The sequence below is a fragment of the Rhamphochromis longiceps genome, linkage group LG18, assembly GCF_057381845.1.
Source record: "Rhamphochromis longiceps isolate RC_006_pf linkage group LG18, R_longiceps_female_GT1.1, whole genome shotgun sequence".
Classification (NCBI taxonomy): Eukaryota; Metazoa; Chordata; class Actinopteri; order Cichliformes; family Cichlidae; genus Rhamphochromis; species Rhamphochromis longiceps.
The window spans coordinates 4,625,447-4,689,839 of record NC_140574.1 but is presented as its reverse complement, the minus strand read 5'-3'; the positions used below and the strand labels follow the sequence as shown (position 1 = coordinate 4,689,839).

The window sequence follows — 64,393 nt, the reverse complement described above, 5'->3', positions numbered from 1 at the left end:
ATTGAGTTTTGTTCATCCTGATACCTGCAATTTTGTGGAATCCCTCTTTGATAAATCTTGTGGGTCTATGACCGGGGAACACCACAGACGAGTACAGACGAGTACAGGAGCCTGGTTTGGAGCCTGCAATGCGTCCTGTCATAGAACCCTCCAACGCATAGTGAGAGCTGCAGAGAGGATCATTGGTGTCTCTCTCCCCTCCCTCCAGGACATTTACAGCACCCGTCTCACTAAAAAAGCCCTTTGCATAGCGGCTGATCCCACGCACCCAATGCAAAGCTTCTTCAAGCTGCTGCCGTCGGGGAGGAGACTGCGGAGTCTCCAGGCCAGGACCAGCAGGCTGAAGGACAGCTTCATCCATCAGGCTGTCAGGAAGCTTAACTCCCTCCCGATTCTGCCCCCTCTCTCCTCCACGGTCTCACTGAACTCTGTCACACACACACAAACACACACACTCTCTGACTCACTCACTGGCCTGCACCAGTTACCAGTCACTTTGTGGAGCATTGGACTGCCATTACCTCATAAGACTTTGTTGTTACACTTTCTCTTACCGTACATTACTAAATCTCCATTTGCACTATTTGCCTATTTGCACTACTCTGCCTGGTTTACACTCAATGTCACTTACCCATTATATTGTATATTGTATAGCTTTCTTGTTATATGTAAAATTGTATTTATTTAAATTTTTACTTTTTAATTATTTTACTTGCATTTTTAATCACTTTTATATTTAAATATATTTAAATGTTCATTTGCTATTTATCTAGGGATTGAGAGTAACGCAATTTCTATTCTCTGTATGTCCTGTACATGTGGCAGAATCGACAAATAAAGTTGACTTTGACTTTGACTTTGAGGAGACGTTTCAGTGCAACTGTAACATTCCTGACTGCCCGACAGACGGTAGCCTTGGAAACGTGCTCAGCATCACCAATATTATACAGAAAGCTCCCGTTTGCAAAAAAACGAAGTGCAATACAAATAATATGTACAGAACTGAGAGGATGTCCGCGATGTGTCACATGAGCAATATTAGGCCTGAGGATGTTATTCAAATGAATTATAGATTGTGCTGAAAAACGGTAACGTTCACACAGAAAATCATCAGGAAATGATCAAATGTCCAAACGCGCTCTAATCACTCTCTCCCGGCGGAGAGCTCTGCGGAGAATTTGGGCTTCAACATCTACTGGCTCTTCGAGGTAGGGGCACGCCATGTCCGACACTTCCTACTGTCAGGTTTCCGACAAAGAGGCGGAGACAGTCAGGGTTAGTTGTAGTAAACCTGCTAGGGGGCAGGTTAGCTTCACGGAGTGTGTCGTCATAGTGACTCACTCAGGATTCATCTGAACTCGCTTTGTGAAACCGAAAACCCAGAGTTTTCGTTAACTCAGGGTATACTTACTCAGAGTTTGCACTAAACCGGCTTTCTGAAATAGGGCCCAGGTCAGACAGCCTAACATACTTCTGCTCCCCACCAAACAAAACACGCAGCAACATATTCTGTTCACAAAACAAAAGAGAAAAAAATAATAAAGGAAAGAGTTTAAAACTGTGGATGTACTTTAGAGCTTTAGTTTTTATACAAAATAGAAGCAGTTAAAAGTCAATATTACTTAACAGCTACAGCATGAAGAAATAAGTAACAGATTAACTGCTAATAAAGATCCTTTATCAACCAGTGTTACTGCAAATGGACCAAGTGTGACTAACATCTAATATTGTTTAATAACTTTAGTCTACTTATCAAGTATTGGTCGCTCTTACTGCAATTCGCTTTATTTCTGTGAACAATTACTGTATATTAACATATCATTAACATTGCTGTCAATTAATTTATATAAAATAATCTGAATTAATTCTAAATTAGTGTAAGCCTTTGGCATTTGCTTAAAAGAATATAAATCAGTAGAGTAAACTTTATTGTAATGTTACCCACTTTTTCTGATAGTTCCTTCGAAGCTAATTAGCGATTATTAGCTTACTAATAAACGGTAATTTAGTTGCTAAAACTATCCCATTAGACATGTGACAATAATATTATCTAAGCTGCACTTAGAAGAAATACATAGTTAACATGTTTTAGGTTAATCTTAACTCAGTGAGAATATAACGAACATTTGAACTTTTAGCAATGGTTAGCATGTAGCTACTCGACAATATCATTAAACCTATGGGTAAATGCTGCTAACTCGACATCAATGTAACTATAAAGAGCTATTTAGTTTAAAAATACTTACTAAACAATGTTACCAGTATGGGAATGTTAACTTAACTTACCTGACTGTGGTAGCTCTCAGACCGCACACGCCTGCGGACTGGTACTAATCAACACTGTGTGGAGTTATGTCTTCACTCCGTGTCTACAGAACTTTACACTGACTTTTAACTCTGACGTTAGAGCTGGTTTACTCCTCACAGAGTTGTATATACTCTCTCTAGGTTAAAATAGGTTTACACTGAAATATTGACACTCCATTTTTTACTGTGCAGCACGTATAGTGGCTGTGTCCTGTTTTAAGATCATACATGTAAAATTGTTGTCTGACCTCTGTCTGCATGCAGGTAAACTGAGGGTCTGTTGAGCTGATCGCTGGTTTCGTGAGAAAAATGTCAGCTCGTTCTTTATGTTACAGAAGCACAGAGACACAAGACCAGGCGGAAAGAGACGATCGTTCGGTGAAAATGAGAATCTGCGAATGCAACATGTGGAACACGGAGAGTGGAATATGTAAACAAACCGGTTAACGTAACCCCCTCGGTGCACTCTGCATGCTAACTGTTAGCAGAGCTAGTGAAATCTCTGAAAACATCTGAGCACTTTTGCAAACATGTTCTATGTTGACAACCTGACCAGACATGTGAAGATTACGGCGCGACATTCGCAGCTAAAACACTGTTAAAAGTGTAGTTGGTGACAGAAAAACGGGATATTTTAAAACTACACCACCACCATTGCTGCCTGTGATTTGAAATGCATTCTGGGATACCTGGCTGCCCCAAGTCTTCACAAGCAATCGATTATCTAGGATCGACCTGTTTTGACTTACTTTGCACGGCAACCAATCAAATGTTAGAGAAGCTGCATGGGCAGCGTTAACCCCGCCCCCTGAGTTTGATGGGTGAGGCTGACAGATAAAATTATTTCAAGATGACAGCCAGACGCCAGGACTGCCAAAATGAAATAAATAAATATAGCATTAAATAATTAATTAAATGTGTCAATAATTAATTAAATGTGTCAATAATTAATTAAAATGTGAAATATATAAATAATTAATTAAATGTGTCAATAACTAATTAATTACATGTGTCATAACTATTTATTTAATTAATTAATTCCAATTTTAATTAATTATTGCCACATTTAATTAATTATTTAATGATGTATTTAATTAATTCATTATGGCAGTCCTGGCGTTCCATAGTGCCCACCACCCAGTTTTAAATGCATGTAGACATTGAGGGTTCTCAGGAGGGGCCGTGCTGTACAGTACATGTACAGTGGCCATTTTTTATTTATTTATTTATTTATTAACCTTTATTTAACCAGGAAGATCCCATTGAGATTAAAAACCTCTTTTTCAAGGGAGACCTGGCCAAGATAGGCAGCAGCAGATGTCTCACAGTTACAGAAATTACTCAAACACAGGCAGCAACAACACACATGCAACAATAAGTGAAAGAATACAAATAAAATAAAAAATAAAATTCAATAAAATTCAAATAAAATAAAAAGTCAGTTAAAATGACAATCAATCTAATTGAAACAGTTGCATGTTATGGACTTGGCCTCAAGGATTCGTAGTTTAGATTTAAAATCACTTAATGAAATGAATTCAGTCATTTTCCATTCCTTCTGCAGTTTGTTCCAGGCCAAGGGTGCTAAATGGACAAAAGCTCTTTTACCAAGTTCAGTTCGGGCAAATGGAACAGAAAGCAACAAGTAACCATGCGGACGAAGAGAATACCGACCAGCATGTTTCATTACAAGCAGGGAACATATATAAGAAGGCAGCAACCCAAGTATCGCCTTATATATAAAACTGTATAAATGAGAGTTCCTCCGACTTACCAAAGCAGGCCATCCTACCTGAGAGTATAACTCACAGTGGTGAGTCTGAAATTTACGGTTAGTGATGAACCTCAGAGAAGCACGATACACAGAATCAACCATTCGAAGACATTGAGCAGAAGCATTCATATATAGAATATCACCATAATCCAGCACAGGCAAGAATGTTGCAGCAACAAGCCGCTTCTTTGTATTAAAAGAGAAACACAACTTATTTTGAAAATAAAATCTCAGTTTTAACTTCAGGTTTTTCACAAGATTCTCTACATGTGGTTTGAAGGTAAGCGAGTCATCAATTAAGATTCCCAGATATTTATAGGTGTGAACCAACTCTATTTTATTACCTTCAAGAGTGGTTACTGATGGGATTGTTTGGGCTCGTCTCCTTGATTTAGAAAACAACATGAGCTTTGTTTTGTCTGCGTTGAGAACAAGTTTAAGCTGATGTAATGAGTGCTGGACAGCAGAAAAGGCTTTCTGCAAGGAGTCGATGGCTTGGACAAGAGTTGAACCACAGCTGTAAATAACTGTATCATCAGCATAGAAGTGCAAGTTTGCATCTGGCACATGTAGACTAAGATTGTTTACGTAAATGATAAATAGAAGGGGACCTAATACAGAACCCTGTGGCACTCCGTTGTGCACTGTAACAAAGTCAGAACATAGACCGTCAGATTTAATGCACTGAGTCCTGTTACTGAGGTAGTTTGAGAACCATGCCACTGCTCTCTCAGAGAGTCCTGACTGGAAGAGTCTAAGTTTTAAAATACAATGATCAACAGTGTCAAATGCTTTTGACAAATCAATAAAAAGGGATGCACAGTGTTGTTTTTTATCAAGTGCAATAGTAATATCATTTACCACTCTAATTGCAGCTGTGATAGTACTGTGATTCTTCCTAAAGCCTGATTGATATTCAGATAAAATGGCATTGATGTGCAAAAACTCCTTTAACTGCTCACACACAAGAGCTTCAAGAACTTTAGCCAGCACAGATAGATTAGATATTGGTCTGTAATTAGTTAACACTGCTGGGTCGCCCCCTTTTAATAGAGGAACAACAAAAGCTGATTTCCATACTGAGGGAATTTTATTCGTATCCAGTGTGAGGTTGAAAAGTGTTGTGAGAGGCTCTGCTACAAAATCAGCTGCCAGTTTCAAGAAGTAAGGATCTAGTAAGTCTGGCCCTGGAGATTTTCTAGGATCTAACAGTTTAAGAGCTTTACAGACCTCCTGCACAGAGAAAGGAACAAAGTTAAATGGCTGACCAGTGTACACCGGAAGGTTTGTGCCAGATTTTACAGAGACTGGGTTCAGAGAGTCAAACAAAGAGCCAGAAGATATAAAGTGCTTGTTAAAACAATTCATAATCTCCTTCCTATCATAAACAGGAACAGAATCCTTAAAAACATAGGTGGGTAGAGCGTGGGAGCTTTTACTCACTGAAAGAGACTTAATGATTTTCCAGAACTTCTGTGGATTATTTAGGTTCTCAGTGGTGACAGACAGATAATATTCTGTTTTAGCTTTCTTAATAGAGGAAGTACATCTGTTTCTTAGTTGTCTGAAAAGAAGCCAATCACTGGGGTAGCCTGTTTTCCTCGCTTTGGCCCAAGCCAGATTACGCTCATGAATGATATCTGCCAGCTCTTGGGAGAACCAGGGGTTTTCACGACCTTTTATCCTATATCTTCTTAATGGAGCATGTTTATTCACAATTTGCATAAACCCATCCTTAAAGAATGCCCACGCTAATTCTACATCAGGGATCAATCCTATTTTCTTCCAGTCATAATTTGACAAATCATGATAAAATGCTTGCTCATTAAAATGTTTAAGAGTTCTTTTAAAAATAATACCATGTTGTGACTTGGCCACTTTAGTATTTCTAATAGCAGCAACAACACAGTGGTCACTTAAGTCGTTACAAAAGACACCCAAAGATGAAAATTTATGAGGAACATTTGTCAAAATCAAGTCAATCAAGGTAGACTTTTCGGGGCTTTTGAGATTCGGCCGAGTGGGTAAATTGACCAGCTGGGTAAGACTGATAGAATCACAGAAAGATTTAAAATCATCTGAAACAGTTTTGAGCCAATCCCAGTTAAAGTCACCAGCTAGAACAAGCTCCCCATAATTTAGTCTGGACAGCAAAAGGTTTAAAGAACGCAGAGCTTCTGTGGAGGCAGAAGGGGGTCGATAGCAACAAGCAACTGTTATGCAAAGACCCTTTGCAACATTCACATTCAGAGCCAAAAATTCCAATTGTTTGCAAATTGATTCTGATAGAACTATTGTAGCATCAAATTTTGACTTAACATAAGCAGCAACACCACCACCTTTCTTAAACCTATCGGTGCGATAGATATTGTAGCCAGCCATGCTAACATGTTCATCAGATATATATTTAGACAACCAAGTTTCAGAAATGAGGACAATATCTGCATCTGTTGATTGAACCCAGATCTTGATCATATCCATCTTGGGTAACAAACTGCGCACATTAAGATGAACTATCTTCAGCCCAGGTGAGGATTTAAATTCAGATGGTGTCTGGCTACATTGCAGCTCAGGGCCTGGGTTAGGTTGCACATTACCAGATAAGAGCAGTAGTAAGACGATCAGAAGTCTCTGCTTTGTACTTATTGATTTTGACGTGTGAAATGTTGACACAACGCAGGATTTTTCGTAACTAATTTTGTAATTGTACAAAGCAAGAAGGTTTTGAAGATGAGGTAAATCTTTCTGTAGTTCAAAATGATTAATGTCCTGTTCCAAATACATTGGAAATTGTACAGGATGTATAGCAGCAGTGACGCATGTAGATCTGGGAACCATGTCTCGCAGAATGGGGTCACTGTTAAATGTTCTCATCTTAGAAAAATTGAGAGTCCAAAAGTCCCCCACGGCCAATAAGCAAAGTAAAGTTATTAAAAAAGCCATTATCCAAAACACAATGATTGTTGATGCTGAATTAAATAGGCTGCACAAACCTAGGATGGCAAGTAAGGCTCCAGCCAAAAGTTCGGGTCCTGGTGGCTTGCTAGCAGAGGGCTTCTGCTAGCACATTCACCAATGTGGTGTAGAAGGCTTCAATCAACAGCACAGCGCCCGATGTATTGCAGATAAGCTTTTCGAGCAGCACAGGCCTTGGTGTGGTGCTGATGTCTTGCACTAGCAACACAGATGCAGTTTGTTCAGCCGGCAGCAAAGGCCCTGGTGTGCTGCAGACGGCCCCAGCCAGCAGCACAGGCCCTGGGGTGTTGCCTATGGGTCCAGACGGCAGAACAGGCCCTGGTGTGCTGCAGATGGCCCCAGCCAGCAGTACAGGCCCTGGGGTGGTGCAGATGGGTCCAGCCGGCAGTACAGGCCCTGGTGAGGCTCAGTTGGTTTATGCTAGCAGCACAGGCCCTGATGTGGTGCCTATGGGTCCAGCCGGCAGTGCAGGCCCTGGTGAGGCTCAGTTGGTTTATGCTAGCAGAACAGGCCCTGGTGCGGTGCAGATGGCCTCAGCCAGCAGCACAGGTCCTGGGATGGTGCCGATGGATCCAGCTGGCAGCACAGGCCCCGGTGCAGTGAGATGGCCTCAGAAAACAGCACAGGCCCTGGTTGAGGCTCAGTTGGTTTATGCTAGCAGCACAGGCCCTGGTGTGGTGCAGACAACCTCTGGTAGTAGCAGAGGTCCCCCCCAAAAAAGACCACTTTCCAAGAATTTACAGAATAGTTTAAAATACTCTTTGTGTCTGTATCCAGGTTGGATGAGCGCCGAGTATTTGTATATGTGTGCATGAGGGTGGGAATGCATGTTTAGGTCTGTGTGCGCCTATTCGTCTGTGTCTATATGTCAGCTCGGGTCTTACACTCCACCCCCTTGGAACATCTCAGGCCCTCCAAGGTATGGAGGCTTATTTCCCCTCACCACACTCCCTGCTGGTGGCTGATGCCCTCAGACATCAGTGCGTTCTTGGTGTCCAGGGCTGGACGCTCAGGTCTGTACCAGCTCACTCCCCGGTACGGCTGCTTGGTGGGGCCTGGTGCCTGTGGCTCGGTCGGGCCCCTTGCGGGGGCTCGATTCACTCTGGCACAGCTGACTGCCGGCAGAGCCCGCGTGTACGTCACTGCCGCCCCCTCTGGCTTCTGCTCTGTGGCTGTTGGGTGACCCCTCATCTGGGGTTCTCCTCAGCTCTTCCCAGGAAGGTGGCACGGTTGCCCCTCCGGTGGTCCTCTTTGGGCGCTCGCACTCTGGGGGCCTCTGGATGTCTGGGGCCTGGATCTCCTCCATGCCTGCTTCATGCCCTGGGGGACGGGGCTGTGGCTCCCCACACCAGCAGATCGTTACATGGAGAAGCCTTTTGAATAGACGAGCACTCATCCACACAGGTGTTCACACACACAAGCTACACCTTTCTTGGCTGCTACCTCAAACCACATTATGCGATGTCAATCTTGCGTGCTGCACAATCACATTCAGTATTTAATATTTACTGTTATTTACACTTAGCTAGATTATTGCAATGGTGTTGTGTTATTATGTTGCTCTCTTTTTTGCTTGTTGTCTCTTATTTTCTTCTCTCAACAGGTGACCTGAGAGATATTTTTTAAGTGCCCTTTCTCACTGTCCCTCTTCCCCTTTTCTTCCTTCCTTCCTTCCTTCCTATCCCCCAGTCATGTCTGTCCTATCTGTAACAACTGAAAATAAATTAAAATAAATAAATAATAACAAAGGTTGATCAAATGGACCAATATGGCAAGGCCGTGATGGTCCATTTGGTAAATTAAGTTAGTTGGTCATCTTTTTTGGCCTTCAGACAATAATTCTGATGGCTAAAAAACGAAACGGGACAACAACAAGAAAAGAAAGAAAGAAAAAAGTAATAAAAATGTATCTAAAACATATTTTAAGATGAATCTTTTTATGACTGAGTAAAAAAAAATGCTAAAATTCGAGTGCAGTGTTGAGTAAAATGGTTTTAAAATTTAATTGACCCTTTGAAATTATTTGTTGGAAGTCTTAAATCCCACTGAACAGGGGAAGAGAAAGAGACAGAGACACAAAGATAGCAACACAGAGGTAAATAAACATGGAGACAAGACACTGAGAATAAGACAGAAGGGGAAATGCCCAAAGTCTCATATCTCTGACAAGTTAAGTCACTTTTATTCATAAAAAAACCCCAGAACTTAAATATAATTATAAACCACACATAAACATAATCATAGAACAATTAAAAGTATAACATACCAAAAACACATCAAATGGAGAGTGAAGCAAATATTATTAATAACAACAAATGCACATATTAATAATATAAACCAAAATCCTTCAATAAAAAGGCTACAAACAGAAACAACAATTTGAAACAGCAATAAGAAAACAGTGAAAGTGACTACAGATATAGACCTTCCTAGGGAGGCCTGAAGTGCAAACATACCCTCTACACTCCCTTCATAAAACAGGGGACCATGATTACCACCATAGTTGGCCGGTCTGAAGGCACTGACCTCAACTTCCATACAATGTTTGAGCAGGACAACCAGGACAGACCCACAACATACAGAGCCTTAAGTGACCGCAGGCAAATCTCATCCACCCCACCACCACAGTGATGGGCAAGTCTCCCTGCCCACTGTACAAAATGTGCTTCACAGACGTTGTTTCATGTTGTAAAGATTGTGCCTTAAAAAAATAGCCACAAGAAGTTTTAAAGAAATCTTTATTTCACTTTTAAGACACATAACCAACACCAACATACGAATCAACAGGATGAGCACATGCTGAAATTCAGTCTTCATGAAAATCAAGATTAAATCACAAAATGTTTGGTCTCATGTGTGTTTCTTTCCAGCTTTGACTCTGTGGAGTAAAACCTCTCCACTAAACAAAAAAATAAAACATCTCAGCAACTTTTTTGTCACCTCCACAGCTCAACACGATACAAATATCACATCAAATGAATGTAAATACGTGTTTCATCTTCATTACAGGTTTTAATGGAATATGCAACAAACAGAATTAGGGCTGTGACATATCATATGATCTGCAATAATACTGGTATAAATGTTTACAAAAAAGTGTGTTTAGAGGAACATCATGTGTTTGCATTCACCCCAATGAGTCAACCCCAGTCATGTCTCACAGCCAGAGCCATATGTCGGGCTCCAGTCACAGTTTGGTAGCTGAATGTTCGCAAAATATGCAAGAAAACTTTTCCCACTGAAAGTGAAAAAAGCAAACCTGTTACAACACTTTAAGCAAAAACACACTTGAGTACAACCGGGCTGTGAAGGCACGTGAGCAGGAGATACTAGCAGCAGTGATGTGCGACCCAAAGGTAAACAAATGATTCAACCATGCATCACTGGAGCACTCGCGAGTTACATTTCATATAACAGCAAGAGCAGTCAGTGGATGGAAATTACTGATGTGCTACACGGTGGAAAAGCAGGAGGTTAAAAAGCTCGACCCAAGATGAAACAAACCAGGTAGAATTTCTTTTCCTTATATGCAGAGGTGGAAAGAGTACTAAAATATTTTACTCAAGTAAAAGTACTATTACTTTGCTGAAATTTTACTCAAGTACAAGTAAAATTACCTGTCTAAAAATGTACTCAAGTAAAAGTAAAAAGTAGCTCATTTAAAATGTACTCAGAGTAAAAGTTACATAGTTACTTTTCTGTCAGCAGGAGGACAGCCGCTTCTGAGTAGTGCAAAAAAGGACAGTGGGATATAAATCTCAAAGTAGTTCTTTTTTAGTGAAAAGAAAAACTTTACAAATTAAAGTGCAGTGGCAGTTAAACTGCAAGTCTATACATGAAAATGGATAATGGTCACCAAACCAATCAACCAAACCAAACCGTCAGGTATCACAGTGTTTTCAATACAAAACCATATCATTCTTTCACATGAGAATGTGTTCTAAACTGTCAAATAAGAGAACAAGTACTGAACTGAACGGCAGCTGCTTTAAAAATGTTTTTGAATTTTTTAAACTTGGCCCTGCCCTACTGTACCTCTAGATTAAAGTTCCTTTGTATCCATCCTAGAGTGTTACTCTCTGAACTTCCTGTTAATTTTGAGGAGCAGTTGATTTTCAGAGTTAGTAGAGTTCATCCTTGCTCACTTTGCAGTGAACAGTAGTCCAGCACAGCTAAAGAGACGCTCGAAGGCAGCTGAGGCAGGCAGGCCAGTGTTAAGTTTGAGAGAAAGTTTTTTGATGTCCCTAATAAGACATCAATGCATTACATAGCTACCGCTGGTAAATTATACCAATATACCTCGTGGGGTTTTTTTTATTGGACAGTAACAGGCTAGTTAACGGGAGGTTGCAAGTGCTAATTAACAAGCAACAGAAGTCAGCTGTCTTTGACTAATCTAAGGTAAGTGAGCGCTCTGTTATTCTTTTGCCTGCAGTGTGAACATATGTGGGTTAAGTAAGAAAGTAGCCGCTTCTGTCTTTAATTTAACTCTTTTTTTAAATAAATTCTTATTATTAACAAACAGGAAAAACGTAGGTAAACACATTTTCTTTTGGCAATTTACCAACCCAGTAAAAAAAATGTAAGTTGCGTGGACAACAACGTGCCCGATTACAGCAAGTTGCTAGTACCAACCAACGTTATCTGTGTTCTTCACAGATGTCTTAACTTAATGTGATTAATTTGAACACAGCCTTTTTGCTACCATAACGGTACGAGTTGTATTTAACTTACCTCCACATGCTTGCGCAGGTTTGATGTGGAATTTTTAAAAGCTGCTAACTCGGTCTCTCTGGGCAAACACAGCTTACACTGCATAATAAAGCTGTTGCCTTTCTTGCACTTGAAGCCGAAATGGTCCCTTAAATACGGCCAGGGGTTCACATCCGTTTCTTCGAGTTCAGGGTCAGCAGAATTCGACGGGGCTTCTTTTTTCACTGGATCCATAACACCGATGTCAGACTCCATCTTTAACGTGACCTTAGCGCCAATTTGTTCTACTACCCATCATTCCCTGCAGTATTTCCGAAGTGCAATGGTTTTTTTAATTTACTCAGTAACGGGTGTGATTGAAAACGTAGCGAACTACAATACTTTTTAAAAAATATACTTAAGTAAAAGTAAAATTACAGACTTGAAAAATGACTTTAAAAAGTACAAATACACAAAAAAACTACTCAATTACAGTAACGCAAGTAAATGTAATTCGTTACTTTCCACCTCTGCTTATATGACAGAATTGTGCAGGCTCCGCATTACAAGGTTATTTTGGATATTAAGCTAGAGTGTAAGCACTTGTAATACACTTTTCTTAAAACTTCCAGGAAAAACACCCCTGAGGATACTTATGTGCTCATATTTCATGTATGCCGTGTCACTAACATTGCACTATAATGTTGTTCATAGAGTATTTAAAGGTAGAATGGGAGGCAGAGCCTTCAGCTTTTAAGATTAGACTTAAAACTTTCCTTGTTGCAGATGGGGGTCCCTCCCTGAGCCTGGTTCTGCTGGAGGTTTCTTCCTGTTAAAAAGGAGTTTTTCCTTCCCACTGTCGCCAAAACGCTTGCTAATAGGGGGTCATATGACTGTTTGGGTTTTCTCCGTTTTCATTGTATTATTGTTGGGTCTTTACCTTACAATATCAAGCACCTTGAGGTGGCCACATTTTCACACTTTGAATTAGCTAAGCTGTCATCAGTGACAGCAGCTCACTGGAAGAGAAAGATGGAAAATCCATCATTTACTTACACATATAAATGCTGCTGCCTGCCGAGCTGATAAAATGTACATTATTTTTTTTAAATGTAAGTTTCTTGAAATATTATTTTGAGGCTATATCTCCCACCCCTACATACAATAAACAATACAGAGTTTTTTAAGGAAGGAGGTCATCTGATCTGCTCTGATCTGGCTTCTCAGTGGACTGCTTCATCTGACAGTTCTCCCACTTTTAACTAGTGTGAATCCTCATGTGTCTTTGTAACTGTATCCTCTGAATGAAGCTTTTCCCACAGGTGCTACATGAATGAGGCTTCTCACCTGTGTGAATTCTCATGTGAGTTTTCAAGTTTATCATCTGACTGAATCCCCTCCCACAGGTGCCGCAGGAGTGCAGCTTCTCGCCTGTGTGGCTTCTCTGGTGTCTCTCCAGTGTTGGTTTCTGACTGAAGCTTTTCCCGCAGGTGCTACAAGAATAAGGCTTCTCACCTGTGTGAACTGTCATGTGCTTTTTGAACGTTGATTGGTCTCTAAATTCTTTTCCGCAGATGCCACAAGAATACGGCTTCTCACCTGTGTGGATTCTCATGTGAGTTTTCAAGTTTATCATCAGGCTGAATCTTTTTCCGCAGGTGCTGCAAGAATGTGGCTTCTCACCTGTGTGAACCCTCATATGTCTCGTTAGTTTGGATCTGTACTCAAAGGTTTTTCCACAAATCTCACATTTCACAAACTTTTTACTTGTGTCAGTTTTACGCTGACTCTCTGACACAGGAAAGTTGTCTTGCTGATCTCTGCTCTCTGGTTCAGGAGAGCTGGAAGAAAGGAGATGTTCACTGTCCAGCTCTGGCTCACTTTCCTCATAAGTAGGAGCCACCATGAAGATAATAATGCCTTCAGTCTCCTGCTTCACTACAAGCTGATCTACGTCCTGACTGGTGCAAGGTTCCTCCTCTTCCTCTTTTATCTGTGGAAGCTCCGGATCCTCCTGGTCGAGGCTGAAGTTTCTCTCCTGGTCCCCAAAAACCAGTTCCTCCTCACATTCATGCTGTTGTGGGAAAGCTGAGGTGACAAATGGACAAAATTACTTGTCTTAGATAAATATAGAAGTATAACAAGAATGACTACTCGGCAGTGGTGTCTACAGCTGTCCATTTCCAACTCTACAACAGAGTTTAATCAAAATATCATCCGAAATATCATCATATCATTTACCCAGACCTGGAAACTGTTAAAATAAGATTTCATGCACTCACTTCTAACACGTTAGTAAATTTCTATGCACCAATCACAGTTTGTCCACCAATTACTGTTGGAAAGATGTTTATGTAAATGATAAGACAAACATCAGACAGAAGGGGAAATTTAAAAGTAGGATTAAAATATGGGGATAAAAAGCAGCGAAGCTCTCAGAAAACCTCGACTAACAATCAGCTGAGTTTATTTAAACACTGGCCTTGAAGAACTCTGATGTGTTTCCAAAATATCTTTATTGAATGAATTAAAGTCATATTAATTTTTAGGTAAGACCATTACGGTTTTACATACCCCTGCTGTGTAAGTTCATTTCAGGTTTCCAGATGTTATCCAGCTGTCTGAGCTGCTCTTCTTCAGTCCAGATGAGGCCTTCATCCTCCTGTTTGAGTACAATCTTTTCTACGTCATCACTGATGCAGAGTTCCTCCTCTTCCTCTTTGATCTGTGGAGGATCTGGGCCCTCCTGGTCCAGACTGGAGTTCCTCTCCTGGTTGGAGACCTGCTGGTCATACAGGCCCTCCTCTTCCTCACACTTCATGTTAGGGGGAGATCTTGAGGAACAAAGGGTCACTGAGGAAAAAGGTTAATAATGTGATGACAGGAAAACACATCTGAGCAAATATAGTCCACTCTGAGCATGTCCTCATATGGGAGTGAAATTTAAACTGTACAAACGTGAACAATGAAAGTGTAAGTTACTCTCGAGCTCTGATACTCTTATTAGGAAAGTTCAGAGTACAAATCATTCAGGTAGCTGCTGCCAGCTTCACGCTGCAAGTAAATGTTTGTCATTGTTGTAGATTAAACTGAAAATCTCACAGTGCCATAGCAGATAAGTACCAGTCAGGTTTCACAGCCAGTCATTGCACAGAATCAACCCAACTAAAGTCATCAGTGATCTGAAGATTATTAGGGACTCAGAGTTTCAGTCTTAGTTCTATTTGATCTCATTGCTGCCTTTGATACTGTTGATCATGACATTTTAAATCAAAGGTTTCATCATTTAGTTGGTTTAACTGGACAGTTCTCAATTGGCTCTCGACCTTTGACCCAGTTAAACCTCTCAGGTCATCAGGTTCAGATCTGTTAACTGTTCCCAAAATCAGATGTAAGTGTGCTAAGAGTGTGTTCAGTTACTGTGCTCCTGTTCTTTGGAGCATGCAGCCATAGTTTGCCTGCTGTGGCTGCATTCAAAACTAACAACTATGTTTCCATGCTTTGTGAATAACACTGACATCTGTGAGATTTGAGCTGATTTAGTTCGAGTTAAGACTGTTTATTAGAACATTACAAAGTTATTTTAAAAACTTCATCATTTTCTTGAACCCAAATATAATTCAGTTGAAAAATATACATTTTAACATGAGGTGAGGATGGTGGGGGAGGCACGATGGTCTTGTAGGGTTAGACCCTGATTAAGGGGTATTTTTGAAAGTAAAGCCCATCTCTCAAAGTCCCTGCCGGCCTGCCTCCACCTCGGGAAGCCTGTGGGTGCAGACGGAGGTGAGGAGCACCACAGGCGGCAGAGGACTGTCTGTAGCCCCGGAGTGAGGGTCAGAGAGCCGAAGCAGACAGCGAACTGTGGCACAGTGCAGAAAACAGAAGCTTTCCCTCCCTGCCTCCTTTATCTTAATCTTCTAAATAAATCTTCTATAAAGGCACTTTCTCTCGGTCTCAAGGTTTGTTTAATGCTAAAAGTTTACCGTAAAAAAGAGACGCACTTGTGTGATTAGCCGCTCCCTGATTTCAGTATGTTAGCCTACAAGCTGAGCTCTGATCAGGTCCTACATGAGTTGTATTCTTGTGTTAGTCCACTGAGACCATCGCAGTTTTACCTGTTATGCGTAACTTTATCTCGGGTTTCCGGCTGATATCCAGCAGTCTCTGCTGAAGGTTGATCTCATACTGGACGATCAGACGTTCTGTTAACCTCAGAGCAGATTTCTTCTGCAGCAGTCAGCCGGTCTCTCCACTATTGCTTCTAAACGAACAATAAAAAAAATGTAATTATAGAAAAACACTTCTGAGAAGATAAAGTTTTAGTTAAAGTCTGTAATGAGGGCATGTTGCTCACATTTGCAGGTGAAATTAAAAGTGTGTAAAAATGAAGTTATTTGTGCACTCTGATGCAAATGAGAACTTGAGTTCTGACATTTTTCAGCAACATTAAGAGTAAAAAAAACCTTTCAAACAAAAAAGAACTCACTTATTACTGACTGACTGATGATCTATTTTGGAGTTGATCTCGAAACTGATCTACATCTTGATATTTTTCAAAATAATCTTCACTATTGGGGGTGGCTGTAGCTCAGGCGGTAGAGCAGATCATCTACTGATCGGTTCGATTCCCGGCTTCACCTAGTCTGCATTTCAAATATCCTTGGGCAAGATACTAACTCCAAGTTGCCTCAAGTTGCTCTTTGATCTGTGGAATGTGTGTCTGAATGTTGGTAGAAAGCACTAAGAAAAATGTGCTTGTGCGAATGGGAGTGAGTGGGTGAATGCACAAGTTTTGTAAAGCGCTTTGAGTGCTCAAGATTGAGTAGAAAAGCGCTATATAAGAACCAGTCCATTTAAAACTCCCTGTCATGTTTTCACGAATACACATTAAATAGATCTGACTGATACAAACTGTAGGTTTAATATTAATGTTAACACTTCAGAAAAGCGATTACAGTTTTACCGCTGGTCTGTAAATCTTTCTCAGGTTTCCAGATGTTATGCAGCTGTCTGAGCCGCTCTTCCCCGCTCCAGACGACGATGCCTTCATCCTCGTGTTTCACTACAAGCTGTTCTCCCTCTTGACTGATGCAGAGTTCCTCCTGTTCCTCTTTGATCTGTGGGGGATCTGTGTCCTCCTGGTCCAGATTGAAGTTCCTCTCCTGCTTCCAGACCTGCTGGCCAGCCAGATCTTCCTCCTCCTTACACTTCATGTTGATGTGGGACTTGAGGAACAAAGTAAAAAGAAAAAGATTAGACAGGTAAAGGTGCAGCCTCAGTCAGCAGGGCTGTACACTGTGAGCATGTTGCTCACATATGTGAGAGAGGTTTGTACAAATGTTTCAGAAGCACCATGTGACTCCCTCTCTTTGTTGGAAAGTCTTATTAATTCACTTTATAACTATTACTTTGAAGATAAATTTCTACCATCACAAAAATATTATGACCTCTTTAAAAACAAACAACGGCAACTACATGACTTAAATTCCATGTTTAGATGAAGGTAATGGTCAATGCCTTTTGACAGGGGAAAAACCTCCACACAGAAGAATCTTACTTGGCTGAATCATAAATTATTCACCATGATTAAAACTGCAGATGAGCAATAATCTGCATTTTATTTTAGCCAAAGAGGAATGTTTCTGTTTGTCTGTGATCTGACTTTTTCTGCTGGGTCCAAATTTCATTTTATCCTGTGTAAGTTTGTTTCTCTTCCTGTTAACTAGCAAAGTCAAAATCACCTTGATTCATTTAACTTTAATTCAATTATAAATGTAATCATTTTATTGAACAATTAATTTCATTTCAATGAAAAACAATTACTTAAAAGAAAGAGATTAAGTTGGAGAGAGACATGTGGCCATCTTTTAGTGAGTTAGACCCTGATTAAGGGGTATTTTTTAAAAGTAAAGCCCATCTCTCAAAGTCCCTGCCGGCCTGCCTCCACCTCGGGAAGTCTGTGGGTGCAGACGGAGGTGAGGAGCACCACAGGCGGCAGAGAACTGTCTGTAGCCCCGGAGTGAGGCGTCGTGAACCGAAGCAGACAGCGAACTGTGGCACAGTGCAGAAAACCGAAGCTTTCCCTCCCTGTTTGGTTTTGATGTGTCTCATGAAAGTCTATTGTTAAAAGTTGACCTTTAAAAAAAACGGACGCACTTGTTTGATTAGCTGCTCTCTGATTTTAGCCTGTTAGCTTACAGACTGAGCTCAGATCGTTCCTGTGTTAGTTCATTGAGAACATCACAGTTTTACATACCTGCTGCGTGACTTCATCTCGGGTCTCCGGCTGATATACAGCAGTCTGAGCCAGTGGCGGATCTCATCATCCTGGACGACTGTTTTTAATGTTTTTAACCACGGAGATTTCTTCTGCATCATCAGTCTCTCATTGTTAAACTCTCCCAGAAACTGAAGACAGTTGTGCCATTTCCGCGCTTCTTGTTCTTCTATTGAGTAGACGGCAGACTACACATGTCCAAGGGTAATACTGTCCTCCTCAGGCCATTGGCATCAAGTCAAAGCCTTAAAGTCTGGTACTTTGCGCATGGTCATTTTTTACGAACAGCAGAATCACAAGACAAAGCGTGCCAATGTTTATACTTTTCACTGTGACTGCCAAATAGATGAAAAAGTAGATGTTAAAAAACAACTTATAGTTTTGTCATTGGGCTGGTAGAAAGCTATGAGTTTCTGTCCCTTTGTCTGACCTTAGAGACTTATTTTAAAAGGAAACATTACAATCCTTTAAAGCAAGTATTTTCACCTCTGTTCCCCCCTCTGTACTTAGCTTTTTTGTTGTCATGTCAGTAATTGTCCAGTTGATGGCTCCCTTGGATCACAAGCCTGTCTCATGAGTCCAAGTGAATATATTCTTAATAAACAGCTTTGAAGAATTTGTGACCAACTTTGTTTAATTCGGAACATCATCATCATGAGTCAAACTCACTCTTGGATCTACAAAATATTGAACAAAAACAAACATCACTGAATCATAAGGTATTTGCTCCAACTCTTAGTCCAGAAACACATGAGTGAACTAGATCAGCTGCTCCTCCAGTTCAGCTGTGGATTTATATCATTATTTATATTTGTAAAGTGGATATGCAGTTTTTCAGTACTAATATAAGCATTTTATATCATTGCTTTATTGACAGATGTTTGGTGTTCAAGGTCAGGCATCAGTTTGAAAAAAACAAACAAACACACTGAGTTGAACTTGAACTTCCTACTGACAAAAACTAAAATTGGTGCAAAAATAACCAGAAACATATAAGAAGCATCCTGGAGGTGCTGCAGACAAGATAGGACCAATAACATGTCAACAGGAAATCCTTTTTACTAATTTGTTTATTTCTTTTTAGATTTTTACTCTCCATTTTAAGCCATGATGTTTGCTGATACTGTGTTCCTACTGTTTGTTCTCATTAATAGTTCTGTTTTTAACATTCTGTGCTGAAGCTGGAGGAAATGTTTCTACAGTGTCAGATGATACAGCTCCAAACTAAATAAGTGACTAACTAACGATGCTTTAATACACTTTACTATAAATTATGATATAGTGCACTTTCTTAAAATTTCTTATTGCTCTGTAATTAATTGTTTTCTTTATAAATGTACAAATGAGAATAAAATCTGTGTGATAAAGGAAGGTCTGTAGACTTCTCTGTTAAGATCAGTGAAGAGAAACAACAACATACAAATACCTAAGAAAAATATTCAGTAAACATTTAGAAGATAGAGAAGTTTATGTTGTCATGTGGAGAAATTTTTCAAATAAAAATATCCATAAGCATTGATAGTCTCCATGGCTGAACAGACACAGGAAAGAGCTCCACCTATAAAACGTAAAAACATCAAGACAACATGTTGAAGATGTCGAGGTACTGCCCATAATGTTTGACTGACATCTGATTTATGTGCAGCACATAAATACCACAATAATGATGGAGAGAAACTAAAAGGGAACTAAAATACAGATTTAAACTTACAACAATATGAAAGACTTCAGTCTATTTCACTTTAATCAACTCAGCAGTGGCTCCAACCCAAAGTCCAGCATAGAGCGGCTGAGTGAATGTGGTCTGGACTCTGTGGAGGAGAGTCATGGTTTCAGAGACGCTGTAGAAGGACAAAATACCTGCTCTGTGATCCAGGTACACTCCTACTCTGGAGGAACGAGGACCTGAGACAGGAGTTTGGATGTTGTTGTACCAAAATGTAAAACTGCTGTTGTTACAATATAATGACCAAGATTTGTCATTACGTCCAAATCCACATTCATCATCTCCTTTTCTGCTGATATTCTTGTATGCGACTGCTACATAAACTCCCCCTCTCCTCTTCACCTCCCAGTAACAACGTCCAGTCAGACTCTCTCTACTCAGGACCTGACGCCATCTAGTGAATCTGTCTGGATGATCAGAATAAGACTGTTGTTGATTCATACATGTTGCTTTTCTGTTCCCCTCTGATAATAACAGCTGTGTGTTTGCTGTGTTTGGATCCAGTGTGATTTCACATGAATATTTTAAGAATCCAGCTCTGGTCTTTGGCTCTGGTTGTGACAGTAAAACATCCACTTCAGTGACTGTCAGTGAGATGTTTGTCCGTTCCTCTCTCAGAATGTCCTGTAGTTTATCTCTGACCTCTGACACAGCTGCTGTCACATCCTCAAAGTAGCTCAGAGGACGGATATTGATGCTGGATGAGTCTGTAGACTCACTGAGTGCTGACAGTGAGGGGTAGTTGTGTAGAAACTGGATGTGATCCTCTGTGTGTGAGAGCTGCTTCAGCTCAGCATCTTTCCTCTTCAGCTCAGTGATCTCCTGCTCCAGCTTCTCCTGAAGCTCTTTGACTCGACTCACTTCAGTTTCCTGCTGGGATCTGATCTGCTGCTTCACATCAGAGCTTCTTTTCTGGATGAGATGGATCAGCTCAGTGAAGATCTTCTCACTGTGCTCCACTGTTTGATCAGCAGACTGATTGATGGCCTCCACCTCCTGTTGAAGCAGCTTCACATCTTTCTCTCTGTCCTGGATTCTCTGCTGGATGTTTTGTCGACTCACCTCCAGCTCTCTCTGCCTCTCAGTCCTTTCTGCTGCAGCTGAGACTGTGTCGTGGCCTTTATGTTCATCCACAGGGCAGAGATAACAGATACTCTGCTGATCAGTACGGCAGAACATCTTCATCACCTCATCATGACGAGAGCAGATGTTCTCCTGGAGCTTCTTGGAGGGCTCCACCAGCTTGTGTTTGTCAAATGCAGGACATTCATAATGAAGCTTAACATGTTTCTCACAGTAAGAGACCAAACACACCAGACAGGACTTGAAGGCTTTCATTTTTCTTCCAGTGCAGACATCACAGGCCACATCTTCAGGTCCAGCATAGCAGTGATCAGCAGGAGCAGCTTGGAGTCCAGTCTTCTTCAGCTGCTCCACTAAAACTGCTAACATGGTGTTTTTCACCAGGACAGGCCTCGCTGTGAAGGTCTGTCTGCACTGAGGGCAGCTGTAGATTTTCTTCTTTTCCTCTTCATCCCAGAAGCTTTCAATACAGTTCATGCAGTAGCTGTGTCCACAGGGAATAGTCACCGGATTCTTCAGTAGATCCAAACAGATCGAACAAGAGAAGGTTTCTCGGTCCAGCTGAACACTTTTCTGCGCCATTTCACCCAACAGTGTCAGTGACTGTGTGAGTTTCACTTCCTCAGAACTGAAACTGCTCTGATCTAAACAACATAGGTTTCTGTAGCGAATGGGATCTGTCAGCTCTTATACGTCACCACATGTTGGTTGCACCCATCTTCAAACTGCAGATCAGAAGGGGAGGGAACAAGGGAACATGTGGACAGAGAGGAGGTGCTGAGTTAGAGAGCAGGAAGAGGGAGGGTTATCAGACACTAATTCAATCCTGGAACATGTGAGCCTGTGAGTTTTTCATTTAAAAATAGCACTGCTCAGCCTTTAAAGTTGTTAAATAACCTTAACATTTAAAAGACAATCTTTTTATGTAAATTAGTTTAAATTATCATTTTAGTCATTACAGGATATCAAATACTGCAGCTGAACTAAGAAATTGTTGTAGAAAAAAGCAATAAAAGGTCGTTCCCCCTCTGTCCCCTCCTGGTCACCTGTGCCTCAATTTTATGAGATGAGATGGATCAGCTCAGTGAAGATCTTCTCACTGTGCTCACTGTTTTATCAGCAGACTGATTTTATTCCACAACCTAGACATCCACATTACTCACACTCTCATAACACATACATATAGGGCCTTGGGATCGGGCATGTTATACGGTGTCCAGAGGACAGTCTTTGTATTCAACCTCACCTCTGGCGCTGGTGCCTATGGAGCGCCAGGACTGCCATAATGAATTAATTAAATACACCATTAAATAATGAATTAAATGTGGCAATAATTAATTAAAATTGGAATTAATTAATTAAATAAATAGTTATGACACATGTAATTAATTAATTATTGACACGCTTAATTAATTATTTATGTATTTCACATTTTAATTAATTATTCCATCCATCCATCCATCCATTCGCTTCCGCTTATCCTTTTCAGGGTCGCGGGGGGCGCTGGAGCCTATCCCAGCTGTCATAGGGCGAGAGGCGGGGTACACCCTGGACAGGTCGCCAGTCTGTCGCAGGGCCAACACACATTTAATTAATTAATTATTGACACATTTAATTAATTATTTAATGATATATATATTTATTTCATTTTGGCAGTCCTGGCGCCTGGCTCTCATCTTGAAATAATTTTATCTGTCAGCCTCACCCATCAAACTCAGGGGGCGGGGTTAACGCTGATCAAGTCAAAACCATTGCTTAGGCCTGGTGGCCATTGTTTCTAGCACACAACAACCGGCATGTGGAAGCTAACAGAACTGAACTTTGAAAAACCCTGTTTGTGTGTCCCCAAATACCGTTTTAATATTTTTTTAGCCGAGAATGTAGTGGTTTAATCTTCATGTGTCTGGTCGGTTTGTCAAGATACAGCCTCTTTGCAAAAGTGCTTCGATGATTTCGGAGACGTCTGCCCAGTCTCACGGCAAAGCGTGGGATAGACCCGCTCGCCTCGCAAGCAATCCCACCGACAAAGCGCAGGCCCCGGTACACAGCTGTAGTAACCCCCGCTGACTTCTTTTACTGAGGTTATATTTATCGGTGTTTTATTTCCTGATGTTCTTATGTGTCCTACGTGTTTCAGTCGCCAATTCTGAATTATAACTAACATTAAAAACATGTTTAAGGAGGAGAGAGAGCAAATAAATCTGTTTAACATCTGATCTTTGGGTTTTTGTTCAGTAATCAGCGTGACCTGTGTATAAACGCATAAAAGAGATAACGTTGGTGTTTCTGTCATGTAGTAACTGCTGGCTTTAACTGTACAAAGGTTGTTCGACACTATGAAACACATACAGACTTCATGATGTTCGGCTAATATTTTTATTGTGAATATTAATCATGAGGGTAAACGGCCCTGTACACCACGGAGCGAGGTCAGCATATCCACGATATGCAGAGTTTCCCAGCTGACTAACTGCCAACTATTCCAGAGACGTGAAAATATACAGCATAAAGAAAAGTGTAAGAGACCCAGCAGCAGATTAGAATAACAGTTATACATTTAATAAATCACCAAATGAATCCAAGAAACGAGCAAACCTGTTCCGACAATTTGAGTTTGTGTTCCCTCAGCTGCAGACTCGCTGCTGTTTAAATGTTTGAAAAGGAAGATTAGATATAAACAAACGTCAAACGTAGACTCATTCTGCCTTCACATTTGATATGAGGCCACACAGTAAAAAACTGTCAATTTTACACTTAGAGAGTTGATTTTAACTCTGTTTCAGATAACATTTGGTCCCACTCAAAATTAGGGTAAAATTTACTCTATGGCCAGTGTTAACTTTTTAGTGTTAATTCTACTCAGTTTAGTGTCAAAATTAACAACAAAATGTGTAAAAATATTTAACACTGAGGGTTATTCACACTGTTTAGAGTAATATGATTTCACTTTATAGAGTTATTTTTAGTCCAAGTTCACTCTAATGTGTAATAATGTTTCATTTTCATTATTTTTTCATATTTATCATATGATGCTATATTTCTAAATGGCTGTGATCTATCCTATATTATGAAAATAACTACAAACATACAGGTTACAGTAACAGCATTTATTAGCATAACAAACTCTTACAAATGACAGTAAGTAATGACAGTTGTCATTCACTCCATACGACAATTGTATGTCAAAAGGCCTGGGATAATGCAGGCTGTCAACATGAAAGACAACTAAATCTTGCTTTGTCCTGGTCAACTCATAAGCATGGAAATGTTCTTGAAAGGCTACTGTACATAATGGCAAAATGAGAAGTACCAGTTTCTCATGTATTATCAGAACTGACTCAATCTGGTAAAACACAGGCATTTCAGACACTACTTTGCCACAAATAACCAAATGCGGGCGGTAAACAATACCATTCTGTTTAGCCCAGTTCACTTTCATAACTTGAACTCTATTGGGCAGTTGCATTGCTATTGCAATTCCAGAACCTCCTTTTACCATATCTAAAGACACCATTTTTCCTGGACCAATGTCTAACCGACTAAAGGTTGTTGAAGATTGCCAAATGTATGCCATATAATTCTGGTGTTTTTTTGGCCAGCGTTTTGGTGATATTTTTGAATGATTTGAGCAGTTTCTTGAAAAAATTGTGCTTACCTTCATAGCGCATGCACCAACTATGAAGTACAGGCCCTATTTTTTGGATGCAGCGAGGATAATGGATAAGAAAATGGTGCTTTGGTAAAAGTTTTTTCTGGGGATACAACATCTTGAACAGTTTGTGGTGTTCCACAATCAAATGTTTTAAATATACACACATACCTTGAGATAACATAGGAGAAAATACAATGTTAACTATCTGTAGTAATAAAAGTAGTAGGCCCCGATGTTGGTCAGTAGAGGTTACCAAATCTCCAAACATGAGGGGAACATTCCTCAGTAAGCACCATGTCTGAATAGCATTCAGTCCCAGATCATTAGACTCTCCACCTAAATTCACAGCTACTGGCCTATTGTTTTTCTCCATGAATCCATAATCAAAACTTTGTATTCTCAAATTCACTTCTCCCAATGTAAGATGTTGTTCTTTTAAATACAAAAACAATAACTTCAGTTTGTACTGGGCCACTCCTTCCAAAACATCATGCATCACATCAACTGAGAAGTTCTCAGTTGTGTGAAAATATGTCAGTGAATTCAATAAGCATGAACTCTTTACACCAAAAACATAAGGAAGCAATGGATTATTAGACATTTCCTGACAGTGAGCAGTGTGGTTGTCTTTGGTGCGCAACACTATTTTGGGGGAATCTTCAGAGAATTCTGTTTGAAAGTCATCTTTATCAGCTAAACAAAACCTGCAACAGTACCTTGCACTGAAAGACTCCACCAGACCAAACAAGCTATGTAAGCCTAAATTATCACCAGTGACCTGTACCACACTACCACGAACATAACCACCGAATAGTGGAATCTCAATACCATCGCTCTCTAACACTTTAATGTCTCGAACAATAGGAACAAGAATTTCACTAAAACCATAACGTTTCAGATCTTGTGCATGAAATAAGGCACAAAGGTGTATGTTGGCCAAAAAAGAATTCCATTTGGGAGAGAAGTTTCTTAAGGTAAAATATACTGCACCCAACTTGTGAATACCTCGCTTGGAACCAAGAGGATTTGCAACCTCAAAGTCATCATAGAACATTTGGATCTGAACTGTGTGCTTTTCTGTTGAAAAAAAGAGGGCGTGTCTTCAATAGAGATCCATCACAAATATCTCTGCGTCTTGAATCACAAGTGTCTGATTTTTTCAACATTTCTCCAACATGCTGACTCCTAAATATTGATTCCAATGTTGATAAAACTGGAACATACATGAATTTATCTTGAACAACTGCCTGATCATATGTTCCAGTCTTTTTATTTCGCCTTGTGTCAAATCTTGAGCCAATTACACATTCAACTGGTTCTACAGTTTCCCACTTGTCTGATAAATATTTTGACCTCTTGTACTCAGAATTAAGAACTGAGAAAGGATTCTCTAACTCATCAAAACATGCTTCAACTTTCTTGCACATTTCTGTTTCTCTTTCATTACTAAATACATGCTTAATGACTGTTTCTTTAGCATGTTGTTGGATATCTTGAACAATCTCTTCCATGGAATTCACTACAGAATTCACTACACTTTGGCCTACACCTGCTGCCTTTAGATCAGAAATAACAGCTGCACAACTATTTACAAGGTCTGCTGAAGATAATTCCGACTCAGCCTCTAAATCAGGGGTGTCAAACTCAAATACACAGTGGGCCAAAATTCAAAACTGGAACAAAGTCGCGGGCTAACATTAATATTTATTGAAAAAAAAAATCTTCCTCTAGATATAAGAATGAATCTTTTTTTATGGACTCAAACAAGTTTTGCTGAAAACCTGAATATGGAACAAGCAAAGCTTAATACTAAACAATATATATATTAACTGTATACTACCAGTAGGCCAGCTCTAATAGTAATTTGGTATGGCTTCGCGGGCCAAATGTAATCAGGCTGCGGGCCAAATCTGGCCCGCGGGCCAGAGTTTGACACCTATGCTCTAAATGTTCAGGCACCACATCAACATTAGCAGTAGTACTTGTGTCCGTAACACTTTGAACTGGTGAAAAATCTAGTTCTGCAGAATCAAATGAACTGCTTACGTGGCATTTGTTCAGGTGCTTTCTAAAGCCAGAAAAACTACTAAAAGAACGTGAGCATCCCACTTGGCCACATTTGAGATATAGTGTCCTCCCAGTACAGAGACCATGAATTACCTTAAGGTGTTTTACAAGGCTGTTTGGTCTACCATGATCACTTTTGCAAAGAAAGCACTTCATTATTTTGATCTCAATGGATACTAACGCACCATTCTTGCTCGCAACTCTGGGAGTTTCCTTTGTTTCCCCAACATCAATGTTGTAAATGGTTGTTTGCAGAAAAGTGAAAAAGTTGGTCAGGGATGAACTGTATGACGTATCAAAGACATAATGGGCCTTAAAGAGTTCATCAAGGGCTCCTACTGAACCTGTCGCTTTACATGGAAGTGCATGCTTGTCAATCACAATGAAGAAGGTGTGGATGCTGCTTCTTGTGGGTCCCTGAGCAAGAAGGTAGGGCTGACTGCTTCGGGTGATGTTGTCTAGATGCTGCTGTACACTGGTTCCAGCCTACAACAACACATTAAACAGCAGTATTTAGTGACTATCCCATTAGATTAGATCACCTTACTGTACATTACAATGGCGGTGATGGAATATATATTTTAAATAACATACCTTTAGGAATTTGATGAGGTTATCGACAGCTTGAGATGCAGACATCTTTCCTGGTCTCTTTCACCCTTGTGCAGATGGCGGTAGCAGATGTAGCAGCAGCAAGATAGCAGACATGTCACTGTCCCAGCCTACAGACGAATAAACAAAGAATTACTCCAAAAATACATTCGATAGACAGAATTGCCTATATAACCAACAATGGCAAATAAAAACAGTCAGTCATACCATTCTCAACTTCAGTAGCTGACTCAGCATTGCACATCAACTCCAAGAGCTCCGAGGTGGGTACAAGTCCATGACTTTCCTTTACAATCTTTGATTTGAGATCGATGGGCCACCTCTCCAAGAATTTGTTGGCAGTGACCTCATCAAACAGGAGTCTGAAATCTTGTTCTATCTATAATGCAAAAATAGAAGATAAGAGGTGTAATGAGTGAAATTGCAAGCTGCATGGAATATTTCAGTGATTCAACAAATGAAGATGTCTTACCAGTCCTGGTGTGTCCAGAAACCGCGGGAAGACTATGAAGACATCTGCTGCATTCTTATCATCGCTGACCATTGAATGCCGATAAATGAAGGTAGCTTTCATCTTTTCACGGATAGTGTCTTCATCAGCAGAGTGTCTCAAAAGAGCAATAGCTGCTTTTACATCCTCATCTGATAACACTGTCTCAGTGGTGAGTGGTCTGGATCGACCACGGCCTGGCCCGCCAACTTAAGAAAAAACAATTTGATTGACTCCTGCCTACAAATTAGATCAGAATCATTTAAATCACAAGTGAACTTACTTTTAGGAGATTTGGAAAGTGAGACACTTCTTTCCTCTGCAGCTTTTCTTTGAATTGTCTTCAACCGCCACGCAAGGTATCCTGAACCGCTCTCTGGATCATAGTAATGTTCTTATGTAATTAAATACAAGCAGAATGTTATCAACATTTCTGAGGGCAACTATGTGTTTAATGTTGCAAAGTCCCCTTTACTTACATATCCATGTTGTGAATATGGGTCTTCCAGATATGGAAACAGAGCAACAATCCCCTGCGCATACATCACTCTTACACTTTTAGGGGGAGATGTCCTAATGTATAAATTCAGTGATGACCGTCACTCAATTGGCATTGAACATCACAATTAAAAATAATACAATACTAAAAATGTTTCTTTATAGACTACATTTATGATTCTTACCCATGTGCTTCTGTCATCTCAGCAGCAAGTATGTTTATCATCTGTCTTCTAGTTGCATCTGTCAGAGATTTGGTTTTTGCATACTCTTGTATGATGTGTTCACCACCAGGCTTTGTTGTTAGGATTTTTTCAATCAACTTAAATAGACATAAAATATGAAGTCAGAAATTTTTTAAACCTTGAGAAAAACTGGAAAACGATTACATAAAAACACTTCACATCAAACATGCAAATTAGACTAACAATGTTCACTACCCACAGCTTTTGCCTCATAGTTTATATGGCATGGCCTTTAAGGTTGTCTTCCTTCAGTGGTTGCTGCTTCTTCAGGAGGTTCACACATTGTGAAGTTTAGAATGATTGTATCATCCGATGGAGAAGATGATGATGACAGAGATACACCTGTGCATTAAGGAACATGACCAAAGCAGAAGCATTAAATTTAACTGTTAATGCTTCAATCTCAACCTTTAAATTTCATATAAACATATACGTATGTGAGTGATTACCAAGTTCTTCATTGCTCAGCATGACTCGGAAGGTTACAGGTGACCCCTTCACTATTTCTTCAAACACCTCTGCGTCTACTTCTGTGTCAGACTGGTCAAACACCTTCATATCTAGCTGTCTGCCTTCTGGTATGTTAAATTTTAGGCACACTGAAGTAAGGTAAGAGAAAAGAAATGTTACAGAAATTGTTAAAAATAAAAAATAAAAAGGCCATGCATTTTCTTATCAAATGGTAGAGTAAGGCTATGTCTTCACAAAATATTGATGAGATGAAGCTTAAGAATATAGGTAATTCTCATTCATTGTTGAAGTAGAAACAATTATCAACTTAGGTAGTTGACTTAGAATATAATTAAGCTTGTTTATTGACCAGGTAAACGTTGTTATCTTGTTTTATCCTGATATTCTAACCTTCTTTCATGAAAGCATCAAATGTCAGGGCCCTATTTCAGGAAGCCGGTTTAGAAAACTCAGAGTGAAAAACGATACTCAGGGTTGAGTAACCCCGAACTGTCCAACTCGGAATATTCGGTTTCAGAAAGGCTGATAACAATTAGTTCAATCAACGCGGAGTTGCTTTAACCCCAAGTCAAGCGCGCGCACGAGGATACATAAAGCCCTGATTAGTGGAGCACAGATTAAGCGAGTCACCATGGAGACGGAGGGAAAGAAGGCGCGGTCAATGTATTTTACAGCGCTTGAGGCCGAAATTCTGATGGCAGCATATGCCGATAACATGCAAATTTTGCGGAAAAAAAGTAACACAGCCTCAGCTGCAAAACAAAGGGAGCATGCATGGCAAAACATAGCCGACAGAGTCAATGCGTGAGTGTTACTTTAAACATTGATCTAGGGATTTCCACCCATTTAACACGTTATTTTATTTTATTTTTTATTTTATACATTTTATTTTGTGACGTGATGTGAGCGCAGGTGCAACCCAACAGGCCCCAAACGTTCCTGGCAGCAAGTAAAAATGAAATATAAAAATATAGTCCAAACAGGTAAGGTGTAATTGTATTATGAGCCATAGTGCTTGGTCTGTTTGTCCCATGTAAATCAATTGCAGTTAGAGGCTACATTAATTTTCCTTCTGTAAGCACTTATTGAAATTATCTGAGCACATTACAAGTACATATTTGCTTACTCTGTATGCTCAAATGTGACCCGTTATAGCCAACAGAAAAAAAGCGGAGGCCCGAAAAACAGGTGGGGGTCCTCCACCACCACCACTCACAGAGGCTGAGCAGTTGGCCCTCAGCCAAAACAGTGGGCGCCCTGTGGCTGAAGGCATCTCTGCGGGGACATCCTCTGAGTCAATAACCCCGCAAGACACAAGTGCCTACATAAGAGGTAAATTCAAAATAATACATGATGTGCATACATCCTTTCTTCACAGTCACCTTTGCAGTGCTACTCATTCATTTGATAAACTCTTTACCATAATGAATTATTTTGTAGTGAAGTTATTTTCCTACTGATTTTGCCTTCCCTCAGTCTTGGTTGTCTTTGAGAGCATAATGACAATGAAGTGTAAGGTGATTGGTATGTTTGTTAATTGCCATTTGGTCCCTTGTAAGTTATAAGTGACCTGTATAAACCTCATATTCTATCAGTTGATGGTGATGGTGTACTGCATCTGGTGCAGCCTCCTGTTGAGCCAGACCAACATGCAGTTATGAGTAATACTCCACAGATTATATGAGTTTACAGTAGAACAGCAATGTTGTTAATTTCTTTACTACAGGAAAATAATGAAGAAACATTGACAGCTGTTACAGAGGAGGAAGCAACAGAGACACTTTATGAGGTTTACATCTTACAATGGAAAATATAACAATTGAATAAAATGTGGTACTATAATAAAACCATGGACTTTCTATGTCTCTAACAGAGTGATGATGGAAATGAAGAGGAAGAGGGTCCAGCCACGTCTCCAACAAACCTTTCCTCAGTAAGATGTTCAGCACTGATTTACAACCAACCTAAGTAGGCATGTACTATGAATGTCAATGCTATTTTCTGTGTTTCAATAGCTCCCTGTAAAGCAGCTGTACAAGACCCATTTGATCAAGAAAATAAAAAAATGTGACTTGGAAATGGAACACTTCAAGCAGCAGATCCAAAAGACCAAGATTGAGATTTTACTGCTAGAACATCAGTTAAGGGTGGGTGAAGTGGTCAGAGATGGACGAATTATTTCAGTGTTATATACTTATACATAATAATATACTTATTAATACTTTGTGTACAGGAAATACAGGCGACCAATAAAGCCAGTTGAACAAAAAATCTGTTTATTCTTCTTTCAACATGTTGAGATGATGGGTCAAAGGAAATGATTGTGACATATGGTGTCTCTGACTGCGCTTCCATCTTGTATGTCCGTGGGAGGGTCAGGATGTTCATGGTTTGGATCACTGCTGATGTTTGGTTCAGAAGGACAGTGTTCTCCTCTAATTGTGGCAATGTTGTGAAGAATCACACATGCCACAATAATGTCACATGCCCTTTCTGGGGTGACCCTGAGTCTTTGAAGGCACTGGAACCGGGCCTTAAGCATTCCGATAGTCATTTCAACTCTGGCTCTTGTCCTGCAATGAGCCAGATTATATCGCTGCTGTGGGCCCGGTTCAGGGTCAGGGTAAGGGGTAAGCAAATAGGGTAAACATGGATACCCCCTATCACCAAGCAAGTAGCCAGTGAACTCTCCTAAGACAGAAGGATACACTTCAGTTCAAATGTCCCTGTAGCAATTGGTCTTTATATATTTTAAAGTATTTTCAACTCACCATGTCCAAATTTTGTGCTCAGTGTACATTCACGAAAGATTCGTGAGTCATGAACAGAGCCTGGCCACTTGGCTTCCACATTTGTCATAATGTTGGCAGCATCACATATGATCTTCACAGTGCAGAGAACACAAATTAGCATCCATTACTATAATGAAATAATTTGTTAGTTTGAAATGCTACAGGGAACTATGTACCTGTACATTAATGCTGTGGAAAGACTTCCTGTTCACATAGTCTCCTTCATTTACTGAAGGAGCAATGATTGGAATGTGAGTGCCATCTATACAGCCAATCACGCCTGGGAACCCTGAAAATAAATGTAAAATTTAAGTAGTAGTTCAAGTATCATCACATCATGAATTGAGTTTTGTTCATCCTGATACCTGCAATTTTGTGGAATCCCTCTTTGATGAATCTTGTGGGTCTATGACCGGGGAACACCACAGACGAGTGCAGGAGACGTTTCAGTGCAACTGTAACATTCCTGACTGCCCGACAGACAGTAGCCTTGGAAACGTGCTCAGCATCACCAATATTATACAGAAAGCTCCCGTTTGCAAAAAAACGAAGTGCAATACAAATAATATGTACAGAACTGAGAGGATGTCCGCGATGTGTCACATGAGCAATATTAGGCCTGAGGATGTTATTCAAATGAATTATAGATTGTGCTGAAAAACGGTAACGTTCACACAGAAAATCATCAGGAAATGATCAAATGTCCAAACGCGCTCTAATCACTCTCTCCCGGCGGAGAGCTCTGCGGAGAATTTGGGCTTCAACATCTACTGGCTCTTCGAGGTAGGGGCACGCCATGTCCGACACTTCCTACTGTCAGGTTTCCGACAAAGAGGCGGAGACAGTCAGGGTTAGTTGTGGTAAACCTGCTAGGGGGCAGGTTAGCTTCACGGCGTGTGTCGTCATAGTGACTCACTCAGGATTCATCTGAACTCGCTTTGTGAAACCGAAAACCCAGAGTTTTCGTTAACTCAGGGTATACTTACTCAGAGTTTGCACTAAACCGGCTTTCTGAAATAGGGCCCAGGTCAGACAGCCTAACATACTTCTGCTCCCCACCAAACAAAACACGCAGCAACATATTCTGTTCACAAAACAAAAGAGAAAAAAATAATAAAGGAAAGAGTTTAAAACTGTGGATGTACTTTAGAGCTTTAGTTTTTATACAAAATAGAAGCAGTTAAAAGTCAATATTACTTAACAGCTACAGCATGAAGAAATAAGTAACAGATTAACTGCTAATAAAGATCCTTTATCAACCAGTGTTACTGCAAATGGACCAAGTGTGACTAACATCTAATATTGTTTAATAACTTTAGTCTACTTATCAAGTATTGGTCGCTCTTACTGCAATTCGCTTTATTTCTGTGAACAATTACTGTATATTAACATATCATTAACATTGCTGTCAATTAATTTATATAAAAGAATCTGAATTAATTCTAAATTAGTGTAAGCCTTTGGCATTTGCTTAAAAGAATATAAATCAGTAGAGTAAACTTTATTGTAATGTTACCCACTTTTTCTGATAGTTCCTTCGAAGCTAATTAGCGATTATTAGCTTACTAATAAACGGTAATTTAGTTGCTAAAACTATCCCATTAGACATGTGACAATAATATTATCTAAGCTGCACTTAGAAGAAATACATAGTTAACATGTTTTAGGTTAATCTTAACTCAGTGAGAATATAACGAACATTTGAACTTTTAGCAATGGTTAGCATGTAGCTACTCGACAATATCATTAAACCTATGGGTAAATGCTGCTAACTCGACATCAGTGTAACTATAAAGAGCTATTTAGTTTAAAAATACTTACTAAACAATGTTACCAGTATGGGAATGTTAACTTAACTTACCTGACTGTGGTAGCTCTCAGACCGCACACGCCTGCGGACTGGTACTAATCAACACTGTGTGGAGTTATGTCTTCACTCCGTGTCTACAGAACTTTACACTGACTTTTAACTCTGACGTTAGAGCTGGTTTACTCCTCACAGAGTTGTATATACTCTCTCTAGGTTAAAATAGGTTTACACTGAAATATTGACACTCCATTTTTTACTGTGCAGCACGTATAGTGGCTGTGTCCTGTTTTAAGATCATACATGTAAAATTGTTGTCTGACCTCTGTCTGCATGCAGGTAAACTGAGGGTCTGTTGAGCTGATCGCTGGTTTCGTGAGAAAAATGTCAGCTCGTTCTTTATGTTACAGAAGCACAGAGACACAAGACCAGGCGGAAAGAGACGATCGTTCGGTGAAAATGAGAATCTGCGAATGCAACATGTGGAACACGGAGAGTGGAATATGTAAACAAACCGGTTAACGTAACCCCCTCGGTGCACTCTGCATGCTAACTGTTAGCAGAGCTAGTGAAATCTCTGAAAACATCTGAGCACTTTTGCAAACATGTTCTATGTTGACAACCTGACCAGACATGTGAAGATTACGGCGCGACATTCGCAGCTAAAACACTGTTAAAAGTGTAGTTGGTGACAGAAAAATGGGATATTTTAAAACTACACCACCACCATTGCTGCCTGTGATTTGAAATGCATTCTGGGATACCTGGCTGCCCCAAGTCTACACAAGCAATCGATTATCTAGGATCGACCTGTTTTGACTTACTTTGCACGGCAACCAATCAAATGTTAGAGAAGCTGCATGGGCAGCATTAACCCCGCCCCCTGAGTTTGATGGGTGAGGCTGACAGATAAAATTATTTCAAGATGACAGCCAGACGCCAGGACTGCCAAAATGAAATAAATAAATATAGCATTAAATAATTAATTAAATGTGTCAATAATTAATTAAAATGTGAAATACATAAATAATTAATTAAATGTGTCAATAACTAATTAATTACATGTGTCATAACTATTTATTTAATTAATTAATTCCAATTTTAATTAATTATTGCCACATTTAATTAATTATTTAATGATGTATTTAATTAATTCATTATGGCAGTCCTGGCGTTCCATAGTGCCCACCACCCAGTTTTAAATGCATGTAGACATTGAGGGTTCTCAGGAGGGGCCGTGCTGTACAGTACATGTACAGTGTCCATTTTTTATTTATTTATTTATTTATTAACCTTTATTTAACCAGGAAGATCCCATTGAGATTAAAAACCTCTTTTTCAAGGGAGACCTGGCCAAGATAGGCAGCAGCAGATGTCTCACAGTTACAGAAATTACTCAAACACAGGCAGCAACAACACACATGCAACAATAAGTGAAAGAATACAAATAAAATAAAAAATAAAATTCAATAAAATTCAAATAAAATAAAAAGTCAGTTAAAATGACAATCAATCTAATTGAAACAGTTGCATGTTATGGACTTGGCCTCAAGGATTCGTAGTTTAGATTTAAAATCACTTAATGAAATGAATTCAGTCATTTTCCATTCCTTCTGCAGTTTGTTCCAGGCCAAGGGTGCTAAATGGACAAAAGCTCTTTTACCAAGTTCAGTTCGGGCAAATGGAACAGAAAGCAACAAGTAACCATGCGGACGAAGAGAATACCGACCAGCATGTTTCATTACAAGCAGGGAACATATATAAGAAGGCAGCAACCCAAGTATCGCCTTATATATAAAACTGTATAAATGAGAGTTCCTCCGACTTACCAAAGCAGGCCATCCTACCTGAGAGTATAACTCACAGTGGTGAGTCTGAAATTTACGGTTAGTGATGAACCTCAGAGAAGCACGATACACAGAATCAACCATTCGAAGACATTGAGCAGAAGCATTCATATATAGAATATCACCATAATCCAGCACAGGCAAGAATGTTGCAGCAACAAGCCGCTTCTTTGTATTAAAAGAGAAACACAACTTATTTTGAAAATAAAATCTCAGTTTTAACTTCAGGTTTTTCACAAGATTCTCTACATGTGGTTTGAAGGTAAGCGAGTCATCAATTAAGATTCCCAGATATTTATAGGTGTGAACCAACTCTATTTTATTACCTTCAAGAGTGGTTACTGATGGGATTGTTTGGGCTCGTCTCCTTGATTTAGAAAACAACATGAGCTTTGTTTTGTCTGCGTTGAGAACAAGTTTAAGCTGATGTAATGAGTGCTGGACAGCAGAAAAGGCTTTCTGCAAGGAGTCGATGGCTTGGACAAGAGTTGAACCACAGCTGTAAATAACTGTATCATCAGCATAGAAGTGCAAGTTTGCATCTGGCACATGTAGACTAAGATTGTTTACGTAAATGATAAATAGAAGGGGACCTAATACAGAACCCTGTGGCACTCCGTTGTGCACTGTAACAAAGTCAGAACATAGACCGTCAGATTTAATGCACTGAGTCCTGTTACTGAGGTAGTTTGAGAACCATGCCACTGCTCTCTCAGAGAGTCCTGACTGGAAGAGTCTAAGTTTTAAAATACAATGATCAACAGTGTCAAATGCTTTTGACAAATCAATAAAAAGGGATGCACAGTGTTGTTTTTTATCAAGTGCAATAGTAATATCATTTACCACTCTAATTGCAGCTGTGATAGTACTGTGATTCTTCCTAAAGCCTGATTGATATTCAGATAAAATGGCATTGATGTGCAAAAACTCCTTTAACTGCTCACACACAAGAGCTTCAAGAACTTTAGCCAGCACAGATAGATTAGATATTGGTCTGTAATTAGTTAACACTGCTGGGTCGCCCCCTTTTAATAGAGGAACAACAAAAGCTGATTTCCATACTGAGGGAATTTTATTCGTATCCAGTGTGAGGTTGAAAAGTGTTGTGAGAGGCTCTGCTACAAAATCAGCTGCCAGTTTCAAGAAGTAAGGATCTAGTAAGTCTGGCCCTGGAGATTTTCTAGGATCTAACAGTTTAAGAGCTTTACAGACCTCCTGCACAGAGAAAGGAACAAAGTTAAATGGCTGACCAGTGTACACCGGAAGGTTTGTGCCAGATTTTACAGAAACTGGGTTCAGAGAGTCAAACAAAGAGCCAGAAGATATAAAGTGCTTGTTAAAACAATTCATAATCTCCTTCCTATCATAAACAGGAACAGAATCCTTAAAAACATAGGTGGGTAGAGCGTGGGAGCTTTTACTCACTGAAAGAGACTTAATGATTTTCCAGAACTTCTGTGGATTATTTAGGTTCTCAGTGGTGACAGACAGATAATATTCTGTTTTAGCTTTCTTAATAGAGGAAGTACATCTGTTTCTTAGTTGTCTGAAAAGAAGCCAATCACTGGGGTAGCCTGTTTTCCTCGCTTTGGCCCAAGCCAGATTACGCTCATGAATGATATCTGCCAGCTCTTGGGAGAACCAGGGGTTTTCACGACCTTTTATCCTATATCTTCTTAATGGAGCATGTTTATTCACAATTTGCATAAACCCATCCTTAAAGAATGCCCACGCTAATTCTACATCAGGGATCAATCCTATTTTCTTCCAGTCATAATTTGACAAATCATGATAAAATGCTTGCTCATTAAAATGTTTAAGAGTTCTTTTAAAAATAATACCATGTTGTGACTTGGCCACTTTAGTATTTCTAATAGCAGCAACAACACAGTGGTCACTTAAGTCGTTACAAAAGACACCCAAAGATGAAAATTTATGAGGAACATTTGTCAAAATCAAGTCAATCAAGGTAGACTTTTCGGGGCTTTTGAGATTCGGCCGAGTGGGTAAATTGACCAGCTGGGTAAGACTGATAGAATCACAGAAAGATTTAAAATCATCTGAAACAGTTTTGAGCCAATCCCAGTTAAGGTCACCAGCTAGAACAAGCTCCCCATAATTTAGTCTGGACAGCAAAAGGTTTAAAGAACGCAGAGCTTCTGTGGAGGCAGAAGGGGGTCGATAGCAACAAGCAACTGTTATGCAAAGACCCTTTGCAACATTCACATTCAGAGCCAAAAATTCCAATTGTTTGCAAATTGATTCTGATAGAACTATTGTAGCATCAAATTTTGACTTAACATAAGCAGCAACACCACCACCTTTCTTAAACCTATCGGTGCGATAGATATTGTAGCCAGCCATGCTAACATGTTCATCAGATATATATTTAGTAGGGGTGCAACGATACACAAAATTCACGGTTCGGTTCGATACTTTGGTGTCACGGTTCGATATTTTTTCGATACAAAAAAATGTTCATGCCTTTTTAATTTGTCATTTATTAAAATTATAAATATATATTTTAACTCAAAAGTACAGTTTTTAAATTTAACCCTAACCCTTGTGCGCGTTTTTTATTTTGACAGCGAATGCGCACCTGCGGACCACTTATGTGCAGCCCTGGTTATTTAGCTCGTCACATTGCAGCCACAGAAATTCTTTTGTCCATGAAACCATAAAGCTGCACTTTCTTTTTGCCTTATAGTCTCATTTGTCATAACTTCTCCGTTTTGTGGTAAGCTTTTCTTTGGCTGTCACTTCTTCACCCCGACCTGTCTTATTTGGCTCAGCAGAACTAAAATATATATACTGCTACTTTTACACACGGACTCACATAAGCTCAGCGATTCTCTGCGCGATCAACCTCTCACATGTTTAAGCTTGCTGCGGGAGATTTCACTTGTCATGTTTGCATAGTAAGCTAACGATTAATAAGACGATGTCAGAGGAATTGGTGCACAAATTATCATCACTCACAGATCAGTGCTGTCATTGCAAAGTGAAAGCAAAAAAACAAGCGCAAATTCAAACGCGATTTCAATATGTCACATATTGACAGTGGCTCACCGATGCCAATGACATAATTACCCAGCTACATTTCTGAAAGAATGCAAAAGCATTGACATATATTTTTCCTACAATAGCCCGACGGGCAGGGCAGAGATAGATTTTGGTAGCCCGACTGGAAAAATCGCTAGCTCCAGGACGTCAGGCTAGCGATTTTGCAAGCCCTGTATCTGATTGAGGAATCACTCATCTTTGGAAAAGAGAGTTTATTACAGAGAAATGTCTCTTTCCAAAATAAAAGCTATACTATCCGCTTCTTCTGGGCTATATTCTCAGCAGCATATTAAACATATAAGGAGAATCATGTGCTAACAGCTGTCTAAATGACTCGGCTAAAGTTAGTAGCATGCTTGTTGTTTTTGTCTTTGCACTAGGATGATGTCGGCGTAAATGTGCAGTCATATTCATTGTGTTCCCACTAGTGCTTTCAGGTTAATCTCGTTGAAATGACCTTAACGCCACAACACGGCAAATCTCCGTTAACGAGCTACCGCCGATCGCCCCGTGCATGGGGCTAGACGGCCAACACGTTAACGAGCTAACTGCGCTAACACATTAGTTCACACCAATGTAATTAAGCATTGCATGGCACATCCAACATACTGTTTTACTTTAGTCCATGACTCGCTTACCTTCAGGGTCATACGTCACATGAAAACCAAAATAATTCCAAACGCCAGATCTGAATGAGGGTGGGGGAGGTCCATCTTGCAAGGAGAGCTTAACTTCTGTCTCGCTAGCTTGCCCTGCGCTCTTCCTCCTGACTATGCTGTCTGTGTTGAGCGCTCAGTGGATCTGCGCTCGACAGTGCAGCCTAGGCGGAGTAGTCGAACGCAGATTCACTGAGCGCTCAACACAGACAGCATCGTCAGAAGGAAAGTTGATAAAATAAATTACAAATGTTGTATTGTTCGATACATATGCGTACCGAACCGAAAGCACTGTATCGAACGGTTCAATATCGATACGTATATCGTTGCACCCCTAATATTTAGACAACCAAGTTTCAGAAATGAGGACAATATCTGCATCTGTTGATTGAACCCAGATCTTGATCATATCCATCTTGGGTAACAAACTGCGCACATTAAGATGAACTATCTTCAGCCCAGGTGAGGATTTAAATTCAGATGGTGTCTGGCTACATTGCAGCTCAGGGCCTGGGTTAGGTTGCACATTACCAGATAAGAGCAGTAGTAAGACGATCAGAAGTCTCTGCTTTGTACTTATTGATTTTGACGTGTGAAATGTTGACACAAAGCAGGATTTTTCGTAACTAATTTTGTAATTGTACAAAGCAAGAAGGTTTTGAAGATGAGGTAAATCTTTCTGTAGTTCAAAATGATTAATGTCCTGTTCCAAATACATTGGAAATTGTACAGGATGTATAGCAGCAGTGACGCATGTAGATCTGGGAACCATGTCTCGCAGAATGGGGTCACTGTTAAATGTTCTCATCTTAGAAAAATTGAGAGTCCAAAAGTCCCCCACGGCCAATAAGCAAAGTAAAGTTATTAAAAAAGCCATTATCCAAAACACAATGATTGTTGATGCTGAATTAAATAGGCTGGACAAACCTAGGATGGCAAGTAAGGCTCCAGCCAAAAGTTCGGGTCCTGGTGGCTTGCTAGCAGAGGGCTTCTGCTAGCACATTCACCAATGTGGTGTAGAAGGCTTCAATCAACAGCACAGCGCCCGATGTATTGCAGATAAGCTTTTCGAGCAGCACAGGCCTTGGTGTGGTGCTGATGTCTTGCACTAGCAACACAGATGCAGTTTGTTCAGCCGGCAGCAAAGGCCCTGGTGTGCTGCAGACGGCCCCAGCCAGCAGCACAGGCCCTGGGGTGTTGCCTATGGGTCCAGACGGCAGAACAGGCCCTGGTGTGCTGCAGATGGCCCCAGCCAGCAGTACAGGCCCTGGGGTGGTGCAGATGGGTCCAGCCGGCAGGGCAGTACAGGCCCTGGTGAGGCTCAGTTGGTTTATGCTAGCAGCACAGGCCCTGATGTGGTGCCTGTTAGAGTTTGTATTGTTGATTGTCATTTATGCTTAGAAATATTTAACCATAGATGCTTAGAAGTGTATAATCAATTGTGTAGTGATAAGTTGTGTGATCTTTAACAGGCTACAGAGGCTTGGTGTGTATTCCACACATTAGAATGCACACCTACATCCTGGGAGCATGGGAAGAGGTTGCATCTTGTCTTAATTGTTTTATGGTAGGATTAACGTAGCTACGTCTGTTCTAGTCTAAGTGCTTTTTTGTTTAGATGAACTGCTGGACTTCCTCACCGGGGGGGGTCTAGTCTACCCTCTTCCTGACCAAGGATGTTTGACCCTTTGATCAGCAACACACACACACACACACACACACACACACACACACACACACACACACACACACACACACACACACACACAGGCAAGGTACTCTTTGTGTGTATGTAGACGTCATATGTTAATGAACCTATGCATATTCATGTAACCTCAATAAAAGGACAGTGGTACGGGAGGACGGACGAGAGCAACTGGGGTCAGACGAAGGAACGGCGTTTGTCCGGTTCTCTCCCGTGCACGAGTAACATGAAGAACTTTGCCTACTCGTGTCTTGCTTTGCAGTGTAATTGTATTGTCTTTAACGTTCCAGCGCATAGGTACAAGCTACAAACCTATCATTAATTGGTCCTTCGAGAGCCGGAGCCCTGGAATCGCATTCACCGAGGGGAGGAGAGACACGCTGAAAGGCTGACGTCAGCCAGGAAGTTCCTGTGGATTCGCGGTCTGTCGTTTCTCCTCGATGAATGGCGATCGGCGGGATTCGAAGCTGATATTACACGCTAAGCAACGCCAAGTAAGTTTAAAGAGGCCGACTCTATAACCGTGTGGTTGTGCAGTCTCCGCCACTGTGTGAGGCGTTGAGAAGTTCGCTACTTTGTGGAGCAAGAGGTTCCTCGCTACTTTGTGCGGCGAGAGGTTCCTCGCTACTTTGTGTGGCTAGAGGTGAGTTCTCCGCCACTTTGTGGGGCGTTGAGAAGTTCCGCGGGGTCCAGACTGTGCTGGACGATAGGCCTATTTTGTGTTGTTGTCGTTGTTGTGTATGAGTGTGTGCGGAGCAGAACACGTGGTCTGTGACACCGACTGTTGTTGTTGTTGTTATCATGGTTTCCTAAGCAACCGGGGGTGTGTGGAGAAGGGCCAGCCCACATCAGCAGCACTTGAGATGTGCTCTGGTGGATGGCTTTCCCCCCACCCCTTGCTGACACAAAATGTTAACTCTTTAGCTTGCCCTGTTCGACAACAGCCTGTGTGCCAAACCATTGAGGTGGATAGTTGTTAAAAGTCACCTACATTAAGCTTGTGGTTGCTTAAATTCAGTACAATGACATATGAGGTGAAGTGATATAGGTAAATATTTAAACTAATGAAGTGCATAGAGGCACTTGACCTGTGTGAAAGACTTTCGTCTTATTATGAGCCATTGTTGAGATATAGAGCACATCTGTGAAAACAACTACTATGCTGAACCCTGTATGAAACATCTAAAAGTATGTGATGGAGAAGCTGTATTGAATATGAAAGTGTAAGACTTTGCCGCTGTGGGCAGAGCATGCAACTACTGGGTGATGTTGCGTTGCAGTTTTTTTTCTGAGCTGATGAGCAGGCTACACATTATCAGATCGAGAGCTGTCTGAGAACTACTCAAAGAGAGGGAAACAGAGTGTGCAGCGTTTCCATGAGCAGTTTTCCTGCATCTTGACTCATGTGTGTGGAGTGTTCATAGCATCAGCATCATGTTTTTGTTTATTTGTTTTGTTGGGTTGAAAATAATTAAATAAACGTGTGATCATGCCTATGGATCACCATGGCACATATCTCCAGCCATATGATTTATTTATGCAGATGACAAAGTGAGTGTGAATGTGTCTGACATCACAGTGTTTTTGTGCACTGTGCAAAAGTAATTGCCTCTGATTGTGAGTGAGAGCGGTGATACTGCAGATCACTAGCTATTTAAAAAAAATAAAAATACAAAGAAAAAAAAGAGTGAAACAGAGAGAGAATTTATATTGTAGATGAAAAATAAATCATAGGGAAAAGGTTTTTGTGTTGATCAGCCGAAAAACAACTACAATGTCATTTTATGCTTTTAAGAAAGGATTGTTCACACAAACACACACAGAGAGAGAGAGAGAGAGAGAGAGAGAGAGAGAGAGAGAGAGAGATGTGTGTTGATTAAGCAGTGATGATGATAATGAACATGTCTTAGTTTGTCACTTTCAGGTGAAAAGCAGACCTGTATCAATTTTCCACATGCAGCGGTCGGACGGAAGAAATTTATAGTTAAACATCATTGGAAACATGCAGGCCAAGTTCTGGCTGACTTATTTACAGCGCAATGTGTATGTGTCTCTCAACCTCACAAGCAAGTGCTCACTCCTCCCTGAAGAATGCAGCTCCAAAGCAATAACATGGCAGATAAAGAGACAGCAGCAAGTCCTGAGCAAAAAGTCTCAGCGAGCAGCAGCAATGTGGACAAACAGCACCAGAGAAGAAGAGCAAACCCATCATCCTGACTGATCGGATGAATGGCACTGTGTTTACAACAAGCTGCAACTTCACTATGCATGTGAAGAAAACTTTTGAGGAGAACTGAGGAGACTGTTGGAGTTTGACATTTGCCACCTTTGGAGTAAAATGGCAAGAAGAGACAGTGAAACACAGGACAAAGCTGAAGGAGAACTGCCGGCTGTGGACTGTTGAAAGTGGGAGAGGACAACAGAGTGAGATGACAACAGAGTGAGAGTAAGTGGAAACACAGAGGAATGCTGTTATTAAATGTGGGAAATCAAAATTTGGGTTAGCAAACCTGGGGAAAAGAAAACTGACTGCTTAAGTTGGAAAATTGAGACGGAGTCTGGAACACTGCAAAAATAGAAACATACAAAATCACACAAACAAGCAGAACATGAATTAACCCTACTAACACTTCCAAACACAAAATAACTCATGAAGATTAGACAACATCTTAAGCGTGAGTCTGTTTATCATCTTGTCCAAGTCACTCTGTGTGATGCAAAGACCAGTGGACTCACAGCACATTAGTTAAGAAATGATCAAATCTTTCATGAGTGTTAAAATAGTGTCAATTTAGCAGACACTTGTTATTAAATACTGAATTTATCCAATGCAAAAAATTGACTCTCCAGGTTGCAGGACAACAGTTTAACCTTTGATCCTGGTTTGACCACCAACCAGTGATCAGACAATAAATTTAGTTGTTGATATAGTAAATTGGGAGAAGCTTCCTGCTTGATTAATGCAGCACAAGTAATTTACTGTATGAGGGAAATTGTCTTTTGTGATACTATTTTGAACATGCTTTTCTGTCGTCCTGTCAACTTAGTGGGTTAATAGCTGATATGCAAATTAGTTGATCGGTCTTAGATTAATGAAAGGTGACTGAATTCTAGCACGAGTGAATGAGATGTGTTGGAGTTGTTGTGTTGAGTTTCCTGCTTTGATGTGCGAGTGAATCCTGTATTTAGATACACAACTCTGAATACGTCAGAACAAACTTCTTTTGTGAAGTGCATGACAGCATGTCACATGTTTTATGATGAAGGGAAAAGGAAAATTGAATAAAATAGATCTGTGACCTAAATGAGTGAAGAGCACAGACCTGGTGATTAAACTCATAGCTAATAAGACATTAGGCTTATGTGTGTGTTTTGCAGCTGATGGTTGGTTTGGAGTGAATCTAGCTGATGATTTTTTCTTTTGTTGTGAAGTCGAGCCTGCCAATTAGTATGATGGTATGATGAACCATGCTAATGGTGTGATTTACCCTCCTGAGATGAGGAGTTTGTGTCATGACTTAACAAGGCCTTTTTATTTTGATACTTTCACAGTGCACTGAAAGTTTTGTTTGATAATCTCTGTTCTTTAAGCAGATCTGCACGTCGGGAATTAAAAGCGCTACACGTCGTCGAGAAAATTGTGCCAAGTGAGTTCTCCACATTTAAATGGACTCTGGAGAAAGCCACTTATTTGGGACAATTATTAAATGACAGTCCCAGTCCAAAAGGATTCAGCGATGTAATCCAAACTAAAGTTCTTCTTTTTCTTTTTGAAATGACGTCATTTTGCTGAGAGTGGAAACTAAATGCGACGATGGGTTCCACTATCAGCAAAGAAAGAAAGAATGAATGCATGAATGAGTGAGTGAAAGGAAAACAAACTGACTGACTGGTAAAAGCTGACAAAAGCTGACAAGACTTTACTGATGTAACACGACTGTGTGAAGTTGACCCCCGCCTGGCAGAGGTGCAGATGAGTCTGTGTGTGCTTCCCTTTACAGGAGCAGAAAGATGACAGCAACACTCGAGGTTGCATGATGATTTAACATTTTAAATGCCATTTTCTGTGTCTGTGAATTTACTATGTGTGTGTCATTCACTAGCTTGTGTGCTCACAGAGATAACTGTGACAAAGTATGCATACGCCTGCGCAAGCGCTAACATTTGCATTTTCCTTTTTACAGCATTACGGTTCTTCATGTGTTTGATCATGTGATTTATAGGAATACTGGCTAATGTTTCTCTACTACAAGATTTCTGGGTTTATGTGTGAAGAAAACTGTAGTTACAGGCTATATGTTGATGGAGAAATTAATATAGTCTGAGACATACTGTGATGAGACCAGTGTTACTTTTTCCACAGCGAGTGTTAACTTTATGGTGTTTTATGGCACCTCTGGAATGTGGATGGCCGATGCCTGCCCACCAGGATAGTCAATGTGTATTGCTAATGTTTGTTTTTCTGAGACTGCATTTAGAAGATTCAGCTGAAGCGGACAAGTGACATGACTAAAACAAATAAGAGATTACGGTGTTTATGGGATAGTTTATTATGGGCTCATTTGCTGGCCACTTTTGAACCCATAATAATATATGAGTGGAGTGACTTTGCTTAAGAGAAGTCACTGATTACATTAATGTTAACTGAGTACATGGGATGGTCCATGTCTGAGGCAAATTAGGGTAATAGTTGTAGTTTACTGATTTGAGAAAACCTGTACATGACACTTGTCTTGCTGATGTTGAATGCTTTATTACTCTTATGATATAATTGTTTATAGGTGTGAAGTTTGATTTTATTTCCAGATCTTGTTTTCCAGGCCATGATGGTGTGTATGCAGGCTCCTGGCGGAGCCAGTTTTTATTATGCGAATTTAATATACAAAACACACTAACATCTTTTATTGCAGGATTATAAGTCCAGGGTGGTGCTGCTCCAGAGGAGGAGATGCCCTGATGTTACCTGGGATATGATCTATTTAACTTTTCTTTAAGAAGGATGACATCATGATTCTGTGAAAGCACAGGAACCAGAAGCTATGGTGGTGATGACAGCAGTTTCCTATGTGCATACGATGACACTCTGAAGGCTGCTGGGATCATAACAGCAGTAAGACAACTGAACCCTGCACCCTTTCCACAGAGGTGTTTCTCTGCAGAGCGTGGACAATGAAGGAGTCATAAATATCCCCCTCACAGGACGAAGGGCTGAAGTGAGGTGATGGGAGGCCATATAAAACTAGGGTGCTGAGAGGTCTGCAGCTTTGGAAATAGCTGAGACCCGTGTTGACAAACAACAAAACTAACTGGTATGTTTGAATGTTTATTCTACATACATTTGGACTCTGGTCCTATGGACAAGGAAACAACTAGAAGAGACATTCATGACGCCCTGCAGAACTCAAACCACTCTGCAGAGAGACATGTGATTTGCACACCCGGAGGAAGCATCACCAAGCTGAGATGTTTTTGAAAATGTTACTTTCTTAGTTTCACTATTAAATTAACAATTTCTTTGGTTGCTCGTAAGATGCAGTTTGCCATGAGATGAGCTCAATGAGGAATGGGATAACTGCTGATAGGGCTGCTCGATTATGGCAAAAATGATAATCACGATTATTTTCACTGAAATTGAGATCACGATTATTTGACGATATTTATTTAACCCTTTAAGACCTACCATAGAACCAAGTCCACCAGAGCTTATATTATTATTTTTTTTACATGTTGTAGTGCCATTTGTGGGAGCATTTCAAGTTGCTATACATCAATACAACTGTTATAGCCCATATTTTAATAATATGTATGCATTAAGTCCATAGTAATTACATAAATTGCAAAAAAGTGCAATAAACTAAAAAAAAAATTGAAAATCATTTTTGTTTTTTTTACATATATTTCTACTTGGAGAAATTTAAGAGGCTTATCCCTCAAAACTTTAAATACAATAAAGTTGCAAAAAATAGTTTACAACAACAGGAAATTTATTTTGAGTGTCTTCATAGTTTTATTTTGGAGATACAGCAATTTTTATATACTGCAGGAAAAACAAAAAACAATCCTATGATGCAAATTTGCAAAGAAAACAGCAGGTGCATCAAAATAAACTATTTCCAGCAGTGCAATTCGAGTTCTAAGCATCCCAGCAACTATTCAGAAAAGTCAAACATGACCAGTATAGGCCTTTAAGGCCTACAAGTAAAAAAAACTACATTTCCGCGAAAATGACGTCACTTCCGGTTTCGGCCAGGAAATGGCGGACATGTGACGTCTGTTTCACTGTGGGAAGTGTTACAAACAGCTGATAGGAACGGCAAAGCGTGTTTCTGGAATATTATGTTTTTGTTCCTGCAAGCGCTTTTTATGCAATTTTTGCAAAGCTTTATGTGGAAGGAAACCGTGACCGAGGACAAGCTGATGGCATCAGATGTAAGTACAACTCCTCCGGTTTCATATGCAAAACAAATTATTGCGCTAGCTTACACGGTTCAGGTTCTACAGGGATTTAAAAATAGTTACGCAAAACGGAGCGTGCTGCTCTGACCGGCTTTAAAGGGTTAACAATGACTTTAAAAAAATAATATAAAATAGTGTGCAACACCACTGAAGTTTTTTTTAAACTCTCTTTTCAACCAACGGCAGTCACTCTCCAAATAACTTCTGCTTAGCTTTCCGAGCTTCCCTCGGGTCCTCTTAATCAGCGGTCTCCAACCTTTTTTGCGCCACGGACCGGTTTATGCCCGACAATATTTTCACGGACCGGCCTTTGTGTCGCGGATAAATTAGGGAGGGGCTAATAATCGGCTCAGTCATTTTTAATGATCGTTGAAAGCCCAGATCGTAATCGTGATTAAAATTCGATTAATTGAGCAGCCCTAACTGCTGATACATTTGTTAAACTGTGTACTTTTACAGTAATTTAGGGTAATTTGACATATGCTGAGTATAAAAATGTTTGCATTGAAACTGTCAGACATTAGGTATTCATAACTGGGAACTTTTCTAGCATAAAGGTCAAAAACGGGGGAATGTTAGAGTTTGTATTGTTGTTTGTCATTTATGCTTAGAAATATTTAACCATAGATGCTTAGAAGTGTATAATCAATTGTGTAGTGATAAGTTGTGTGATCTTTAACAGGCTACAGAGGCTTGGTGTGTATTCCACACATTAGAATGCACACCTACATCCTGGGAGCATGGGAAGAGGTTGCATCTTGTCTTAATTGTTTTATGGTAGGATTAACGTAGCTACGTCTGTTCTAGTCTAAGTGCTTTTTTGTTTAGATGAACTGCTGGACTTCCTCACCGGGGGGGGGGGGTCTAGTCTACCCTCTTCCTGACCAAGGATGTTTGACCCTTTGATCAGCAACACACACACACACACACACACACACACACACACACACACACACACACACACACACACAGGCAAGGTACTCTTTGTGTGTATGTAGACGTCATATGTTAATGAACCTATGCATATTCATGTAACCTCAATAAAAGGACAGTGGTACGGGAGGACGGACGAGAGCAACTGGGGTCAGACGAAGGAACGGCGTTTGTCCGGTTCTCTCCCGTGCACGAGTAACATGAAGAACTTTGCCTACTTGTGTCTTGCTTTGCAGTGTAATTGTATTGTCTTTAACGTTCCAGCGGATAGGTACAAGCTATAAACCTATCAGTGCCTATGGGTCCAGCCGGCAGTGCAGGCCCTGGTGAGGCTCAGTTGGTTTATGCTAGCAGTACAGGCCCTGATGTGGTGCCTATGGGTCCAGCTAGGCCCTGGTGCGGTGCAGATGGCCTCAGCCAGCAGCACAGGTCCTGGGATGGTGCCGATGGATCCAGCTGGCAGCACAGGCCCCGGTGCAGTGAGATGGCCTCAGAAAACAGCACAGGCCCTGGTTGAGGCTCAGTTGGTTTATGCTAGCAGCACAGGCCCTGGTGTGGTGCAGACAACCTCTGGTAGTAGCAGAGGTCCCCCCCAAAAAAGACCACTTTCCAAGAATTTACAGAATAGTTTAAAATACTCTTTGTGTCTGTATCCAGGTTGGATGAGCGCCGAGTATTTGTATATGTGTGCATGAGGGTGGGAATGCATGTTTAGGTCTGTGTGCGCCTATTCGTCTGTGTCTATATGTCAGCTCGGGTCTTACACTCCACCCCCTTGGAACATCTCAGGCCCTCCAAGGTATGGAGGCTTATTTCCCCTCACCACACTCCCTGCTGGTGGCTGATGCCCTCAGACATCGGTGCGTTCTTGGTGTCCAGGGCTGGACGCTCAGGTCTGTACCAGCTCACTCCCCGGTACGGCTGCTTGGTGGGGCCTGGTGCCTGTGGCTCGGTCGGGCCCCTTGCGGGGGCTCGATTCACTCTGGCACAGCTGACTGCCGGCAGAGCCCGCGTGTACGTCACTGCAGCCCCCTCTGGCTTCTGCTCTGTGGCTGTTGGGTGACCCCTCATCTGGGGTTCTCCTCAGCTCTTCCCAGGAAGGTGGCACGGTTGCCCCTCCGGTGGTCCTCTTTGGGCGCTCGCACTCTGGGGGCCTCTGGATGTCTGGGGCCTGGATCTCCTCCATGCCTGCTTCATGCCCTGGGGGACGAGGCTGTGGCTCCCCACACCAGCAGATCGTTACATGGAGAAGCCTTTTGAATAGACGAGCACTCATCCACACAGGTGTTCACACACACAAGCTACACCTTTCTTGGCTGCTACCTCAAACCACATTGTGCGATGTCAGTCTTGCGTGCTGCACAATCACATTCAGTATTTAATATTTACTGTTATTTACACTTAGCTAGATTATTGCAATGGTGTTGTGTTATTATGTTGCTCTCTTTTTTGCTTGTTTTCTCTTATTTTCTTCTCTCAACAGGTGACCTGGGAGATATTTTTTAAGTGCCCTTTCTCACTGTCCCTCTTCCCCTTTTCTTCCTTCCTTCCTTCCTTCCTTCCTATCCCCCAGTCATGTCTGTCCTATCTGTAACAACTGAAAATAAATTAAAATAAATAAATAATAACAAAGGTTGATCAAATGGACCAATATGGCAAGGCCGTGATGGTCCATTTGGTAAATTAAGTTAGTTGGGCATCTTTTTTGGCCTTCAGACAATAATTCTGATGGCTAAAAAACGAAACGGGACAACAACAAGAAAAGAAAGAAAGAAAAAAGTAATAAAAATGTATCTAAAACATATTTTAAGATGAATCTTTTTATGACTGAGTAAAAAAAATGCTAAAATTCGAGTGCAGTGTTGAGTAAAATGGTTTTATTAAAATTTAATTGACCCTTTGAAATTATTTGTTGGAAGTCTTAAATCCCACTGAACAGGGGAAGAGAAAGAGACAGAGACACAAAGATAGCAACACAGAGGTAAATAAACATGGAGACAAGACACTGAGAATAAGACAGAAGGGGAAATGCCCAAAGTCTCATATCTCTGACAAGTTAAGTCACTTTTATTCATAAAAAAAACCCAGAACTTAAATATAATTATAAACCACACATAAACATAATCATAGAACAATTAAAAGTATAACATACCAAAAACACATCAAATGGAGAGTGAAGCAAATATTATTAATAACAACAAATGCACATATTAATAATATAAACCAAAATCCTTCAATAAAAAGGCTACAAACAGAAACAACAATTTGAAACAGCAATAAGAAAACAGTGAAAGTGACTACAGATATAGACCTTCCTAGGGAGGCCTGAAGTGCAAACATACCCTCTACACTCCCTTCATAAAACAGGGGACCATGATTACCACCATAGTTGGCCGGTCTGAAGGCACTGACCTCAACTTCCATACAATGTTTGAGCAGGACAACCAGGACAGACCCACAACATACAGAGCCTTAAGTGACCGCAGGCAAATCTCATCCACCCCACCACCACAGTGATGGGCAAGTCTCCCTGCCCACTGTACAAAATGTGCTTCACAGACGTTGTTTCATGTTGTAAAGATTGTGCCTTAAAAAAATAGCCACAAGAAGTTTTAAAGAAATCTTTATTTCACTTTTAAGACACATAACCAACACCAACATACGAATCAACAGGATGAGCACATGCTGAAATTCAGTCTTCATGAAAATCAAGATTAAATCACAAAATGTTTGGTCTCATGTGTGTTTCTTTCCAGCTTTGACTCTGTGGAGTAAAACCTCTCCACTAAACAAAAAAATAAAACATCTCAGCAACTTTTTTGTCACCTCCACAGCTCAACACGATACAAATATCACATCAAATGAATGTAAATACGTGTTTCATCTTCATTACAGGTTTTAATGGAATATGCAACAAACAGAATTAGGGCTGTGACATATCATATGATCTGCAATAATACTGGTATAAATGTTTACAAAAAAGTGTGTTTAGAGGAACATCATGTGTTTGCATTCACCCCAATGAGTCAACCCCAGTCATGTCTCACAGCCAGAGCCATATGTCGGGCTCCAGTCACAGTTTGGTAGCTGAATGTTCGCAAAATATGCAAGAAAACTTTTCCCACTGAAAGTGAAAAAAGCAAACCTGTTACAACACTTTAAGCAAAAACACACTTGAGTACAACCGGGCTGTGAAGGCACGTGAGCAGGAGATACTAGCAGCAGTGATGTGCGACCCAAAGGTAAACAAATGATTCAACCATGCATCACTGGAGCACTCGCGAGTTACATTTCATATAACAGCAAGAGCAGTCAGTGGATGGAAATTACTGATGTGCTACACGGTGGAAAAGCAGGAGGTTAAAAAGCTCGACCCAAGATGAAACAAACCAGGTAGAATTTCTTTTCCTTATATGACAGAATTGTGCAGGCTCCGCATTACAAGGTTATTTTGGATATTAAGCTAGAGTGTAAGCACTTGTAATACACTTTTCTTAAAACTTCCAGGAAAAACACCCCTGAGGATACTTATGTGCTCATATTTCATGTATGCCGTGTCACTAACATTGCACTATAATGTTGTTCATAGAGTATTTAAAGGTAGAATGGGAGGCAGAGCCTTCAGCTTTTAAGATTAGACTTAAAACTTTCCTTGTTGCAGATGGGGGTCCCTCCCTGAGCCTGGTTCTGCTGGAGGTTTCTTCCTGTTAAAAAGGAGTTTTTCCTTCCCACTGTCACCAAAACGCTTGCTAATAGGGGGTCATATGACTGTTTGGGTTTTCTCTGTTTTCATTGTATTATTGTTGGGTCTTTACCTTACAATATCAAGCACCTTGAGGTGGCCACATTTTCACACTTTGAATTAGCTAAGCTGTCATCAGTGACAGCAGCTCACTGGAAGAGAAAGATGGAAAATCCATCATTTACTTACACATATAAATGCTGCTGCCTGCCGAGCTGATAAAATGTACATTATTTTTTTTAAATGTAAGTTTCTTGAAATATTATTTTGAGGCTATATCTCCCACCCCTACATACAATAAACAATACAGAGTTTTTTAAGGAAGGAGGTCATCTGATCTGCTCTGATCTGGCTTCTCAGTGGACTGCTTCATCTGACAGTTCTCCCACTTTTAACTAGTGTGAATCCTCATGTGTCTTTGTAACTGTATCCTCTGAATGAAGCTTTTCACCTGTGTGGATTCTCATGTGAGTTTTCAAGTTTATCATCAGGCTGAATCTTTTTCCGCAGGTGCTGCAAGAATGTGGCTTCTCACCTGTGTGAACCCTCATATGTCTCGTTAGTTTGGATCTGTACTCAAAGGTTTTTCCACAAATCTCACATTTCACAAACTTTTTACTTGTGTCAGTTTTACGCTGACTCTCTGACACAGGAAAGTTGTCTTGCTGATCTCTGCTCTCTGGTTCAGGAGAGCTGGAAGAAAGGCGATGTTCACTGTCCAGCTCTGGCTCACTTTCCTCATAAGTAGGAGCCACCATGAAGATAATAATGCCTTCAGTCTCCTGCTTCACTACAAGCTGATCTACGTCCTGACTGGTGCAAGGTTCCTCCTCTTCCTCTTTTATCTGTGGAAGCTCCGGATCCTCCTGGTCGAGGCTGAAGTTTCTCTCCTGGTCCCCAAAAACCAGTTCCTCCTCACATTCATGCTGTTGTGGGAAAGCTGAGGTGACAAATGGACAAAATTACTTGTCTTAGATAAATATAGAAGTATAACAAGAATGACTACTCGGCAGTGGTGTCTACAGCTGTCCATTTCCAACTCTACAACAGAGTTTAATCAAAATATCATCCGAAATATCATCATATCATTTACCCAGACCTGGAAACTGTTAAAATAAGATTTCATGCACTCACTTCTAACACGTTAGTAAATTTCTATGCACCAATCACAGTTTGTCCACCAATTACTGTTGGAAAGATGTTTATGTAAATGATAAGACAAACATCAGACAGAAGGGGAAATTTAAAAGTAGGATTAAAATATGGGGATAAAAAGCAGCGAAGCTCTCAGAAAACCTCGACTAACAATCAGCTGAGTTTATTTAAACACTGGCCTTGAAGAACTCTGATGTGTTTCCAAAATATCTTTATTGAATGAATTAAAGTCATATTAATTTTTAGGTAAGACCATTACGGTTTTACATACCCCTGCTGTGTAAGTTCATTTCAGGTTTCCAGATGTTATCCAGCTGTCTGAGCTGCTCTTCTTCAGTCCAGATGAGGCCTTCATCCTCCTGTTTGAGTACAATCTTTTCTACGTCATCGCTGATGCAGAGTTCCTCCTCTTCCTCTTTGATCTGTGGAGGATCTGGGCCCTCCTGGTCCAGACTGGAGTTCCTCTCCTGGTTGGAGACCTGCTGGTCATACAGGCCCTCCTCTTCCTCACACTTCATGTTAGGGGGAGATCTTGAGGAACAAAGGGTCACTGAGGAAAAAGGTTAATAATGTGATGACAGGAAAACACATCTGAGCAAATATAGTCCACTCTGAGCATGTCCTCATATGGGAGTGAAATTTACAACTAACTGTACAAATGTGAAAAATGAAAGTGTAAGTTACTCTCGAGCTCTGATACTCTTATTAGGAAAGTTCAGAGTACAAATCATTCAGGTAGCTGCTGCCAGCTTCACGCTGCAAGTAAATGTTTGTCATTGTTGTAGATTAAACTGAAAATCTCACAGTGCCATAGCAGATAAGTACCAGTCAGGTTTCACAGCCAGTCATTGCACAGAATCAACCCAACTAAAGTCATCAGTGATCTGAAGATTATTAGGGACTCAGAGTTTCAGTCTTAGTTCTATTTGATCTCATTGCTGCCTTTGATACTGTTGATCATGACATTTTAAATCAAAGGTTTCATCATTTAGTTGGTTTAACTGGACAGTTCTCAATTGGCTCTCGACCTTTGACCCAGTTAAACCTCTCAGGTCATCAGGTTCAGATCTGTTAACTGTTCCCAAAATCAGATGTAAGTGTGCTAAGAGTGTGTTCAGTTACTGTGCTCCTGTTCTTTGGAGCATGCAGCCATAGTTTGCCTGCTGTGGCTGCATTCAAAACTAACAACTATGTTTCCATGCTTTGTGAATAACACTGACATCTGTGAGATTTGAGCTGATTTAGTTCGAGTTAAGACTGTTTATTAGAACATTACAAAGTTATTTTAAAAACTTCATCATTTTCTTGAACCCAAATATAATTCAGTTGAAAAATATACATTTTAACATGAGGTGAGGATGGTGGGGGAGGCACGATGGTCTTGTAGGGTTAGACCCTGATTAAGGGGTATTTTTGAAAGTAAAGCCCATCTCTCAAAGTCCCTGCCGGCCTGCCTCCACCTCGGGAAGCCTGTGGGTGCAGACGGACGTGAGGAGCACCACAGGCGGCAGAGAACTGTCTGTAGCCCCGGAGTGAGGGACAGAGAGCCGAAGCAGACAGCGAACTGTGGCACAGTGCAGAAAACAGAAGCTTTCCCTCCCTGCCTCCTTTATCTTAATCTTCTAAATAAATCTTCTATAAAGGCACTTTCTCTCGGTCTCAAGGTTTGTTTAATGCTAAAAGTTTACCGTAAAAAAGAGACGCACTTGTGTGATTAGCCGCTCCCTGATTTCAGTATGTTAGCCTACAAGCTGAGCTCTGATCAGGTCCTACATGAGTTGTATTCTTGTGTTAGTCCACTGAGACCATCGCAGTTTTACCTGTTATGCGTAACTTTATCTCGGGTTTCCGGCTGATATCCAGCAGTCTCTGCTGAAGGTTGATCTCATACTGGACGATCAGACGTTCTGTTAACCTCAGAGCAGATTTCTTCTGCAGCAGTCAGCCGGTCTCTCCACTATTGCTTCTAAACGAACAATAAAAAAAATGTAATTATAGAAAAACACTTCTGAGAAGATAAAGTTTTAGTTAAAGTCTGTAATGAGGGCATGTTGCTCACATTTGCAGGTGAAATTAAAAGTGTGTAAAAATGAAGTTATTTGTGCACTCTGATGCAAATGAGAACTTGAGTTCTGACATTTTTCAGCAACATTAAGAGTAAAAAAAACCTTTCAAACAAAAAAGAACTCACTTATTACTGACTGACTGATGATCTATTTTGGAGTTGATCTCGAAACTGATCTACATCTTGATATTTTTCAAAATAATCTTCACTATTGGGGGTGGCTGTAGCTCAGGCGGTAGAGCAGATCATCTACTGATCGGTTCGATTCCCGGCTTCACCTAGTCTGCATTTCAAATATCCTTGGGCAAGATACTAACTCCAAGTTGCCTCAAGTTGCTCTTTGATCTGTGGAATGTGTGTCTGAATGTTGGTAGAAAGCACTAAGAAAAATGTGCTTGTGCGAATGGGAGTGAGTGGGTGAATGCACAAGTTTTGTAAAGCGCTTTGAGTGCTCAAGATTGAGTAGAAAAGCGCTATATAAGAACCAGTCCATTTAAAACTCCCTGTCATGTTTTCACGAATACACATTAAATAGATCTGACTGATACAAACTGTAGGTTTAATATTAATGTTAACACTTCAGAAAAGCCATTACAGTTTTACCGCTGGTCTGTAAATCTTTCTCAGGTTTCCAGATGTTATGCAGCTGTCTGAGCCGCTCTTCCCCGCTCCAGACGACGATGCCTTCATCCTCGTGTTTCACTACAAGCTGTTCTCCCTCTTGACTGATGCAGAGTTCCTCCTGTTCCTCTTTGATCTGTGGGGGATCTGTGTCCTCCTGGTCCAGATTGAAGTTCCTCTCCTGCTTCCAGACCTGCTGGCCAGCCAGATCTTCCTCCTCCTTACACTTCATGTTGATGTGGGACTTGAGGAACAAAGTAAAAAGAAAAAGATTAGACAGGTAAAGGTGCAGCCTCAGTCAGCAGGGCTGTACACTGTGAGCATGTTGCTCACATATGTGAGAGAGGTTTGTACAAATGTTTCAGAAGCACCATGTGACTCCCTCTCTTTGTTGGAAAGTCTTATTAATTCACTTTATAACTATTACTTTGAAGATAAATTTCTACCATCACAAAAATATTATGACCTCTTTAAAAACAAACAACGGCAACTACATGACTTAAATTCCATGTTTAGATGAAGGTAATGGTCAATGCCTTTTGACAGGGGAAAAACCTCCACACAGAAGAATCTTACTTGGCTGAATCATAAATTATTCACCATGATTAAAACTGCAGATGAGCAATAATCTGCATTTTATTTTAGCCAAAGAGGAATGTTTCTGTTTGTCTGTGATCTGACTTTTTCTGCTGGCTCCAAATTTCATTTTATCCTGTGTAAGTTTGTTTCTCTTCCTGTTAACTAGCAAAGTCAAAATCACCTTGATTCATTTAACTTTAATTCAATTATAAATGTAATCATTTTATTGAACAATTAATTTCATTTCAATGAAAAACAATTACTTAAAAGAAAGAGATTAAGTTGGAGAGAGACATGTGGCCATCTTTTAGTGAGTTAGACCCTGATTAAGGGGTATTTTTTAAAAGTAAAGCCCATCTCTCAAAGTCCCTGCCGGCCTGCCTCCACCTCGGGAAGTCTGTGGGTGCAGACGGAGGTGAGGAGCACCACAGGCGGCAGAGAACTGTCTGTAGCCCCGGAGTGAGGCGTCGTGAACCGAAGCAGACAGCGAACTGTGGCACAGTGCAGAAAACCGAAGCTTTCCCTCCCTGTTTGGTTTTGATGTGTCTCATGAAAGTCTATTGTTAAAAGTTTACCTTTAAAAAAAACGGACGCACTTGTTTGATTAGCTGCTCTCTGATTTTAGCCTGTTAGCTTACAGACTGAGCTCAGATCGTTCCTGTGTTAGTTCATTGAGAACATCACAGTTTTACATACCTGCTGCGTGACTTCATCTCGGGTCTCCGGCTGATATACAGCAGTCTGAGCCAGTGGCGGATCTCATCATCCTGGACGACTGTTTTTAATGTTTTTAACCACGGAGATTTCTTCTGCATCATCAGTCTCTCATTGTTAAACTCTCCCAGAAACTGAAGACAGTTGTGCCATTTCCGCGCTTCTTCTTCTTCTATTGAGTAGACGGCAGACTACACATGTCCAAGGGTAATACTGTCCTCCTCAGGCCATTGGCATCAAGTCAAAGCCTTAAAGTCTGGTACTTTGCGCATGGTCATTTTTTACGAACAGCAGAATCACAAGACAAAGCGTGCCAATGTTTATACTTTTCACTGTGACTGCCAAATAGATGAAAAAGTCGATGTTAAAAAACAACTTATAGTTTTGTCATTGGGCTGGTAGAAAGCTATGAGTTTCTGTCCCTTTGTCTGACCTTAGAGACTTATTTTAAAAGGAAACATTACAATCCTTTAAAGCAAGTATTTTCACCTCTGTTCCCCCCTCTGTACTTAGCTTTTTTGTTGTCATGTCAGTAATTGTCCAGTTGATGGCTCCCTTGGATCACAAGCCTGTCTCATGAGTCCAAGTGAATATATTCTTAATAAACAGCTTTGAAGAATTTGTGACCAACTTTGTTTAATTCGGAACATCATCATCATGAGTCAAACTCACTCTTGGATCTACAAAATATTTAACAAAAACAAACATCACTGAATCATAAGGTATTTGCTCCAACTCTTAGTCCAGAAACACATGAGTGAACTAGATCAGCTGCTCCTCCAGTTCAGCTGTGGATTTATATCATTATTTATATTTGTAAAGTGGATATGCAGTTTTTCAGTACTAATATAAGCATTTTATATCATTGCTTTATTGACAGATGTTTGGTGTTCAAGGTCAGGCATCAGTTTGAAAAAAACAAACAAACACACTGAGTTGAACTTGAACTTCCTACTGACAAAAACTAAAATTGGTGCAAAAATAACCAGAAACATATAAGAAGCATCCTGGAGGTGCTGCAGACAAGATAGGACCAATAACATGTCAACAGGAAATCCTTTTTACTAATTTGTTTATTTCTTTTTAGATTTTTACTCTCCATTTTAAGCCATGATGTTTGCTGATACTGTGTTCCTACTGTTTGTTCTCATTAATAGTTCTGTTTTTAACATTCTGTGCTGAAGCTGGAGGAAATGTTTCTACAGTGTCAGATGATACAGCTCCAAACTAAATAAGTGACTAACTAACGATGCTTTAATACACTTTACTATAAATTATGATATAGTGCACTTTCTTAAAATTTCTTATTGCTCTGTAATTAATTGTTTTCTTTATAAATGTACAAATGAGAATAAAATCTGTGTGATAAAGGAAGGTCTGTAGACTTCTCTGTTAAGATCAGTGAAGAGAAACAACAACATACAAATACCTAAGAAAAATATTCAGTAAACATTTAGAAGATAGAGAAGTTTATGTTGTCATGTGGAGAAATTTTTCAAATAAAAATATCCATAAGCATTGATAGTCTCCATGGCTGAACAGACACAGGAAAGAGCTCCACCTATAAAACGTAAAAACATCAAGACAACATGTTGAAGATGTCGAGGTACTGCCCATAATGTTTGACTGACATCTGATTTATGTGCAGCACATAAATACCACAATAATGATGGAGAGAAACTAAAAGGGAACTAAAATACAGATTTAAACTTACAACAATATGAAAGACTTCAGTCTATTTCACTTTAATCAACTCAGCAGTGTCTCCATAATTACAGTAAAGCCTCAGTCCAGCATAGAGCGGCTGAGTGAATGTGGTCTGGACTCTGTGGAGGAGAGTCATGGTTTCAGAGACGCTGTAGAAGGACAAAATACCTGCTCTGTGATCCAGGTACACTCCTACTCTGGAGGAACGAGGACCTGAGACACGAGTTTCAATGTTGTTGTACCGAAATGTATAAATGTTGTTGTTACAATCTAATGACCAAGATTTGTCATTCCATCCAAAGGCACATTCATTACCCCATCCTTTTCTGCTGATATTCTTGTATGCAACTGCTACATAACCTCCTTCCCCTCTCCACTCCACCTCCCAGTAACAACGTCCAGTCAGACTCTCTCTACTCAGGACCTGACGCCATCCAGTGAATCTGTCTGGATGATCAGAATAAGACTGTTGTTGTTTCATAAATGTTGCTTTTCTGTTCCCCTCTGATAATAACAGCAGTTTGTGTGCTGTGTTTGGATCCAGTGTGATTTCACATGAATATTTTAAGAATCCAGCTCTGGTCTTTGGCTCTGGTTGTGACAGTGAAACATCCACTTCAGTGACTGTCAGTGAGATGTTTGTCCGTTCCTCTCTCAGAATGTCCTGTAGTTTATCTCTGACCTCTGACACAGCTGCTGTCACATCCTCAAAGTAGCTCAGAGGACGGATATTGATGCTGGATGAGTCTGTAGACTCACTGAGTGCTGACAGTGAGGGGTAGTTGTGTAGAAACTGGATGTGATCCTCTGTGTGTGAGAGCTGCTTCAGCTCAGCATCTTTCCTCTTCAGCTCAGTGATCTCCTGCTCCAGCTTCTCCTGAAGCTCTTTGACTCGACTCACTTCAGTTTCCTGCTGGGATCTGATCTGCTGCTTCACATCAGAGCTTCTTTTCTGGATGAGATGGATCAGCTCAGTGAAGATCTTCTCACTGTGCTCCACTGTTTGATCAGCAGACTGATTGATGGCCTCCACCTCCTGTTGAAGCAGCTTCACATCTTTCTCTCTGTCCTGGATTCTCTGCTGGATGTTTTGTCGACTCACCTCCAGCTCTCTCTGCCTCTCAGTCCTTTCTGCTGCAGCTGAGACTGTGTCGTGGCCTTTATGTTCATCCACAGAGCAGAGATAACAGATACTCTGCTGATCAGTACGGCAGAACATCTTCATCACCTCATCATGACGAGAGCAGATGTTCTCCTGGAGCTTCTTGGAGGGCTCCACCAGCTTGTGTTTCTTTAATGGAGCCACATCATAATGAGGCTGAAGGTGTTTCTCACAGTAAGATGCCAGACAGACTAAACAGGACTTGAAGGCTTTCATTTTTCTTCCAGTGCAGACATCACAGGCCACATCTTCAGGTCCAGCATAGCAGTGATCAGCAGGAGCAGCTTGGAGTCCAGTCTTCTTCAGCTGCTCCACTAAAACTGCTAACATGGTGTTTTTCTCCAGGACAGGCCTCGCTGTGAAAGTCCTCCGGCACTGAGGGCAGCTGTAGATTTTCTTCTTTTCCTCTTCATCCCAGAAGCTTTCAATACACTTCATGCAGTAGCTGTGTCCACAGGGAAGAGTCACCGGATCCTTCAGTAGATCCAAACAGATCGAACAAGAGAAGGTTTCTCGGTCCAGCTGAACTCCTTTCTGCGCCATTTCTCCTCTCAGTGTCAGTGACTGTGTAAGTTTCACTTCCTTATTATAGAAACTGGTCTGACCTGATCTGAACAACAAGTGTTGCTGCTGTGAATGGGGCCTGCCAGCTCTAACACATGTTGGTTACACCCATCTTCATAATGTAGATCTAAAGGGGAGGGAACACAGAACGATATGGACAGACAGGAGGTGCTGAGCTAGAGAGCAGGAAGAAGAGGAAGGGTTTTCATGCTGCGATTCATTCCAGAAAGCAGGAAGAGGCTCTGTGTTTAATTGTTTTTCTGTTCAAACCTTTAACTAAATAATATAAATGTCAATAACTGGATGCCTCTCTATTCTTTTTGTTAATCTGCTAAATGAATAGTTTGTTTCTTTTAACAATTCAAATAGCAGAAATGAACAGCTGACAGCTTGTCAGACTCAGACTGTAAACCATAGAGACAGTTTATATATACATTTAGTCAGGGCAGTGCAGAGATGTTTAAAGGGGCGGGTGCTCACAGTTAAAAAGGGCACATAGAAGCAGGCTGAAGAACAACAACCCACATTCATCAAGAATCTAATATGGAATCACATCACACTACATCACTGTCATCAGGTGGGCACAATGCAAAGCAAACGTAGCCCATTTTTTACCTGATGGGGTACAATGTTGCTGTTTGGGGGGTTGCTTCTGCTCTTGCTGCTGATAGTGCTGGAGGGCAGGGCTGTGTTGATCTGAGACTGTAGAGATTAAACAGTCCACAGGAGAGAGGGTAGCTGATTAAACAAGTGTTATGAGATAATAATAAAACGCAAAGATATGGTTCCAAGCGCCGTGACCAAAGGCAACAAAACTGGGAAATAAACTAAGCTCTGCCTGTGAATCACTCTTTGCCTCTCTTCTTCCTTCCATCTCCTCATCTCATCTATCACATTCCACTTGCTGTCCATCTGAGAACGAGGCACAGTTTGCTATTGAATCCATCTATTATTTAATTATACATTTTAACAACTCTTGCACCTAATCCATAATAAAGCAATGATAGAAAAATGTTATAGAACAAAAACTTTGTGTTTATTATGTCTGTGAAGGTTCTCAGTCATCCAGGTCATCGTAGTCAAATCAGCTTGCAAAGAAAAGCGTCTGGACTTGTTTAAGTTGCTTGAAGACTGTTGAAATCTCCCAATTCTTTGAATCTTTGGGCTGAAGGAAGGACAATACTCGGTGTATAAATGCTCAATCAACAATCATTTATTTCCATACAATTCAACAGTCAGAGCATTACAACGTCCGGACGGGAGAGATGCCTGCAGAGGTTCGACAGCATGTCTCAAAATGGTAGCAACTTTCACAGACTTTTATAGCTAGTCACAGCCCCCCTCTTTGTCATAAAAGCTGCATCTTCACATGTTTTTCTAATTCTTAGTGAGCCTGGCTCCTGACCTTGCCTCCCTGTCTTTCTGTGTGAAGCAGGAAGGGGGGTAAGGAATGTGGTTTTATCTCTTCTGCCCAGACACCTAGTTGGTCTGTGCACAGATTTTTGCCAATTTGTTTTTAAGATTTTGGTTCATTCTTTCCACTTTTCCCTGAGATTGTGGATGGTAAACTGTACCATATCTATGTTGCAACCCCAACATACATTCCACCTCAGCGAGATCTCGATTTTTAAAGTGAGTGCCATTATCTGATCTTACCTTCTCTGGGAATCCATGCCAGGGGACATAATAATTCACCAGACATTTGATCACTGTTTTACTATCCTCTCTGCGCGTTGGCCACGCCTCTGGCCAGCCAGTCAGACCATCCACACACACCAACAGATATCTAAACCCTCGAACAGTGGTTATCATGTCAGTGTAATCAATCACAATTTCCTGGTCTGGTCTTTCTGGCAAAGGAAACTTACCCATTTCTGGTTTCACGGTGGGCTTCGGATTGTATTGTCCACAAATCAGGCAGGTTCTCACATGTTCCCTTACCAGGTTTTTCATGTAGGGATGCCACCAATGACACAAATCCCTTTCCATCTGGGCCACTCCCACATGACCTAGCCCATGAGCTTCTTTGATTTTCTCCTGGGCCACTTCTGCTGCGAGCACTGGCCGCCCATCGGGCCCTCTCCACAATCCTTCTGATTGTACGGCCCCTCTTTCCTGCCACACCGCCTTTTCCTCGGGTGAGGCTCCTCCTTGCGCCTTTTCGATGTCCTCTCGCTGTTGGGCTGGCAGGTCTCCCCATTCCATACCCATACTTACCATTTGTTTTCCTTCCTTATAGCCTGCCGCCCGTTTTGCTTCCTCGTCGGCTGCTCTGTTTCCTTTCGCCACCCAAGTGTCAGACTCGTCATGCCCTTTACACTTTATGATAGCGACCTCCAGAGGTTCTTTCAGAGCGTCCTCCAGCTGTCTCATTTCCTCCTCATGTTTGATCGGTTTATTTGTGGCTGTTCTGAATCCAGCCCTCCTCCATTGCCCCAGCTCCACATGTGCTGCTCCAAAAACATATGCTGAGTCAGTATAAATGTTAACTCTTTTTCCTTTCCCTAATCTCAGAGCTTCTATCACTGCAATAAGCTCTGCTCTCTGTGCTGACTGAGGCCCTTCTAATGTTCCTGATTTCTCCACCAGCAGCTGGTCTCCAACTCCTTTCACCACTGCATAGCCTGTTTTCAATCCTTCACTCGGATCTCTAAAACAACATCCATCTGTAAAATAATCATCTGCCTCACTCACCGGTTCTGCTCTCAAATCAGACCTTACTTTCTCTTCAACCTCTACTATTTGTGTACAGTCATGAGGTGTTCCCCCCCCCTTTGATCTGCCATGTTAATCCCTTCATGTGTGAAGGTCAAGTTTGGAGACTCCAGAATCTTAGTCAGTCTCTGTTGTCTCAGTGGGGTCATTGTAAATACCTGTGAGTTCACATAGGCCACCACACTGTGTGTTGTGAGCACTTTCAGTGGGTGCCCTCTCACAATGTGAGCCACTTTCTGAATTATTTTTGCTACCCCTGCTGCATGTTGTGTGCACATGGGGTGTCTTTTTTCTGTGTTATCCAGGCCAATGCTGATATACATCAGCACTTGTCTCTTTCCCCCTTTTTTCTGAAACAACACACCATTTACTACTCCATTTGTTTCAGAAACATCAACTGAGAAATCAGAGTTATAATCGGGGATTGCCAAATCTGCTGCACGAGACAGGGCCTGCTTTAATTCAATGAACCGCATTTCAGCTTCAGTGGTCCAGTTGAGATTAGCTGTGAGATCTCTCATGCCGTGTTCTTTCACCAAATCCCTCAAAGGTTTGGTTTTGCCCACATAGTCAGGAATGTAGTGTCTACTGTAACCTGTGAGCCCAAGAAATGACAACATTTCTTTAACTGTACGTGGCTGGGGGTGTGACATAATTGTTTCCCTCTGGGACGCCAACATGCCCACTGTCTGCATCGCCACCACACGACCTAGAAATGTAACTTCAGTTCTGACAAGTTGGAGTTTTTCTCTACTTACTTTAAAGCCTGTTTTAGCCAGCTGACGAAGCACAGTCATTGTCGCTTGAAAACAAGCATCAGCTGTTTTAGCGGCAATCAGCAAATCGTCCACATATTGGATCAGTGTGCATCCTTCAGGTAATACACATGGAGAAAGAGCATTTTTAAGTACCTGATTGAAAATGCCAGGTGAAAGGGCAAAACCCTGCGGCAGCCGTGTGTAACGCAGCTGCTGGCCCCTGTAAGTAAATGAAAAAATATCTCTTAAGGATGGATGCAGAGGGAGACAAAAGAAAGCATTTGCCAAATCTATGCATGTGAACCACCGCTGATCTGGAGATAAATTAGTCAGAGCTGTGTACGGGTTTGGTACAGGTACTGTTTGTGTCTTAAGGACAGCGTTTATTGCCCTAAGGTCATGTGCCATGCGATACTTGCCCGTGCCTGACTTTTCAACTGGGAGGATCGGAGTATTCCATGCAGAGGAAGACGACTCCA

At 40.8% G+C, this 64,393-nt stretch overlaps 3 protein-coding genes, 1 long non-coding RNA gene and 1 pseudogene across 11 annotated transcripts in view; all 5 read right to left on the bottom strand.

Moving 5' to 3' along the window:
* Nucleotides 1-9,778: 9,778 nt before the first annotated feature.
* Nucleotides 9,779-18,523, bottom strand: LOC146647515 (uncharacterized). The gene is made up of 4 exons (XM_085389626.1): nt 18,009-18,523; nt 16,716-16,977; nt 14,324-14,602; nt 9,779-13,837 (listed from the first exon to the last, which is right to left on the bottom strand). The coding sequence occupies exons 2-4, from the start codon at nt 16,963-16,965 to the stop codon at nt 13,008-13,010; spliced, it is 1,359 nt and encodes a 452-aa protein (XP_085245752.1). The 5' UTR covers nt 16,966-16,977; nt 18,009-18,523; the 3' UTR covers nt 9,779-13,007.
* Nucleotides 18,524-18,832: 309 nt separating this feature from the next.
* Nucleotides 18,833-22,165, bottom strand: LOC146647514 (tripartite motif-containing protein 16-like). 3 transcript variants are annotated; one of them, XM_085389574.1, is made up of 2 exons: nt 21,080-22,165; nt 18,833-20,908 (listed from the first exon to the last, which is right to left on the bottom strand). In XM_085389574.1, exons 1-2 carry the CDS (start codon nt 21,418-21,420, stop codon nt 19,762-19,764), a joined length of 1,488 nt encoding a protein of 495 aa, XP_085245700.1. In that variant the 5' UTR covers nt 21,421-22,165; the 3' UTR covers nt 18,833-19,761. The 3 variants fall into 3 exon arrangements, with proteins under 3 accessions (XP_085245700.1, XP_085245699.1, XP_085245698.1); XM_085389573.1 differs by having other exon boundaries at nt 18,833-20,967; nt 21,124-22,165; XM_085389572.1 differs by having other exon boundaries at nt 18,833-22,165.
* Nucleotides 22,166-25,739: 3,574 nt separating this feature from the next.
* LOC146647513 (uncharacterized) lies at nt 25,740-29,273 on the bottom strand (annotated as a pseudogene).
* A 180-nt stretch (nt 29,274-29,453) lies between these two features.
* On the bottom strand, nt 29,454-34,156 carry LOC146647512 (uncharacterized). 3 transcript variants are annotated; one of them, XR_014908533.1, is made up of 5 exons: nt 33,527-34,156; nt 32,031-32,749; nt 31,842-31,954; nt 31,645-31,756; nt 29,454-31,564 (listed from the first exon to the last, which is right to left on the bottom strand). It is a non-coding gene; the product is annotated as an uncharacterized LOC146647512 (long non-coding RNA). The 3 variants fall into 3 exon arrangements; XR_014908531.1 differs by having other exon boundaries at nt 32,652-32,749; XR_014908532.1 differs by having other exon boundaries at nt 32,031-34,156.
* A 20,694-nt stretch (nt 34,157-54,850) lies between these two features.
* LOC146647511 (tripartite motif-containing protein 16-like) overlaps nt 54,851-64,393 on the bottom strand; it is a 15,063-nt gene continuing 5,520 nt past the window's right edge. The window contains exons 1-5 of one of the 4 annotated variants that reach the window (XM_085389537.1): nt 62,098-62,235; nt 61,057-61,143; nt 56,991-60,568; nt 55,690-55,959; nt 54,851-54,995 (exon numbers count right to left, since the gene is read on the bottom strand). In XM_085389537.1, the coding sequence (XP_085245663.1) occupies nt 58,744-60,420 (1,677 nt within the window). In that variant the 5' untranslated portion in view covers nt 60,421-60,568; nt 61,057-61,143; nt 62,098-62,235 and the 3' untranslated portion in view covers nt 54,851-54,995; nt 55,690-55,959; nt 56,991-58,743. Of the gene's footprint in view, nt 54,996-55,689; nt 55,960-56,990; nt 60,569-61,056; nt 61,144-62,097; nt 62,236-64,393 lie in introns of those variants that run through there. The other 3 variants (XM_085389534.1, XM_085389535.1, XM_085389536.1) reach the window with 3 other exon arrangements.

Coding starts and splice junctions, on each gene's coding strand:
- LOC146647515 (XM_085389626.1), bottom strand. CDS start 16,965: ATGAAGTGTAAGGAGGAGGAAGATCTGGCTGGCCAGCAGGTCTGGAAG. Junction 14,603..16,715: donor GAAAGATTTACAGACCAGCG/GTAAAACTGTAA, acceptor CTTTTTCCTCAG/TGACCCTTTGTTCCTCAAGA. Junction 13,838..14,323: donor AATGAACTTACACAGCAGGG/GTATGTAAAACC, acceptor TTGTCACCTCAG/CTTTCCCACAACAGCATGAA.
- LOC146647514 (XM_085389572.1), bottom strand. CDS start 21,420: ATGGCGCAGAAAAGTGTTCAGCTGGACCGAGAAACCTTCTCTTGTTCG.